Below are 57,633 nucleotides of genomic sequence, written 5' to 3'. Positions count from 1 at the left end.
AGCGAGGCAAAGTTGGCGGAATGGTGGAGAAGATGTGATTCTCCACCATTCTCTCAAAAGCTGAGAGTGTGTGTGTGTGTGTGTGTGTGTGTGTGTGTGTGTGTGTGTATTTTTAGGTGTGTGTGTGTATTTTTAGATGTGTGGTTCAGTATTTCTTATTTAAATAAAGTGTTTCTTCTAAAGTGTTCTTGTTCTTAACCCATTATTATCTAATACCACCTTTAACATGTAGCTAAGTGACATTCAAAATAAAGGTATATTACAAGGGACAAATAGTATTAAAAAAATCCTTTATTTAAACATGCCAATTACAAAATATAAATACCATTTCAGGTTTAACATATTTACAATGGGTCTTGCTCGTTGCCCGAGACAATGGCAGCCAGTCTGTCGCTTGTAACATTACCAGGGGTCTGGTTATCTGCTAGGGGGCCATGGGGAGGTTGGGGGTCAAGCATTTCTAGTTCAGCATCCGCATCTGGCTCTAGCATGTCGCCATTTTCAAGGCACAGGGTAGGGTTGTCCCATTTGGTAGGGGATCGGTTAGGGGTAGCAATGAGCATGAGCTATGAGGGTAAGGGTTAGGGTTAGGGTTGAGATGTAGGGTTGAGACAGTGAGCAAAGAAACGGGATTGGGCCTAATTCTTCAAATGAAAACGTTGTTTTGGTTTGTTTAGTTGATGTATGTGCCTAATTGTTAATTCAAGGTAATTTCCTGTTTAAACTTATATAAGGCTTTGGTTGTTCAATATGTTGATAGCAGACTGAGGGTACCTATGCTGTTATCATTGACTCATTGACCTGTGAGTAAGAATAAATATGCTGGATGCTTTCATTCTACCCACTGACTCATTCGATTCTCCCACCAAATTCATTGGCCAACTCACAGTCAGCCAAAACCACTTTGTATGAAATCATCGGCCGATACTTATACACACAACCTCACATTCGGCATTCACTGAGTTCCGATCACCACCAGCCCCATACAGGCTATTACAAGGACTTGATGCAGGTAGTCGAACAGAAACCCTTTAGGGAGTTATTGTCCTTCCTGACATCCTGTGATGAACCGCATTGCTAGCTTGTAGCCCAATGCCTTTTCATGTTAGAACCCAATGTAGCGTCAAGCCTCAGCCATCTATCTATCATGGCATGTGGCTGCCGTCGCTCCCTGGCATGGCAGCCACACCTTTGCACCATGATATCAGAGGATGGAGGAGGAGACAGGTGGAGAGAGGAGGAGCAATGAAATAATAATAGAAACTTGCACGAGTCAGTCACTGCAGAACAGATCTAAAGACTGAGGACTGATGTCAACAGAACAGGATTAGATTTGGCAGACAGGGACATCCTTGCCTTGTGTCATTGACAATAACAATATAAAGTGGATTATAATCGATGGGCTGGATTTGAATTTGAACACCAGGTGACTCATCTGCGGAACCTTCACACCCCTTCAAACAGACCCAGGTGATCTATATACCTTAAGAACTTTGAGAACGTGGAACACAGAGAACGCTTTCTGATTGGAAAGTTCGGAAAGAGAAGGCTTGTAGTCCTTTTCTTTGATGGAGAGTGTTGAGTGTGATTAAAAAGTATTTAGAAGTACAAGATCACCCGAGACGCACAGTGCAAGATACTGAGAGAGGGACACAGAGGGAGAGAGAGAGAGCGAGAGAGAGAGAGAGAGAGAGAGAGAGAGAGAAGGAGAGGGAGAAGGAGAGGGAGGCGCGAGAGAGACATAAAGCGAGAGAGAGTGCTGAGCCCTGCAAAGACACAAGAGCAGGGCAGAAGGGATCTCTAGACCACATCCACAGGTGAGGCAAGTGTTACAACCCTGCACTGTGCACTGACTATGCACACTCAAAGTCTTTCACAGAGTAATATACATGCACAGTCACACACACACACACACACACACACACACACACACACACACACACACACACACACACACACACACACACACACACACACACACACACACACACACACACACACACACACACACACACACACACACACACAGCACACATACCCACTGACACAAAGTAACACAGATAAACATACACTCCTGTTAGCACGGCACTGTATTGTGGTCAGGTGTTCTGTTACAATTGATGTGTTTGCATGGCCCCACCTTTATGCAACCGCCATTAAGTGGTTACAAAACTAATACAACAAATAATGATGCATGTTTTACCAGTTTGCATGGAAAAATGCTACATTAAGTCATAGTGGACTAGCTGTGTTCCAAGTTGGCTATAAGGTCATAACTGCTCATCATTTTAAATAGCTTACTTATATAGCAGTCGGTATGGTTTGACAGGCAATATTAATGATGACCCATCAATTAAGAGGTGGAATACAACTAACAATAACCACAATAGCATGCATAGGAGTAATGGTAATCATGAAAACCACGGGATTTCAAGATGTTTTTTTATTACAACCTTGTATAGCTTCACCTGTTTGCCTCTCTAAAATCACAGCATTGCCTTTAAGATATATAAGCCGTAAAACCGCTATCTCTCGCCTTGTTTGAAGTTGTATAGAATTTCATCGAAAGGCACACAAGGAGACAATAACCTGCATGTATGCGAACCATATTGACTGAACGGAAGAAAGGAGAAGCAAGACTGGGGAGCGAAAGAGAGATAGAGAGGAGAAAAAGGGAGAAATGAGAGGTTGAGAGAATGAGAGAGAGTGAGGAGAGAGTGAGAGTGAGAGAGAGAGAGAGAGAGAGAGTGAGAGTGAGAGAGAGAGAGAGAGAGAGAGAGAGAGAGAGAGAGAGAGAGAGGGAGAGAGAGAGAGAATGGGTGAAGTTTCTGTTTGACCAGCTGCCATTAACCAGCCCTGAACTATCAGACTATTATGACCTCGCCCTGCACACAGGGCTACAGTGGATACAAGACCAAAGAGCAGCAAACAGCCATAGAGTCTCTAAACCGGTCCAGGGTAGCTTGCATGGCCGGGCTTAGTCTCACAGTTAGTGGTTTACCCTCCCGCCATCTTGCAGGGGTCTGACCCATGGCCTCCACTATTGGCATAGTGGATAGTGGCACAGGATGATCACGTGTACGCATGCGATCAGGCTGATCACTTTCACTGAACGTAAAATGCACATTCACTCTCTCACAAACACACACACACACACAATCCTTAATAATAACACTAATATTTATGCTTAAAGGGAAACTTCACTCATTTCCATTAAGCTTCGTATCTTTAGAAACCCACTTATATTTTTGAATGGTCATGCATCATTCCCTTATTTTCTGGAGAGACTGGAGAGATCCGTATCGATCTCCAACACTTCCTGTTTAAGATGACGCATTATGACGATTTTGTAAGAGGGGAGGATTCTCGTAAGACTACAGGCACAAGGGGGTGGGACCCGCTGATCTAGATCAGCGGGAGTGGCCAGCGAAGCTGTGCATCGTGGTGCATGGTGGGAGTTGTTGTCTACAATCCACAAGCGCCAAAAAGTCACTTTCTGCCTTTTCCTCGGTCAAGACGGCACCAAATTAGAATTTTATTTTATTATTCGACTACATATAGGACCCAATTTCAATACATATTCATGCCTCCACCGGTGAAATGCTCCTTTAAGCAATCGATGATGTGTATAAAATATTGTCATGCATGCACACTTACATGTGCACTCATAAACACACAAATACACACACACAGACACAAACACAGAAAACACACACACACACACACACACACCAGAGTAACCAGAGGCTCTTGCATCCAACCCCATATATAGAGCATTTTGGTCACTATTGAATAACACTGAAATATTTAAAAGCTGACTGAATAGAAACATGCATGATGCACCGACACACACTGGTTAGCCTCAATTGGTCATGGATCCCGTGCATGCACACAGAAACATTATCAATTGCTTCCTTTGTTTGCTAACAGACCGATAAGCAAATTCCTCTTATCTCTTTAGGTCTCCATTATCCATCCCCATATCTCTTCTTCCTCTCTAGTGCCATCCCTCCATCTACCACTCCCTCCTCTACAAACCTGTTTATTCTATTCCTCCCTTCATCCACCTATCTCTAACTCTTCCTCCTTCCCTCCCACCCTCCCCCCCTGCCTGTGCACACCTCCAGACCGGGCCTGGCTAGACCTGTATGCCCTTCCTCTCTCTGCTGCTTCAGTGTCTCCCCCCGTCTCTCCCTGCATCATGGCGGACCCAGCCGCGGGCTGGTGGAAGCTCACCTTCCTCCGGAAGAGGAGGTCCCAGCCTAAGGTTCTGTACGAGATCCCAGGGGAATACGCCTCCAACTCCAACAGCCCAACCTACACTTCCCCTTCCACCGCCTCCACCGCCAGTCAGCCGGCCACAGCAGCAGCAGACGGGGCCCAGGACTCTGAGCTGAACGCCAGGCTAGAGAGGATCGTAGACAAGACCACCACGGCCACCAGGGGGCGCCACGTCAAGGTGTCGCACTCTGGGAGGTTCAAGGAGAAGAGGAGGCCGAGGGCCTCGTTGGGCAGGGACACAGAGGGGTCCGGGGGGGAGGAAGGCGGAGGGACTCGAACCCACAAGCAGGACCAGACAGACTGAATCTTTTATTGGATGGTTTGTTATTCAACCATTGAGGAATTGTTATTGATTATGTCGTTGAATTGTTCTGGCTGCAGGAATTGTAAACAGTTGATGTTGGATGATGGTATAGGGGAAGTAGTCGCACTAAAGACTCAGCGGCGGAGCGTTGACTGTATTTCGCTTAATGTGTGTATCGACCAATCATGTTGCTGGAGGCAGTACTCTGTAAGCACGTAATGGGCGAACACAAAAAAGGCAAGGTCCACTTTATTTTAGCGTCTGTAAAGATTTCAAATCAATAACATTGAATCACCAAAATCCCCTTCTGACAGCTTTATTCAGTCACACAAATTACATTAATTCAGTAAAATATCGCAATGAAACAGGAAACAAGTCGTGACTCCGCCCCTAAAGTTTCTGCTATCCGGCCCAGCAGATTTGCTGGATACGAGATTATGTGTGGAGGGATTGCGACGAATGGATTAATGAATGAACTTGATTGGTAATGCAATGTTCAATACGTGAGGATGGATATATATTGCAAGAAGTTTCAAGTAGACTTTGGAAGGGAGGCAAACGTATGAAAAAAAACATGTTTTTTGTATACATTTTTGTATTATAATAAACTGTTAGGTTGTTTATTTGTGAGAATCCGCACTGCTTTTGCTGGAGTTTTGCTGATGAATCTGATCAATTCACAACCACAGAGCCATGATGTTTGGCGCTTTGATAATGAAAAATTGCCTTTGTAACATCTGAATCAACAGTGTTGGTGTGTTTTTTCTTCATTTACATATCTTTCATTATGCATATATAGCCCGTTATGGCATTTGTTAATGAGACGAACAACCCCATGGCTGCATTATGTCGCCCTCACGTGGAGGCAGAGTGTAAGTAGTGAGATGTAGTTTGTTTGCGGTGACAATATTAACTTGCACACGCTGGTGACGGAACGTTTTGAGCAAGGGAAATACGTTTTTTATGTTGTTAGAATAATATCTATGTTAAGTGTATGAATGGCTGGGGATAGGAGTTGTGCTCAGAAGCAGGGACAGTTCTGGAGGGGGGGGGGGGGGGGGGGGCAGCAGGGGCCAGTGCTCCCGTAAAACTGAGCTCGTACCCCCCAGGGGCCCCCCCTCCAAATGTTTTTTTTTACCTCTGTCTGGATGGGGGGTCGATTGCTGGCGATGGTGTGGCACTGATGCACAAGGTGGTACTTGAGATTTATAATATATCATACTGACTTTATTGCTGTCGGTTATGTATGATACTGGTTTGATATCAGTGAAGGAAACCCAAAATGTTGTAAGATTTACAATTACTTTAACCAATGAAACATTTCAAATGTATAATATTGACAATTGCTGTAATTGAAGGAAACCCTTATGGTAATACTATGCTACTGAAATAAATTCTGAAAAAGCCAATAATTGTATGTAGTGTTTTTGAATGGCGCTACTTAGTGATAAACTAATATTTTGCGTCCCGGGTTCAATGTGCCCCTCCAACTAAACAACTGGCCCCGGTCTGGCCCCCCCATGAAAATTGGTCTAGAACCGCCCCTGCTCAGAAGTTAATAGAAATTGCATTCACCTATCCCAGATGCCTGCAGAATGGTGCCCTCTTGTTGTGACAGAGAGCATTTAACCTTTGTTTCATTTGTAGTTTGATTGTTTGCCGTTCCAATTGTAATAAAACGCTTTGGTTTAGAAGTATAGAGATAGAGGTATAGCTTTCAATTATGAATGACCAAGAGTTGTGCTAAGAGTTATTAGCAAGCAACCTCCCGGCAGTAGAATGGTGCTGTCATGTGAAGGGATTCCTGTTGATTTCAGATATGTTTGTTCGCCGTTTCAGTAAAACTTTCACATGATGGGGGGACAGTTCTGACATTATAATCATACTGTGTACAACAGTACATACCATGTAATGGTAGCTGCAGTAGGCTAGGCACTAAGTAAAAAAAAAAATTGTGCGATTTGGAACGCAGTTGCCGAGCAGGGCCTTTTTATGGCTAAGATAAAAATTTTCAGTTTTGTTGTCCAGTTTTTTCTGCAAAAGAATATTCTATTTCGAAACATAAGAGGGCAACAAACAAAACACAAAACCATTTCATGCTATTTTTTGGAAACACAAAGACGCATACCAAGGGGTCAATTTTCTCTTCTTTTAATAACACATTCATAGCTATGCTCTGCTTTGTTTACAAGTAGTTTAAAACAAGTGATGATGAGGACTAAATAGAATTAGACAGGTAGAGGGTGTAAATCTATATACTGCAAAGACAACAGTGCCACCCTGTGCCATAGGGGAGAACTGACACAGAAGTACCCTTCTCTCGACGGGCCTCGACAGTTGCGTACAAAAGCTCAGCAAGCCTAACCGCCCGGGTTATGTTATTACAAAAGCACACAAGGCTGGTTTTTGATTATTCTTTTTAACTATTTGATGCATAGATCAGTCCATGTCATACCTGAACAGATAGAAAGTAACAGTTTGCACTCCCTGGACACGCTATGGTCTGTCAATAAAACTAACAGATGGCTGACACAGGAACGTCAATACAAACATTACGATTCACTCAATGTTATTGTTGTTATCAGGCAGTAAATAGGGGCTCAGTTGTAGCAGTTAAAAAATATAACCTGAGCCTGTGCTGTGATTAGGTACAGGTATAGGCCTTGAGATTTATCACACTTTGACAAGAGAAGGGTACCCCCGGCCCTCTTTAAAAGCCTTTAAACACCTTCTAACTTGGCTCCAATGCCAGCTAAACAACAGTGCGTTTTATTTTTTTTCCTTTTTCAAATGACTCAGATGTGAAAGTAGGCCCACAACGTTGAAACAGAGAGATGTCACTGTGATTTTACGAGCAGGTCCTTAAAGGGTGCAACTATAAAAGAAAATGTATGCGTTTCAGAATCAAGGGACACATGGAGGTTAGCATCATTCACTGCATCCAAACGCAAGAGATACACAATCCGCTGTCATTTGAAGAAAAAGAAAAAAAAGATAGGCAATCACAAAGAGACAGAGAAAATTATTAGAAATCGATCAAAAATGAAACATGAATAATCGTGTTGTGGTTACGTAAGGTCAAGTTCAATAATCAATGAAATGACAAAAATAAAAATGAAAATTTTAAAGTTAAATCTCATGTTGTTTTTATGAAAAGAGAAGAGATGTTCTTTCCCCCTATGAGGTTTATTGTTCCATTGTATAAACATTAAAAGAAAAACTAACAATGGTGAAAGAAAAACAAAATAATCTTTGGAAGAAGTAAAAGTTTTTTTTTATTCCTTTAATAGACTATCCACTACAGTATATGGAGAAGCTGCTACCCAGTTATTCATACCTATATTTCTTTCAAGCATTTCTTTTGAAAACCTTTTTTATTTTTTTGTGTCCTTTTTTCTAAAGATTTTTTCAGCCATTTTCCTATATTTTGCTAAGAGGTAGATCAACAACAAAAAAAAAATACATGGTTACAGGTGTTTCCCCCTTCCTTTCAGAGGTGGAGTCATGAGGTGAGAGACAGAGGGTTCGGCAGGATTGCAGAGCTGGAAGGGAAATTTGGCTAATAGCATTAGAGAAGCTAAACTAAACTTAGCTAAGCCAAACTGGACATTTTTATAGTTTTGAGCTATTTCTTTGTTGTTTTCGACATATGTTGTGAATGAGTCCACAGTGACACATAGCTCCAAACCACAGTCAGGTTTATTAAAATTATATTATAACAGGGTAAAAATAAAGCTATAGTATTATCCTTTTGTTAGTATATTTCAAGTCCCTCTTCCCAGCCAGCCCTGCTAACTTACACGCACACTCTGAACCCACCCGGCCTTACGTGTCTGTATTTTTAACAGACCCATCTCTACGTTGAGATGTTAAATTAAACCAAAAAAAAAAAAGTAAAATAAATTAAAGTAAAAGAGGGGGGAAAACATGTATATATGCCTCACCACGTTAGCATGCGCTGTCTGTCCTTACTGTCTGATTGTATGATTGCTGTGGTCGGTTTTTGTGGAGAGAAAAAAAAAGTGATATTTTATTTATATATTTTGAGGTAGCGTTGCTAGTTGTGTTCATATGTCTGTCCGTGTTATTTTGTCCAGGTCAACAACCACCTGCCTCAACCTGGCGGAGATGGTCGACAAAGCCTCCAAAAGATCGGTAGTTGATCGTGACATGCAGAAGTCTGTGTCTAACTGTCCTTAGAAGAGTTACAAGTCTGTCTTTCAATCTGTCCGTCTGTCCGTCTGTCCGTCTGTCTGTCTGTCTGTCTGTCTGTCTGTCTGTCTGTCTGTCTGTCTGTCTGTCTGTCTGTCTGTCTGTCTGTCTGTCTGTCTGTCTGTCTGTCTGTCTGTCTGTCTCTGATAAGTCAGTTCTAAAGCATCAGGTCCAGTCACAAAGTCGTACTAAAAGTTGCATGAAAGATAGAAAGGTTAAGCGTTGATGTTGTCATCGCACACGTCAAATCTCCAGGTTTACCCCGAGACTTTTCTAACGAGTACTTTACTTATTCCATCTTACATTTTGAATAATCTCGCTTGAAAGGTCTCGAAATGCGCAAGAATGAATCTGAGTGGTCAAGATAAACACTGGCTCACTGATACTTTAATTTTTTTCTTTGTGTGGGGCATACCATTTTCTAAGGGGGGGAGGGTGTTGGTTGCCTCATGGTGGCTTTTTATCGTAAACTAAGATAATTCATTTAAGCGTTACTCTAATGGCATAAGGGAGGGGGAGAGAGTTTCTTCTTATGTATCCATTTATATAGTCATTATTCTGCACAGACAGCATTTGACGAGAATGGTGGGCCCCATGTCACATGTGATAAAACATCTGCAAGTTAGGTTCACTTTCAAGAGTGCATAACAGACAGGGGGACGCGGTGAGAAAAGTTTTTCTTTTTGTTTATATTCCATTCAAGTAAAACGAAAAAAAAGTGTTATACCTGAGATTTTAAGGTATATTTAATCTGTATTTAACTTGATTAAGTTTGAAGTTAAATGTTAGGTATCAGCTTCAGTTCCTTTTATTTATATATAGCATCGGGGAAGGGAAACCTTTTGAGGATATTTTGGCACAGTAACTGTCGTGGACTGAGCTAAACGCCATATATTGTCATATTTTGTAATTGTCTTGTTTAGGGAAATGAAAGTATATCAAAAAACAAAAAAGTATTCTACAGGATGAGAATGCTTGGAGGAATACCACAACAGACCAAAATGGAGACCAGCGACAAGGAGACAGCTCTCTCAAAAATTTAGAAGAATAATGAGCAGAAGAGAATGAGGGAAAAGATAAAGCATTGCAAGCATGGATAGAAGGAATATGGAGGCAGTGTACGTATGTGTGTGTGAATCTGTGTGTCATAATGATGCTGCAGTTACTGAAACTGTTGCACTTCAAGCGACTGAACCCTCCCCCATCACTAAGGGTCCCAGATATGTACAGAATCCCCCACTCTCTCCTCTCCCCTCCCCCACTCCCTCGCATCCTTTACAGGAGGTTCTCTCTGTAGTTTGTTTATTTATTCATGTATTTAATTTATTGATTAATCCTACAGTACATCAGCCCAGATGTCCCGTCCAAAATAAAGCTTGCTGTATTGTACAAAAAGAAAATAAAGAAAAGAATAATCTAAAACGGTTGCTGAATGGAAGCTGATGAAAATTAAATACAAATCCTAAAGGGCATGTCTTGGCGCTTGTGAACAGAGCTCTCTAGAAGAAGGAGAGAGAGGGTTACTTAGCTTCCTCACCAAGTTAGCTAGCTAGCCACAAGATGACGGCATATACCGGAGTGGTCGGTAGTCGAGCAGATGCGGTCCAACGCTTCAATGCTTTTGCTTCCTTGACCTTAACGAAGCTTTATAATTTACTCCGGCCTCGCTTGGTTAATTGCAATAGTTGAGTTACAGCCTCTGATATAAAAAAATTGGAAGCACAGAGATGGATGGAGGTTTCAGTTTTCTGTTGAAAAGTGAGCCGGTTATGTCCCCGGGTAGATTAAGGTGGTGGCATGACATGCAGACAAGGCAGTAAAGATCCATCTGGCAGTGTCCCTTGATATTCTGACGCATGGTTAGATAACTCTGGTTTTCTACTGTGTCCCACCATCTTTTTATTTGTTTTCAAAAATAGAAAAATTGTGATTGTGTTCACCTATATTTTCTCACATCTGGCTTATCCGATGTGATTGATTTGCCTCACTATTTAGTTGTTTTTAAAAACTCTCTTGCATTTCCTTTCTTTCTTCTTCTTCACCCCCGTTCGTCGAGATAATTGGTTTAATCCCCACGACCGGTCGAACCAGACAAAGGGCCGAAGCTCTCTGTTCTACTTTTTTTCTTCACCCACTCGCCTCTCTAAAATGAACCTTTAAAACCGGTGAAACTAAAAAACAACACGCAAACACACTCACACACACACACACGCACACGCACACACACACACACACACACACACACACACACACACACACACACAGCCAACACGAAGCGTCTGAGGTGTTGCGGTCAGTGCACAGGTAATAAATATTCACATTCAGAGCAGTCAGAGCAAGTTTAGGTGTGTGTTCAGATGTGTGTTGTGTGTGTGTTTGTACAGGTAGAATGCCCCTTCCGTATTTTTAATACATTTCTACGAATACAGCTGTCGCATCTTTGATCTCCGTTGTAGCACTCGGCACAACTCCGACAAACAACAAATTCCCGACACCTCCTGTGGCCGTGGCTATGGGGGCACAATAAACAAGTAGACCGATCGACACAGCCCACACGCGCTGTCGTTATCTTCAGCATGTTTTGCATATCGTTTTCGTTAAACTTTATATTTCGAGGGTCACTTCCAGGCAGTCTCTTAAAATGTATTTTCCTCATGTGTTGTGCCGTACCCGCGGCCCGGCCTCTTACAGACTGTTTGGTTGTTGGTGCATCATCGTGATGTCGTCAGTGTAAGGCAGCCAGAAAGAGGGTCCGTCTGAGCCAAGCAGTGGCCTCGGATTGGGCCAGGGGTTTGTGTTAGAAAAGGGAGATTGTAAAACAGATGGGTTCCTCCGCTATCACAGCTTGTACACATATTAGAAAATGAGCATCAGGGGATTATCCATCTGATGAAACCACAGAAGACAGTAAAAGATCTCTCATTGACACACACAGTTAGCATGTGTACTGTAGGACCCGCCTCTTAAGGAATGCCACTCCCCCATTGGCTGATATTTTCTCTTTGTTTTGTTTTTCTCTCACTACACGTTCAGAAAGAGCCTGCGGATGTTTCCGGCCTCTGGTCACCAATCAACGATTGGTGACTAATGAGTTATCTTTCTCTGATCAAGCTTAAAAGCAACCTTGTCGTCATCCTGAGCTCATTCCCCACCACCACAACAACAAAAGAAAACAGAAAAAAATAAACAAAGCAACAAGACAAAACCTAACAAAAATACTTTTTTCATTAAAAAAATAAAAAATATTCAGGACTTTCAGCTTTCTTTGTCTCTTTTTGAAAACACCAGCAAGCAAAACAAAGGAATACTGAGGTAACTTCACCCTGAGGTAGGCTTTTTTTTATTCTTTTTTGTTTTAATCGCATTTCTTCTCTAATCTGTTCTAATCTCGATGGGAATGTCCAGTCATAAACCCCGCCCCTCATTGTCATACACAGGCGGGGCCTGGAGACTCCCACCCACAGGCCATTGGCAGATTGGGGAGAGGGAACCAGGAAGCCACAACCCTTTTTTCTGATGTTAACTCTTGGACACTAAACTCCAGGCAGGGAGAGTTGGGGGACAGCTGGAAGACTCCTTGCTTCCCCCGGGCCTGGTCGAGGGCTTGTGCTGCTCTCAAATTACCGCATGCACTCTTGGGGTCATTCCTAGAGGCGTCCTCTAGTGGTGACTCCCTGTATTAGCACAAGTCTACCAAACCAGCCATTGAATAAAGAGGCGTGCGATGATCAGATGCTGTCAGACGCACCTTGTCTGTCTGTCACCGCATCCCCCGCAGGTGGGGGCTCTAGCGCCGATACACCTGCGCTCCTCTGCCGTGGATCCATTCACCCGAGGGGCCGGGCTAACTCACATATCATATATATACAATATATATAAAATATGCCGTTTAGGGTGCGGGCCGCTTCCCAGCTAGCATAGCCACTGGGCAGTTTTTCCCGGTTTGTTAGTTCCGTGTCTCGGAGCGAGAGCCGCTGCAATAGAACTGCAGGGCCCCCGCCGCGACCTCCGCCCACCTTACTGTCTCCTGCCGTGCCCGCCGCCACAGAGCTGAAGGCTAGGGGGTTCAGTGCCTGCCCAGGCCCCGGCCTCCATGTAGGCTACATTACTGCTACACAACGACAGGCCTGGGGGCCCGGGCGTTATACAGAAAATCCCCGGACAAAAGGAAAAAAGGCAAGGCGAGCTGGACACGGCATTTTTCAACATTGACATGAAGATTATATATTTACAACCTCATATTTTCTTTTTTTTCTTCCGGTGCCCCCCGTAGTCGGAGGCACCGTCACAGAGCAGTGTTAACATCTGCGGCCCCTCTGCTTAACGTTCATTGGCTGGCGTGAGGGAGTGTGACCTATCCCGTTTGCCACTTCCCATTCCCCTCTCCCGGTTTTCTGCCTGACTGCATTCTATCAATAATAGCTCTGAATAAAACATTTCTATACATATATCTATCTTTTTTGTTTCTTAAAAAAAACACCCTTAAAATATGAGACTGGCTGCTGGAGCGGTGAGGAGAGGTGCACACAGGGGGGCACCAGAGGGGCGGAGTGGGCCTCTTCCGGAGCACTGATCACTCTGACCAGGAGCCGTAGGGACCTCGCCCCTCTGGCCACTGTGGTCGATTAAAAAAACGCTAGCCTTTAGTGTAAGAGCAGCAAGGCTGTATCACGTCCGTCCTATCCTAGGCTCCATCAGGGCTTATCCAGTGGTGTTCCCGTCAGTGTTGTTGCAGCAGATATTCATCACCCCCTCCTCCTCTGCGTCCTTTTGGAGTGCTACAGAGCTGCACTGGAAGACACGACACCAACACCGCTTCCCATCAGCGCCTTCCTGTCACACCTTCATCCCTCCGCCCTTCGTCAGCCCCTCCTCTGCCCTGGCGTCTGGTCTCTCTGTTCTCGCTTATTTGATCTTATTAGTTTCTCCTGTTATGCCCCTACTCCTATCTCTCTCTCTCTCTCTCTCTCTCTCTGTCTAAACATCTGGTCTCTCTCCCCCCCGTCTCGCTGTCAGGCATCACCTCTCCCCTACCCTCCCCCTTCGTATTTCCTCCCCGTCTACCGCTGGGTCCGTGCGTCGCTCTCCCGTTTCAGTCCGTCCGTGTTGCGTTACCAGTTCGTCCGTGCGTCTTGTTCGTCAGGCAGTGGGGGGGGGGGGGGGGGGGCGGGCGGGGGGGGGGGGGGGTGCAACGGCTCACTTCTTGCGCTCCTGGGACTGTCCCTGTGGGGCCGGGGCCTGGGCCGGGGCAGGGGCCGGGGCCCCGCCCATTTCTGAGAGGCCCTGGGGGTGGGGGCTGGCCCGCCCACCCATCCCCCCCTTCTGCTGCTGCCTCACCTGGGTCAGGATGTCACGGATCTTCCTCTGGGCCAGCTGGGGTGGGGTGGGGGTTGTTTAGAAAGGGGGGAGGGGGTGGGGGGAGGAAGAGGAGGCAGGAGAGGTAGGGGGAAGTGAGAAAAGAGGTGAAAAAAAAATGAAGAAGAAGAAGAAGAAGATTACTTATTTGTCATTGCACAAGTACAAGTGCTTTCAACTAAATGATATTTCTGTTTTAACCCATCACTGGTAGCATGTTTACCTTTCAAGTTGCACGACTAGTTGACCGTTAAGATAGACACGGACCGATTACAGAAAGGTATGATCAATTCCTTAAGGGACAAAATTACAAGGAACAGCAACTAATAACATTTCATTAGAAAGTGGAGGCTGAGTGAGAGAGATGGGAGCGGGATTGGGCCTCCGTACCTGGCTGGCGTAGAAGTGTCCGATGATCTTGACGATGACCTGATCATTCTCATCTGGGGTCTGCTCCCTCGGGACCACCACCTCGGCTGCTGTTAGGTTCTGAAGCTCGTTCACCTTGAGAGACACAGCGCAAGGCCGTGAGGAAAAAGGACCTAAATACCTTTTTGTAGCCTACATTATTTTGTATTTGAAAAAAATTAAATTTAACATTTGGTGCATTTTTTAGAGGGAAAATGTATAAATTCTCAGTTACAATGTTTTTTTTTTGGGAGTAATCATGAATATTTGAGTTTGCATCATGTTCTCAAACTCAAAAATAATCGTGATTTCCATATTGACCCAAATAATCGTGAATATGATTTTTTACATAATCGAGTAGCCCTAGAAGGTGACCCTGCATCATTGCAGCAGTGCATGTGTAATCAGGGCTAATTCTGTGCAACATTCCTGGTAATTAACCGTCAATTGAATTTCCCTCTATGCAATTAATCCAAGTCAATCATAGCATAGGGGAAGCCAAACTCTTCCCAATCTGGGGTTCTTGTGTATGAGCGCACACCGGCCGACCTACCGTCTTGCCTCCCTTGCCGATGACTCTCCCTGCCGCCGCCGCTGCCACCTTGATGTGGGTCTCCAGCTTCACCTCCTCCTTCGGCCCAAAGAAGTTCTCCTCCTTCAGCTTGCCGTAGATCCTGCCCTGAGCCTGATGGAGGTGGTGGAGGAGCATGTTCAAACAGTGCTGCTATGACAAAAGGCTTTCTCCGCATGCACTGAATCAAGCCGTTCATCATCCATTCTGCAATTTACCATCTGGGATTGATACGAGTACATATCCTCTTAACTTTAGAACAAAGAGAGCTTCTATTCATTTATTAATGCATGTATTCGTTCGGTTGAGCAGAATGCTAAGGAGTTTCAAGGTAACAGTCGGGTATCGAGAGAGTGAGGGTTTATAGACAATAGGTGGATTGGTTGAGGCGTGTATACATTTTAATTTGAGTCACATTCGTTATTAGTGTCATGGTTCACCTTAAACTGGGCCTCAGGTGGGCCTGTCACGATCACCTGCCTCATCTTAGCATCAGGAGCCTCAGCCTGGGCGATCTGGAGAAAGAATGAGAGGGAGAGTGAGTGAGTGAGTGAGTGAGTGAGTGAGTGAGTGAGTGAGTGAGTGAGTGAGTGAGTGAGTGAGTGAGTGAGTGAGTGAGTGAGTGAGTGAGTGAGTGAGTGAGTGAGTGAGTGAGTGAGTGAGTGAGTGAGTGAGTGAGTGAGTGAGTGAGTGAGTGAGTGAGTGAGTGAGTGAGTGAGTGAGTGAGTGAGTGAGTGAGTGAGTGAGTGAGTGAGTGAGTGAGTGAGTGAGTGAGTGAGTGAGTGAGTGAGTGAGTGAGTGAGTGAGTGAGTGAGTGAGTGAGTGAGTGAGTGAGTGAGTGAGTGAGTGAGTGAGTGAGTGAGTGAGTGAGTGAGTGAGTGAGTGAGTGAGTGAGTGAGTGAGTGAGTGAGTGAGTGAGTGAGTGAGTGAGTGAGTGAGTGAGTGAGTGAGTGAGTGAGTGAGTGAGTGAGTGAGTGAGTGAGTGAGTGAGTGAGTGAGTGAGTGAGTGAGTGAGTGAGTGAGTGAGTGAGTGAGTGAGTGAGTGAGTGAGTGAGTGAGTGAGTGAGTGAGTGAGTGAGTGAGTGAGTGAGTGAGTGAGTGAGTGAGTGAGTGAGTGAGTGAGTGAGTGAGTGAGTGAGTGAGTGAGTGAGTGAGTGAGTGAGTGAGTGAGTGAGTGAGTGAGTGAGTGAGTGAGTGAGTGAGTGAGTGAGTGAGTGAGTGAGTGAGTGAGTGAGTGAGTGAGTGAGTGAGTGAGTGAGTGAGTGAGTGAGTGAGTGAGTGAGTGAGTGAGTGAGTGAGTGAGTGAGTGAGTGAGTGAGTGAGTGAGTGAGTGAGTGAGTGAGTGAGTGAGTGAGTGAGTGGGTGGGTGGGTGGGTGAGTGAGTGAGTGAGTGAGTGAGTGAGTGAGTGAGTGAGTGAGTGAGTGAGTGAGTGAGTGAGTGAGTGAGTGAGTGAGTGAGTGAGTGAGTGAGAGAGAGAGAGAGAGATTAGAGATAATAATAAAGATAATGAGTGTGGGGATAGACTATGATATTGAAAATAAGGATAATTTGTGAGTGGTAAAGACCATGATTATAATGGATAACGATAACGAATGTGTGGCTAAGATTATGATAAAGATAATGAAGATATAATAAAGATAATGAGCGTGTGTTCAGACCATGAGAATAAAGATAATAAGTACCATTTTATCACCAGGATGATGATCCTAAATATAATGCATGTGCGTTGATGACCATGATCATAATGCATGTGATTTCAGACTTTGATAATGACAATTAGGGTGTGGTTAACACCAGGATGATAATGAGTGTATTTACTACTTTGTTAATGACATTTAGTGTGTGGTTAGCGTGATGACAATGACTGTATTCAGAAATTGATAATGTTAATGCCATAATGAGTGCGTGTTCAGACCTTGATGGACGCCCCAGCGAAGCGGCTCAGCTGTTTGATGTGCTGTCCCTTCTTGCCGATGATGGCTCCAACCGCCTGGGCAGGGATGTACACATGGACCGTCTCCTGCTCCTGAGTCTAAACACACACACACACGCAGGGACGCACATGTACACACACACACACACACACACACACACACACACACACACACACACACACACACACACACACACACACACAAACACACACACACACACACACACACACACACACACATATACAGACATAAACACACACACAAACATACAAACACACACGGACAAACATACACACACGTATACAGACAGACACACACAAAATGTGATCATTAAACAATAAACAACCTTCCCAGATTCTGGTGACTAATCAGTGTCACTAGTGGCTAATCACTAGCATGCCTCTCTTCACTCAGAGACAGTCCCTTTGAAACAAAGGAGATTTCCATGAGGAATCTTTACCCCAAAGGATCCGTAGGGGGCGCAAGAGGAGGAGTTGCCGGGCGGGGGAGGGGGCATGGAGCCGGAGGGCGGGAACAGGCCCAGGGCCCCAAGGTTCAGGCCTGGAATCAGATGAGTCTGTTGCTGTTGAGGAGACGCAGGTTAGAGAGGGACAGGGGTGGCTCTGGGTCTGTGTCCGTGTATTTGTGTCTGCAGATATATATGTTGGAAACCGGCAAACAATGAATTTGCGGACAATCGCTACAGATCTTTTTTTCAGATTAAGTTACAATATCTTTATAAATCTTCATGCCGACAGCTGTGGATAAAAAAAAAACAAGAGGTGCTTTCATTCACTTAGAGTGAAGCATGTTTTACGACGGCCTCATCAGCTCAAGTGTGAGTCTGCAAACCAGCGTGCTTGCACGGGTGCCTACACTCACATTCATGGCGGCGATGTCGTTGTCGTAGGCCTCCCTGACCTTCTTCATGACCTCGGCCTCGGCCAGGCAGCAGGCCTCGATGGGGCCCTTCACCGTTATGGTCCTCTCTGGGTTGTACAGGGTCAGGTCCTGGAGCCTGGGGCCACGGGGAGGAGAGAGTGGGGGTCAGGGGAGAGACCCACTGTTCATCGTAGGGGTGACCTTGAACTAGTTATTCAAATCTTCAATAGACAGACGATTAGTCGACGCCATCTTTAACAGTGGAATCATTGTGTCGGGAAATTCGCACGGAATAAAATGTGCGTTTGGAACACACATTTTTTCCGGCACATTCCATTGGGATGATGGAGGGGTACTACATGTGTGGTACCACAGCATTACTTGGCTTCAAAAATAATAATCGGTTATAACATGATATGTCTGTGGCAGTGGGGGGATTGAGTCTTGTGTGTCTAATGTCCTCTGTTATATCTTTCCATAAATTTCCTTAATGTTTGTTTTATGAATCCTTTGTTTTATGACAGTAGCACTATCCAATCATATTCTTATTGAAGAAGAGCACATTCTAGACCGTAAAAAAAAAAGAAGTTTGGCAGCTGTTTGAAAACATGAAAGAGAATCCAAAAAAGAGAGCAGCTCTCATATGTTACCCCTCGGACTAATGAAAATCATTCTTCCTCTTGACAGTGCATATTCACTGTACTGCTAAACTAAATGGGGCTGCAATAGTTATATAAGTCGAGAAACATATTTAGAACTTTGAATCAGACAAACGCTTCTGCAGTCTCTTTTATCAATGCAGGTTTTGCCTTGATCGGATGTGAATACCACGCATAATCAGACAGAACAGAGCTCTCCAACTCTGCAGAGACTGGCCAATGTTGGATTTCACAGATGTATTACAATAATTAAAGTAAATTATCAGCCTAAATTATAGTATAGTAGGCGGATAGTAGCTTATATTTTCAGTAAATTTGAATTCAGATGCTGACATGAACAGATGCGCTCAATTATGCCTTTTGTGAAGGTCATTTCTTGGTAGAGGAGGGAGATCATTTAGCCAAGGCACTGTGCTTTGCCTATAGACGGGTGTGGTAAACCCAGATAAGCCAGTTTATTGTTTTCAAGCCTTTAAATCCAGGCAGTCACAAGAGAGCCATCATTGAGCCGCTTATATCAGAAATAATTTGCGATTCACAATTGGTCGACGATGGGTCTGGCCTGATGAATCAGGCTTAACCATAAAGAAGTGTAGGAGAGGATAGCCCTTTTTAACAAGGGCCCTCCTCTTTTTAACAAGGGCCCTTCCCTTATGCCCCTGTGTGATACTTCCGGGGGCATAATGGATCATTTCCGTTGTGGTTTGTTCAAATGTTGAGAAATATATATATTTTCATGACAGAACAACATTCGTTGACGCCAACAAACAAACTGGCCTTGCAAATAAAGGGTGGGATACAGAATCTATTTTACAGCAGAATGCCCCGAGACCTTGTTAATCTTGATGGTCTGAGTTAAAACATCTCAAATGCTGTTGTTTATGATCCACATAGCAAGGTCCGGTAATGAGAGGCTAAGGGACGGGCTAGGGATCGGCGTACTGACAGATTTATTGTGCAGTGCTTCGGGGGAAATGCAAAGGGCGCTCTGTGTGTGTGTGTGTGTGTGTGTGCATGTAAATAGTGGTAAATGGACTGCATTTATCAGACATTCATAGACATATCCAAACACAAATTCATAGACATAATCATACATACATTCACACACACATTTATAGACACATTCCTACATACATTCATAGACATAATCATACACACACATTAATAGACACATCCACACATTCAGACATATTCATCAACACAATTCACACACATATTCATAGACATATTCATACACACATACAATCAAAGACATATTCTAACCTACTTTCACACAGCAACAGCAGTGTCAACTCTGTAATGGGAGAGTATATGATGTATGTATAGTGTGAACGTATGTGTGTGTGTGTATGTATTAGTGTTAGTGTGTGGGTCTGTGGGTATGTCATAGTGTTAGTGTGTGTGTGTTCGTGTGTGTGTGTGTGTGTGTGTGTGTGTGTGTGTGTGTGTGTGTGTGTGTGTGTGTGTGTGTGTGTGTGTGTGTGTGTGTGTGTGTGTGTGTGTGTGTGTGTGTGTGTGTGAGTGTGTGTAAGTGCATGCATGCGTGTGCGTGTGTGTGATGCTTACGGGGAGATGGTGATCTTTGTGTCGGTGTCCTGCTCCACCTTCTTCAGGTTGCGCCCCTCCTTCCCGATGAGACGTCCCACAAAGTTGTTGTGAGCCAGGATCTTCAGCGGTACTTCATCGGCGCTGAACATGAAGAGACAACACACGTCTCTGTGAATACTCACAAACTGGTTCCAAACATGTTCAGTCTGCATCGCATTACGCTACATTAATTTAGCTGACGCTTTTGTCCAGAGCAACTTCTAGTTGCTCTGGACAATGTGCATTCAAACATGAAGCTACCAATCAAAGAGTGAAAGAATCATTTGAAGCCATACAATTCATCTAATAAACAAAGCAAACTACTTTACGCCTGACAATATAGAAAGATGAAACATACATAAACAAATATCTTTTTTTATGTTTTTATTTTTATCGTCACGCGACAAGATGCAGTCTGAACCCGATTTGTTTCCTAGCCTGCGGAGGAAGAAGGGTTGGTATTCAGCTGTCATTCCACCATTGTGGAGCCAGGCCAGTAAACAATCAAGATCTTGTTGAGCGGCAGCTGGCGTTCCCTGGTAGTGAGGGGAGTGGCAATAGGGCGTAGTGGACGGGCTTGGCGACTATTGTTTGGCCACGTGCTGGATGTTGGCTTGGTCGGAGCAATTCACAGCATGCTAGGCAAGTACTGGTGACTTGAGTCAGTGCATTTAGTCATAAGCCATGGAAATACAGCTTCTTCATCGCTCGTAGAGAACTCACTCAGCGTTCAAAATGGACTACCAAACATGAATGACATCTCAAGTCCATAACATGTGTCATACACGGGAGTGTAATGCCACAAGGTCCTGAGAGTGTTTCGCTTTCTTTTAGATGTCCATGTACTGTACCCATTCATAACTGATTGTGCTGATTCGGTCCAACATGGTGACAGGCTTGCAAATACTAAGAGAGCTCAGATTGCCAAAATCAATACGTTGTTGTTGTTGTTGTTGTTGTTGTTGTTGTTGTTGTTGTTGTTGTTGTTGTTGTTGTTGTTGTTGTTGTTGAGAACACCATACAAAATAACAACAGGGAAAGAAACATTGGTTTAAAACAAACGTGCTCCATGTGGACTGGTGTCTGGTTCACTGCGAGCACAACACCGGCCTGAGTGTTCAAACCATCATAACGGTCTCTCCTGGCTTCACTCAAACACCCGTAACCATTACCCTTGTCAAGTTTACTTTGTCGATCGGATTCCGCCGAAGAGTATCTAGCGTGCCGTGTGCTCTCCGTGCGCTTCATGAGAATCGGAACGACAAAGTCATCTTTTTACAGACAACTTTGACAACGGATGTTTTAGTGAAGCCAGGACAGAAGGTTTCGATGGTTGCATCACCCAGACCCGTACGCCCCATCAACGACAACACCTTCACTGATGATCTGACGCCAGATATCAATAGATAGCACAGACGTGATCATACTCCTGAAAATATACAGACACAACATGTCACGATGCATGCAAGACATGCGTCGGAGCATGCGTGCATGCTCCGACGCATGTCTTGCATGTTGTGTCTGTATGTTGTCGGGTCTCTTACGTCTTGGTGTCTTTGGCCTCCTGTTGCATGATGTCCAGGATCATGCGGCACGCGGCGGAGCAGCCCTCAGGGGTGGAGTGGATGCTGATGGGCTTCTCCGCCGCCCCTGCGTTCTCCTTGCGGTGCACGTCGATCCTGCCGGGACACACAAAGAGCCGAGTCGTTCACTTGATGGAAGGGTACGTTTGTTTTTTTATTCTTTTGATTAAAGGAAACAGTTATGCTAGGCCACTTTTTTTGACATAAGAAATGACCGCTTCTAACAGGGTGCTTTAAACAGCTCCTAATCTAACACAAATAAAGATTTTGCGGTTAGACCACTGATGTCATTGGTCCAATTTGGGGAACACAAACCTAGACCAATGACCAATAAATATACATATATTTGAGTCGTCCAAAAAATTGAATACCTCCCCCACGCCTCCTTATGGACGTTTTCTTAAGGATTTCTTTTTTTATTGGAGTCAGTAGTAATGCAACATAGTTCAAAGAAGGTTGTACTATGAAAAAACTAGATCTAACCTTCCCGGAAGAACCCTTAATGACAAGGAAAAAAACATTGCCACGCACACACACACACACACACACACACACACACACACACACACACACACACACACACACACACACACACACAGGGCGTCCCACTCACTTGCTCTGCGTCTGCTTGGTGATGTTGCGGATGGTGGCCCCCTCCTTGCCGATGATGGCCCCGACGTACTGCGTGGGCACCAGGAGCCTCAGGGGGATGTCGGTGTGCTGGTGCTTGGGGGGCATCCCGGAGCCTGGGGAGCCGCCGCCGCGGTGCCCGCCGCGGGGGCCGTAGCCGGGGCGCCGGCCGTTGTCTGGCCCCCGCGGGCCGCCCTCCGCCTCGGAGGTCTCGTCGGGGATGTAGGAGACGTGCAGGGCGTTGTTCTCAAACTGGTAGCCATTGAGCTTCTGAATGGCTCTGAAGGACGGACAGACGCACGGTCATTATGGATTTATTTTTTTCTTAAGAGATTTATTCAGCAATAACGAGGCCCCCTAAATGAAGTACCCCTCGTCACACCCTTGTTACCCGTGTCCCATTGATTTAGAAGTTGTATTGCTTTTGCCGACAAAGATTGGTTGGAGAACTGCGTAAGACTGTAGAAACTGTTATTGACCAATCAGAATAGAGTTTTTAACAAAACTGTGGAATGAGTAGGCTTATACCCCTGCTATCGACAAAGGTTAGTATTCTTTCTTCTTCATTGTTTTAGGTTTTTTATCAACTTTATCACCTGAAATTAAATATTGTTTTTCAGTTGTTAAAACACACACATGCAGTGGTATAAACAGCGGTAAGATTTGAACGAAACTTCCACTTCCGTGTTTGCCATAACAGGGTGATTCTTATCCTTTGGACAGGTTCAATGTTAACATGCAAACATTATGAATATACAACTCCAATATCGATTTCCTATCAATGATGTTGCTATGCTTCTTATTTATAGTTGTATTTAGCTTTTATCTGCTGCTATGCTTAATTTATCAAGACTTCTATATTTCCTATAGAATAAAACCAGTCTAAATAATGTCAAATAATAAAATGTGCATTATTTCAATAGGCCATCACACATTATATTGTTCATTTTACAGCAGAATATGTTATGACTATGTAGTTGACTGTATAAGTAGTTACTGTTTGAATTAAAAGTGTAATGTTACTTCACTGTTGTGTCACATTAATAACCTCAAGTCAGAGCTGTTAACCTGTTCGGTTTAGCGGCCACTAGGTGGCATCCGTGAAGCACAAGCAGTGCATAACTGCTTAGAGCAGACCGAGAATCTCAACTAGTTCCATACGGCTTACAACAAATTCATTGTTGCTGACATGTTTACACTCTTTTAGGCAACAACATTTTTTTTTTACTTTAAATACTACTACTGTTATTGATAATAGAAGGTACAAAAACTAAGTAACCTGGGGAATAATTCACACTTACATGCAACTTGGAAGATTAAAAGAGAAAGGAAGATGAAGATAGGAACTTACTGCCTGGCATGTTCCCGGGTTCCGTATGTAACGTTGACCACGGCCGTCTCGCTGTCTGTGTTCACTGGAAGGGAAAGAGAGAGAGAGAGAGGTTGAGATTACAAAATGTATCGCCTTGACCTAGGACCTAGAACCTTATAGAATCCATTATACAAAGAGCACCACTACCTGTTGGCTAGGAGTAGAGCTTACCTTGTTCACAGTTCTCCACGGTGCCATGCTGCGCCAGCAGACCATCTAACACCTGGCAGAGACATGGGGATTACATATAGTGTCAGATCAGTAGACTCATCTCTTTTTACAATATGGTGAGAAACATTCATAACATAGAAGTTGATCATGCGTCGTCTGTCTAACAGACTTGGTAATTTTGTACTCATCCCTCCTTTCTGCCTCATGTGTGCTCAATGTGTATAATTCATTGTCTTTCAATGTCTGCCTATTGAAAACAACCCTGAATAATTACTTTTGGCAACTGCTTATAATATGAGATGTAATGAATAGAATTAAGAAGTAAAAATAAGTTGGTTTGAACCATTGCACAAACCAAACATTGATCATACATTGATTGATTTTTGCCAAACCATCCATTCACCAAAATAACACATTTCCTACAAAGTGTCTTTGCTCTCAAACTGGCTGCTGCGGACGTTTTAGCGTTGTTATCCATAATTTTCCCCACTATTCCAGATCCAGCCTACATTCTGTGGAATTCATCGCTTCCTCTCTTAGACGGCGCAGAGCTGGAACGGTGCAGCCGTCAGTATCCTACACATCCCTGAACACATCCCTGAACACACCCGGGTCAGTCGTCTGAGCGACCCGAAGACAGGCCGTTCCTGTTCACTGAAGCCCTGAATAACAAGTAACCCCCCTCTCCCTCCCCCTCCCTGAATCACACACCCTGAATCATGTACAGTCAACACACACACATACACAAGCAAACACCCACATAGACGCACATACAGAGACACACAACTCATACGCATGACTACGCTTCCCTTCCCGAATCCTTACTTTGACACATGCATGCTTATTTCTCTTCTCTTATCTTGAGGCTAAAACAAAAACCTCCTCACATACTTTAAAAACGTCTATCTCTCAAATAACCAAACGCGACCTTCCCCCCTGACGTGCTGTCCCATAAGTACAACATTGTTGAACCGGCGGCTGCCTGCCTGCAAAACCTGCTGGACGTGATCAGCGCATGTCAAACAGCCCTCTCAGGGAGGCTGGCAGAGGACTGAGGTTTGACCGCAGGGGAAAGGGGTGGCGTCGTCGCGCAGAGACGTCGCCCCCGTGTGGACAGACCTGGAAGGAGCCCTGAGTCTCCGCTGCTGCAGCTGCACGGGGCGCTGGGAGCGGGTGGTGAACTGTACGCTGGAGGAGCAGAGAGCCTGCCGGCGGGCCACCGTGCCTGCATATACACCACGGCCCCGGCCTGACATGAACACATGGCTCCCCCTCCTCTGCACCCCGTCCCCCCCCGCACACATAGGGGTACACACAGTGTGTATGTATGCACGCACACCCGCCCCCACGTGAAGCATGCATGCACACACACATACACATACACTCATACACTCTACATAAAGGGGGCGCAAGGACTCGCATACACACACACACACACACACACACACACACACACACACACACACACACACACACACACACACACACACACACACACACACACACACACACACACACACACACGCACACACACACACAAGCATGCAGGCGTTTGAGCAGACACACACACACTCTACACTCTACATATGGAAGCTATTGATCCGCCCCCGTGTTTCTGAGTACAGTAAAATATTGTTTGATGAGAGCCCCGATTATACGCTACTATTTATACTCCGAGGAATGAGGGGAGAGGAAGAGAACGAGACGAAAGAGGAGACGGGTGAGGGTGGGGGGGAGTTGTGGTGGGGGCGACATTAGAGATTAGGCTAAGGGAGAAGAAAAAAGAGTTGAGAACAGAAAGAATAAGAGCAGAGAGTAAGCGGCCCGCAGAAATGTGAGAGTATTATGAATGAAGTCGAGGGGAAATGTGAGGAGCGATGGAGGGGGAAAAAAAGTAAGGGGGGCGCGAGTTGAAACTGATGACATCATGTCTCCCCTGCACCCCCCCAACAAAACTTCTACTCGTTTACCACTTTGAATTCTACAGATTCTGCAAAAGTTCAATACCACATGTTAAAGGGCAATTTTTTCTCTTCCAATACTGACGCATTGTCTAACTGACTTTGTTTCTCGCCCGTGTTTCTGCCTAATGCAAACACTGTGTGTCGTGTGTTTGGATAGTATCATGTAAAAAAATGTAAAGGAAGGTAAAGTCTCTACAAAACGTCCCTGAAAATAAAACAGAGGGCATGCAACGTAACGTTTGATCGGTAGAGATGTTGCCATGTATATATCGTCAATAAGGAGCTAACTTTCTATTAAAAGTTAATAACGATAATTGTAGGGACACAGAGGCTTATAGCCTTAGCATTACTTAGGGACTATTAAGACAGGGAAAAGGGTATGTCTCTTTGTGGCGCTTCAGTAAGCCCCCATCTTCTCCCATTGATGTATACCACCCCACACCATTTGCTCAGTAGCAAATGGTGAATTTGCTACTGAGAACATAAGCATGCAAACTACATTTTGGATTGGATATATGTGGCAGCAAATTGCCAGCGATGTAAATTCCAACATTAAGTGCAGAAAACAATTAGTCCACTGATTACATTCAATCAATGCAGCTCAACTACACAAAATATGATTTAAAATCAGCAATTAAATTCACCACTAGATTCACCAATAAAAACCCTTCATGTATTTCGGAGCATTAAGGCGTAGAGCTCATGTGAAACGCTGGGAGAGACTGCGATGTAACCCTCACCCGGCAGTTTTGGATAACGACACCTTAAGAAATCCTGTGGCAGCGAGGCAAACCCCACCATCCGTCTCTGGGAACAGAGGGGTTGATGTCAGAGTGGAGAGCCCTCGTCGCTGTCCACTCTGGCAGCCTCCAGTGTCTCTGTCCTCTCTCTCCTTTATTTATTTTTTAGCTTGCATTACAACCAGACTTTCAATAGTTATACAAGTGCAAGAGTCTGGCTCAATTAAGTCCTGAGAAATCCACACAGTAGAAAAAGTCACCATGCGCAAGCACTAACACACACACACACACACACACACACACACACACACACACACACACACACACACACACACACACACACACACACACACACACACACACACACACACACACACACACACACACACACACACACACAACCAAACAAACATACACAACATAGCATCATTCCAAATATTTGAAATGGGGTCAACTCAGAGAGACAAACCTTTAAATACCAAGCCAATTAATCTCAATCTCCCTCTGAGAGCTGAAAAGACTCAATACTAACCACTTCTTCCAAGGTGAGGTCCTCCTCCATACTTTCAGCCATTGAAACAGGATCAGTTGCATTCGACACATGGGCTTATTTTATACCAGAGAAACTCACAAGGCTATCCACAGCTTTTTCGGGTCAGCTGGGGCTGACCAATGAGCACACTAACATCCCTCAACCGCCATTCTACTTGCTGTAGTTTGGTCTGGCTTTGCGAGACTATCAGTCATCTGAAATCAGCAAGAGCATTCCGGAAGAGAACTGGAAACTCCACTAACTGAAAGGTTTCCAAAGAGAGCTCTAAAGGTAGATACTAATGGTGTTAATTGAGACACTTACCTCCCACTGCAGGTGAGGGGGGATGTTTCTGAACTGCAACTTCCTGGTCCTGTGAACAGAAGGGAGAGAGACATTAAACGTCAGTTCAAATAATGCATCGACAAACGAATGCCAAAATCTGGCATTAGCAACCATCCATCCATCCATTTTTATCTAAGGAACTTCGAGAACAATGTTGATTTACTAATTTCAAATGACTGTGGTGTGGTGTGGTGTGGTGTGGTATGTGTGTGTGTGTCTGTGTGTGTTTTCCTTGTGTGTGTGTGCGTGTAGCTTTGAGTGGTAATTTCCGAGCCAAACAATTGACCAACCATTTTCATGATACATATTAAAAGGACAAGATAAAACCCCTCTAGGACTTGAAGTACAGCTCATAATCCACTAATCTGTCGGAGACATGTAGAAATACACATTCATATAATAGGCAGGTCCCATGGTTCAGGCTGTGCCATCAAAGAGGAGCACTATGCACCTGATCGTTACACCATACACGACACACTGAACAATTTTCTCAGCTCCTTCATCGCCGAACACTACAATACCACCAATCCACAAATAGCGTATCACACAAAAGGCAAATGCACCCAGACTACACCTTGCCTCAGTGGAGCTATAGTCATACAGTCTACCACACAGAGGCAGTGCAGAGCAATACAATGCCAAGAAAGTGTTGAAGGCACTTCCCATTGCTCCATCTCTGCTCAATGCATACCATTGTGTTATGTGGTGTCATCAGTCAGACTCAAGAGAATTGTTTGTTCACAGTACACTGGGATACAGTACACAGTCTTCTAGTGCCTGAATTTGTGTGTGTATGATCTATAAATGGGACTTGCTTGAGTAATAGACTTTTAGTCTTTTAGACCTGTGATAGCCTATGTGATTTAGATCTACCACACATATGTTTTATCGTATAAATCTACAAGTATATAAGTCCATAAATAAGATTTGTAGATAAGTCGCAATCACAATTTCAAGAACAATTCCAGCTGTCTTGTCCAAATATAGATATTTTAAGGTTGGAAATAATGTACGCCGCCTGGTTTTTCCGTGAACGCTTTAAACCCCTAAACACTCGCAATTCAACCATAATTCAGTCAGCCATTTTGGAGTCTGGGCTCCAGTTGCTGGAGAAGGCCACTGACTCAACAGCAAGTGGGATGGCGTCCGGCTGGACCGCCCCCACACACAACCACACATGGAGAGGGGGGAGGGGGTTGCCAGTGAATAGGATAGGTGGCAGTGCGGTATGTGTGGTGCATATGTTCATGCTTGCATGCCTGTGTGAATGTGTGTGTGTGTGTGTGTGTGTGTGTGTGTGTGTGTGTGTGTGTGTGTGTGTGTGTGTGTGTGTGTGTGTGTGTGTGTGTGTGTGTGTGTGTGTGTGTGTGTGTTTTGCGAGTTATTCCTCAGCGCCGCTCAGTGTGTGTAGCATGAGTCACCTAAACATCAACAGCCATCGCGGTTCCCGCTGACCACAGTGGAGGATTTATGGAGGTAGTTTAAAATTATAGGACATAAATCCTTAAGTCCTCCTTACCATCCACACCCACCAATCACCATCTCCGAATGGCCCCATCAACCCCCCGCCCACTAACCATCCCAAGCAACGTGCATTGAGCCTTGGGCAGAAATGCACGGGAGCCTTTGTGTATTTAAAGAATACATGGCATACACTTCTCTTGGTAAAAAATAAAAGAAGCTTTTGATCCTGCATCAATTGTTTAAGACTGTGGGCTGTGTTACAAAACCACCCTTAAAGCTATAGCATTTCTTAAAACACACACACGCAGACACACACGCAGACACACACACACACACACACACACACACACACACACACACACACACACACACACACACACACACACACAAAGATCTGAAGCACCAACGCTAGCGACTACCACTCTTTCACCACTCACACACACACACACACACACACAAGCAAACGTATGTAGATGCACAAAAGGGGATACGGACAATGCTACTAATGCTCTCCCTCCCCCCCACAAAACCCCCACAGACCCCTGTTGACCCCCAGTCCCTGCCCCGTCAGACGCTGCCACCTGCCCACCCCACATCATCACTCTAGAGTCTAAACTATATAACCCCCCCCCCCGCCACACACACACATTCCGTATAAACACACCTAATTTAGGCGATACACCATGAGTGAACTTTTTTTAACCCTATGGCGTCCGCCCCTACTTTTTCGGACCTTCCTATTGGGTGGTACCATGGCAGCCGTTGACGAATGGGCGTGTGTGTCCATAAGACGGATGGGCGGATGCGGTGAAACAGTCATAACAACACACTCCAACGAGCATGCTTTTCCCGCACCTCCACTCGTCTTTTAGATGTTGTGTATGAAAAATATTTGTTTAGACAACTCTTTGGAGAGGACCGCCAAACCGGACCACGAAGGAAATCAAGCCATGGCGGATGAAAAGGTGCATCGCTCTTAAGCTGGGTAATCATAGCCTGCATGTAGAGGCAGGTGGGGAGGGCCTGGAGGCAGGCAGTCAGTTAATCCAAAGGTAATAAACATAAGCCTTGTTGAGGAAGGCGCCCGGTAGGATTTCCTAAAAAAACTTCCAAGAAGATACATGGAGGTAAATAAGATAACACCAAAACGTAATACCTACCATACATTATGTATGCCTGCCTAGTGCCTACTGGCTATTTTTCTGTGCGTATACATTTATCGACAATAGGTCCATCCCTGCTTACGATGGAGCAAGTATCCTGATCAGAAAAATGACGAAGAAAGACAGAAGTCTTTGTCGATGAGTGGAACTCAACAGGGGGCCGCTGCCTCGCCCTGCGCTGGGCAGCCTTTCAGAGAGCCCCATGCCTAGATTCTGCTTCAAATGGAACAAAGAGGGGTGGTGGGGTGGGAAAAGAGCATGAGGAATGAGGCAGTGTGGTCTTTGAGGAGAGCCCCAGTGGGGGGGTAGGGAGGTGTGCTTCCATAAGGTCAAAGATCAAGGGGCACAACTCTTTACACCAGCCAGAGGTTGTCCAATAATGACCAGGGCTTGTGTGTGCGTGTGTGAGTGTGAGTGTGTGAGAGTGTGTGTGTTTGAGAGTGTGAGTGTGTGTGTGTGAGGGGTGTGTGTGTGTGTGTGTGTGGGGGTCTAGCAAGATTCTCTCCTAGCATATTTTAATCAACCCAGGGGCCTGATAGTGACAGTATTCCAGGCAAGTGATTTTGGTGGGGCCACTAGGAAGACAACAAGAGGGCACTGAGAGGCCCTCACCAGCACCTTGTTTGGCACATGCTACTACAATTGCAGAACCCTTTTTTTATGTTAATGTTAATGTTTTATTCAATGTATTTTACCTTTCACATAACTCCAAAGTGCCTCTTACTTTAGCTACAATGAAATAAAGGCATGTTGCACATTTCTCCAAATAGACTTGTTAACGTAAACCAATAAAATACTTTTTGTGTTGTAAGCTTATGTGCCAACGTCTTGACGAGCCGCTAGTCTAACAGTGTGCAAGAACAGTTTGTTCCTTTCTATTCAGACCTCCTTAGGACAGTGCTATGTGTTAGTTGGGGGAACCTGAGTGTGTGTGTGTGTGTGTGTGTGTGTGTGTGTGTGTGTGTGTGTGTGTGTGTGTGTGTGTGTGTGTGTGTGTGTGTGTGTGTGTGTGTGTGTGTGTGTGTGTGTGTGTGTGTGTGTGTGTGTGTGTGTGCTAATGTGTGTGTGTGTGTGCGTGATACTACAATTTAACTGCCACTAGTGAAAATAGCCCCTCCCAGACATAGTGAACACATGGTAAACGTGTAAGGGGACCAGATGAAGGTCAAAAGGGCAGGGGGAAATGGAAAGGGGATAAAGTGGTGGAAGCTATGCTGTTTCTGCACTTCCTGTTCCCCTCGCCACTATCTGTAACCAATCACGAAGCGAGTTCAGAAGATGAAAGGAGAGAGAAATAGAGATATGGTCCAAGTAGAATTTTATGTGCAACGTGTGTTACACTAGTGTGTGTGTGTGTGTGTGTGTGTGTGTGTGTGTGTGTGTGTGTGTGTGTGTGTGTGTGTGTGTGTGTGTGTGTGTGTGTGTGTGTGTGTGTGTGTGTGTGTGTGTGTGTGTGTGTGTGTGTGTGTGTGTGTGTGTGTGTGTGTGTGTGTAATGCCCTGCAAGCTTTTCCTGTAACCGTAAAAAAATCGGCCCTTTGACACCTGTTCTACAGAGCAAAAAAACTGTACTTTTGGGTTCTTTGGTGGTTTGAGATTCGGGTCGTATCCCCTGGTTCAACTAGCGTTTGGATACGACACTCCTCCAGCTAATGACCTGTGCATTAGGGTACCACTGATTGCTTGGGCTTTATAGACACACAGTGCTATGCTGTACGTCTTGCAGTCATGTAGCTAACTAAAAGCAGAACTAATTACACCTGCAACCCATAATTAATTTAGACATAGGTCATCGCACTGCCAGACTACAAATGGTGAAACCTAACCATTGACTGAACTGAGCAAAATCAGATTTGTCTGTGCTGCTGGCAGTCGTCGGGAAGCTAGACTGATACAATATCCGGCACCTTTCAGTTTATTGAATTGCGCATAGCAGCAACACGCTAAGTACTATATAGAAAAATATCTTGTGTGTGTGTGTGTGTGTGTGTGTGTGTGTGTGTGTGTGTGTGTGTGTGTGTGTGTGTGTGTGTGTGTGTGTGTGTGTGTGTGTGTGTGTGTGTGTGTGTGTGTGTGTGTGTGTGTGTGTGTGTGCTGCCTGCAGGCGTGTGATAGTGACAGCAACGTCTTGTTACAATAATGCTTAAAGCTGATTATATCCGAAAGAGAGGGAGACAGAGGGAGTGTTAAGAACGTAGGTAACAATGGTATCACACAAAAGATGAACTATGTTCAGACCTGTTGCAGCAAAAGGTGGATAATAAGGATGGGATTTCACTGTCTACTGGTTAAGTATGTTGTCCCCACCCCGCCTACCACGGTATACCACCCATAGAACACCCTCCACCCACCCCACCCCGTACTAGACCACTCTTACCCACTTGTTTTGCCTGCACCTCACACACACACACACACACACACACACACACACACACACACACACACACACACACACACACACACACACACACACACACACACACACACACACACACACACACACACACACACACACACACACACACACACTGCATTTTCCTCAACTGCTGCGCTTCAGCCCATCCCCCAGTCACACACATTGAGATAATGTTCTCCCCTAGAACCCTTCTAACGTCTTCATGGAGGTGAAAGGTCAAGCCAGGGGGTGCTTTTGCAACAACAGCTTATCTCCACCAACAGGAGAGTTACAGAGAGATGGAAACAGCTTATCTCCACCAACAGGAGAGTTACAGAGAGATGGAAATCATATCAAAATGCTACATCACTCAAAGCACTAAAATCATGTTTTAGGAATTAAGGGGATCGCACACATGTAACATGTCTATGTCCTTTTTCTTTTGAATGCAATATTTTAACTAAGGTTGGAGAAACGTCACAGAATTTGCATCAGGGACCACATTCCATGTGTCTGCATACTTTTAGTGCTGAAATGTTGCACTTCCAATTATGGCATTACAGTTTTCACTAGCTTTATTACAAATGTTATGTTAAACTATTATTCTGAACCTGGCAAAAGGCCATAGCTGTCTCTGCTTATTAGTTGCAATGTTTTTAACATCGCCTCATATTTTTGGTTCACATTAGACAGTAAACTATTCATGAATGAACATGACAGTAAACTCATATTGACAGTGTAGTAGCCTACTCTATGATTGATTGTTTGGCGGAGATAGCAGTGTCTGTCAGTCATATAATGTTACAGGAGGATGATGATCTATATCCGAGAATTATCTCATAATTCAACACTCCATCTTGACTTGGTTTAGAATCAAACTCATCGCTACTTACACTTAGCTCTTAACTATCCATGGAAATAAGAAACAGCTAACGACGACACACACCGTCCCTCACATCGAAATTATCTTTCACATTAACAGTTATTCTAAGGTGCTGGCCAATCCCAGATAGCCATGCAGGGGAACCATGCCACACCCATTATGCATCTCTCGGTCGTACCATAAAACAGAAAGCAAACTGTTGGACAGAAAAATTGCAAAAAGAAAACAAGACTCTTGCTCTTCTGCTGGCAGTAGTAGCCCGCCGCAACCAAAGAAAAACAGACGTGGGACCCAGGAAAAAATAAATCCCTAGTTCAAATCCCAAAGCAACTCCCAAACTAAACAAAACATTTCATCAGATGAATAAAACTCACACCTATGTTTTCCCTCTCTCTACTGCTATAGTTTAAAGTTCCCATGAGCAGGTCCACAACAGTCAATATTACTATGAAATGCTGAGAAATAACAGACAGAGCAACGCCAGTGAAAATAAATGCACTCTAAACCCAAAGACCAAGAAAATGCGAAGATTAAAAAAACACCTGTCTCCCGCATGACTGGTGACATGGGACTGAGACACGCAACAGAGAAGCGATGGCTAGCGGTGCTCTCTTACTGTTGCGGTACAAACACTGGCCGGCGAATGCTGCTGGTTAATATTTGATGAGCCTTATCTAGCCAGCAGAAAATCATGGATGAATATTTTATTGCTAATGTGCAGAAGCCATTTTCTAGATCCTCATCCTTAGCCCCCACACACCACCTCTGACCCATCATGTAGCATGGTCTAGCTTAGCGTTCACACAAATTTCACATATAGCTCCACCCCATGCCCCTCACTTAGGTCTGCTTTGATGTTTCAGACAAACCCGATTGCCAACAGTATGTTCTTGGACTTAAAAACTTTGACCCAATGCAGGATTTTACGTATTGGCGTCTGAAACCTTTTCAGTTTGCAGAGCCATAATAATTTTATTTTATTTTTAATTGTTCTTAGAAGAGCCAAGGAAGAGTAACGTAATTCACCCATTTTAGGGAAGATATTCTTTCACAGTAAATAAGACAAGACCATTAAGGCTGGAAATAATTACATTTAGTAGTAGTGATATAGCCTTTTTATTGTCAACTCTGATTGAAGATGATATTATTACGGCTCGTGTACTTGATTAAAGAAAGTTGTTGAATTTGATATGACCCTAACTTTATGATCTTATCCAATTTAAGCAGAAAAGTAGCTTTGTATCCCAGGCAGATGTTTACCAAATATTGTGTTTGAAACGTCCTTTTTGACATCTTAAAGACTTGTTGCTCAGCCATGTAGGTAAAGTGTCTAACCATATATCTGCAACGATAGAACATGTTAAACCTCTTTTCGCCAGACCTACTCATTTACCACCACCACTCTTCTGTTCTCCCTTTACATCTATCTCTCTAAATCCACCGGATCTCAGGCGCAGGGCTATTTCCATTCCCTTCCTCCTGTTCCTGTATCCCTTTTTCTCTACCGTACTTCTATATTATCCCGGTCTGTATTTCTGTCTATCACTCTCTCTGAGTTAAGCGCTCTGACTTGAGGGGAGCCTCTCTTCTCTCTGCTAAATATTAGGAGCTTGAGGCCACACTGTACACTGTACAGGCTTTAAATAGACATTACAACACAGTGAGAGATAGATCGAGGGAGGAAGGGAGGTGTTTGTGTGTGTGGCTTTGTGAGAGAGAGAGAGAGAGAGAGAGAGAGAGAGAGAGAGAGAGAGAGAGAGAGAGAGAGAGAGAGAGAGAGAGAGAGAGAGAGAGAGAGAGAGAGAGAGAGAGAGAGAGAGAGAAAAAGAGAGAGAGAAAAAGAGAGAGAGAGAGAGAGAAAAAAAACAGGAGAGAGTTACTCAGGGGACTTTCAGGAATGATGTGCCACTTGTTCGGAGGAGCCAAAAGCTGGGGAGGGAATCAACTGATTACACTTTTAAAAGGATGCCAAGAAAGGTCTCAAAAACTGCAAATTTTCACTTAAAGAACTTGTTGTGTGACATTCTAGTACTTTGACATTCAGGTATTCATTCTTCCTACAGTCACACCTTGAGGATTTCCCAGACAGCTTTGCTGTTGACCGTAAAGCAGCTCAATACACACCATGTAAAACAAAGCAGAGGTGGAGGGGGTAGGGAGGAAAACGTATGCAGCATTCCTGTGGATATTCACATATTAAAGCTGAACAACCATGGTTTGTTTCTTTACTTAAAAGACAACTGCCTTCCTCCCGAATTTGAGGATCAATAGTCATGGAATAGTGGGTGAGAGGGATGTAGTCTTATTCCGTTCTTGGTGGTGGGAGTAGTAACACAGAATACAGGGGGACCGCGAAGAACTGTGTCAATCATTGAAAATATACAATTGATCCATTAATCCCAATGACATCAATATATGGTCAGACATGTTGCTTAGACTCTGCCCTAAAGAGAAAATATGTTAATTCTACAGTTAGATTTCCACACTCATCATAGCGGAAGAACATGGGCCAATACCCCCCCCCCCCCCCTCACACAGACAATCACACGCACACGCGCACACACACACACACACACACACACACACACACACACACACACACACACACACACACACACACACACACACACACAAACTTTGAGCATAATGCTGATAAATTCGAGAGAGGCAATTGATTTGCTGGTAGTCTAATGGATCAGTCAAAATATATCTAAGCCTAATTGGCAACCGTTGATAATCAAGGTGAACCAAGAGGTGCGACTCCGCAGTTATACCCCTGGAATTTGTTTCGGAGGAGGGAACCTATATTCTGGGTCAAAGTTGTCGTTATCTACTCTGTTGTGACCCTGCCTGCTCGCGCGCCGGGAGCAGCAGCAGCTAGGGCCTCCATTTTGCAGCAATGGCATGACAAGAGCGTCTCCATTTTGAGAAGACCCAGCGTTCACTCTGAACTTTGAATAACGATGTTGGGTTATCTAACGATTTATATGCAATCTGCATTTGTGTGTGCCATGTCATGATGAGGTTCCTTATAAAGGCGGATATAGATGTGTGGGGGTAGAACATGGGATCTACGTTCGCGCGTGTCATTCATAATAATGCCTACCCGATACGTAAATTGACACCAGGTATAAATTATGTTGTAATGAATTGCTGAAAGAAATAGATCTAAAAAATACGTTATGTTTCAACGGTCCTGATTGGAACATTGTAGCGAAATGCGTTTTGTTGCGAACCTCTTGATAAAAAAAGGTTAACATTTTCTCAAGCAGATCCTATAGCCTACGCATATAATCTTTTTGTTAATATAACTGAGAATAGCCAATATGTGCAGAAAGAGGTAGGACTGCACCTTTCTACTTCTGCTTTGAGCCATTCACGGACCCCGCGCCCCATTCCAACACCCCCTCCTTCTCGCTCATACTCGCCATTTTGTGGTGCCTATAGCCATTTTATGTTATGTGCGCACTAGGTGGCCCCTCGAATAGACAGAGGGAGAGAAAGAGGGGAGGGGGTTGGGGTGTCGGAAGGCAGCAGAATGAACTATGGCCTTTATTAAAACCACTTCTAGGCTAAATTAGTTCGTTTGTTTCAGGAGCGACAGTAGTAAGTGTTCATTAATCGTAGAGTATACTTACCCCAATTAATTGTTTGAACGTCGAGGTGTATCTACAAACTTTGGCGCCTTGAACATAAAGTCTTGCGGCTCGTGTACTTGATTTTATTAAATTCCAATTCAAAGAGGAAAACAAAATAAATCCCCAATCGTTCTGTAGCCTATATCGCTCGCCTGTGTTTCCAACACACTATAAGCTTATCCTTTTGAAATACAAACGTGTTAATGTCCAAATGAGATGCTGGCTAATGACTCCAAATTATGCAAATGATTCTGATTAGCTTATAACCCAATGAATTTGACAATATAACAATGTCGGGGGAAACGTCGATTCCGCTGAAATAACCTACCACACGTATCATACACGACATATTACGGACATTAACAACACGTTTTCAATTGCAACAAAAAAAAATGCAGCACAGCAGTAACCCCTGTGTGCTACAGTAAAAGCAGAGCTACGACACATCAACATCACTCCTGTTTTTCACACAAACATGTGACAGCCACAGAGTGCAGCCATCTTGACGAGACAACGCCCATTTACTACGACGAATCTCCCTCACATGGCGCCGCAGAACAGCGTTTACCGGCACACTGCATGCCCGCTACATACAGATGAGCCATGACGTTATCACTTCCAGGCCCACATATAGAGAGCGCATGCACGACTTATTCCTCTACTTTAGGCCTACATCACCTTGCATTGTTAGAGGCTTAAGACACTATAGGCTCGTGCACCATAGCTCACTAATGCCTTTTTATCTGCTTATAGCCATCTGTTAAACCCCCGGGTTCGACTACATGGTAAAGAATTCCGGGGGGTGCCTATAGTGATCACTATAGCCGTCACCAAAGCTTAATTGTTATACGATGGTTATACTGAGTGCGTATAATGGGAATGTAGTTATGAAAGGAAAGCATGGCGCCTTCCTCTGCACTGAAAAGAGCCAAACCATCTTCTACGTACACGGAGAAATAACAACAACGCTGCGTGTTGAGGAAAGCCAGCATCTGCCCCCGCCCCCCTATAGAACCCACGCGACGTCGACACACCTTCACCAGCGCGCGCCCGCATAGGCTGCTGGCTCTCTGCGTTATTCCCGGGCTACGCCAGTAGGGGACGAGAACGTGTCTTCATTCATAAAGTCAGTGAAAACTACTCGAGTACTACGACGGCTAGAGGGGGAGGCGCCCGTGACCAGCGCACCGCCCACGACAAAAGAAGAGCGAGGGGAGGAGGGGGAGAGAGCAAGAGAGAGATAGCGGTAGGAAGGGAACGGCACGCCTATAGTGCATGGGGCAGGGTGGGGGGATTTCAAATAATTATCGTGTTAAAAAAAGAATCCTATTTTATCGTGTTTAATATCAGGATCAATGAAGAAAAAAACGAAATGACTTCCTTTTTTTTTTTCAGAACTAGCAATTGCCATGTTATGGTAACGGCAATATATATACGAGGATTCTCCCTCTATAACAAGGAGGATTTCGGAGTACCTCGAAGCGTTTAGGAACTAAATTTATTTCCTTTTTTGACTCCACAGGTCAAACAGCAAGAGCATGATGTAAAAGGCCGGTGAACAAAAAAACTATCGAGCATATTTAAGGACTTCTGATTTCCTGTAGGCCTATATTGTAGCCCACATATAAATAGGACGAAAATATATCGGCAACTAGGCCTACGATCATCACAAAAAAAAGTCAAAAATGAAACAATAAACAAAAAGTATATAGTCGTCAGAGAACACTTAACTCAATGTGGATTTCAACTTGCCTTTAAAATCAATAAACATACATGGATATCTTTCCTCCAAAGATCCACAATTTAAAACAATTATTATGTAAAAAAGGGTTAGGTTAAATAATAATAATAATCATTTCCTAGACACAGGAATTAGTTAGTTTGGTTTTTCTTAATGGTAAGGTAATGAAATAGGCCTAAATATGTTTATAGTTTAGTGTATATAAGGGTTAAAATATGTAATTACCATCCACGTGTTGGTCTAAATGTAGGCTTAAATTATTTTAAATAACCTACAAACGTGTTATTGGAGAAGAGTTATTCAATTCAGAAGATTTAACAACTTGCCTCTAAAATAAAAGGTAAAAACTAAACCTATTGCACACAAGTCCTGGGTGAATTGCAGGACACTAACTTGCACTGAATAGTTTGTCTTTACTAATCAGAATATCTATCATTAGCCAAACAAGGTGTAAACTAAATAGGAATTTATAGCTTAGGATATCTCTCCAAGAGCCACAACCAAGAAGGCCTAGCCACAATCTTCCTACCCATAACTTCCACATAACGGCGTTGTACTAAATGATATAACTGAATAATACTGAAATGAATAGTTTTGTGCGACACATAAGGGAAAAGTATATAATAAAGAATGTAGGGGACCATGCATTCAAGTCATTATATTAAACAAACATCATGCAGCTCAACCCAGCAACAGCCTTAGAATTTCCATTTACGCTTTGATCGATTTAAGAAAGCAATACAACTATGGAAGTAAGCACAACAATGCCTTTCATATAATCATGTCTGATCTCGTAAAGTGATGAGCTACTTAACATTACAGCTCACATGTCAGTGACACAATTTTCTGCAGACTGGATTTCAGAACGATTAGATGATTAGCTTCCATTTCGCTATGCATAAGATCCCGTTTAGTGAGGCCTAAATGTATATGATTAAAACTCAAATGACCAACAAGAAATACAAAATAAAAAGAATTACCCTTGCAGACAAGATTACTAACGGATAATGGATATCGTAGTTCACGTCACACAGAAACAAATTCAGGAACTGCAGCACCGGAGTGGATCAGAGGTTGATACAGTTAACAAGTGAAACTAAGTAAGTTTATGTCAGAGTAGTTTAAGGAGCTCTTGTATATGATCCAAATCAGCAATACCACTGTTGGCCTCTAACTGACTGGCAATCAACATCAAACTATGAAAATAAGTACTTTTCGTATCTTTGAATTAAATCATATGTTTAATAATTAGTATTCTAAAATATTTTTTATGCATCAAAACTTTATGAACAAACGAGAATAACATTTAGAGACATATAACGTCTGATCGAAAGGGAAGTATATACTTTCAACAAGATCATAAACCATACATCATTTTTCCTTATTTTTTTTTAAATGGCTTGTATAACTTCATGTCCAACCTTTAAGTATTATCGAAACCCATTCTGTGAATTATTTTCTATTTCACAACAATTAACCTATTAATACAATTCTATGGCGTCACACGAATAAGACCAGGCATTAGAATGAGGCGGTTGACTGATGCTATCAGCTCTACACATTGCTTTGCTATCATAGTACTTTTAACATCCGATAAGACAAGAGTGACAACCCAACACACAACGATGAAATCGGGCTTGCGTAACTGATATTTGTTTTATCAGTTACGCATCAGTTTTCCCTATTGTCAGGGGTAAACACTGAGACGTGTCAATCATTTACAAAATAAAGTTATATATTATACATGGTCTTTGTTCAACAGATAATTGAAGGATTTCTTACTACTTCATCGAAATAATAATATAATTGACCTCTATTCTGAAAAAAGAATGCGGGAGGATTTGGTGGAGTAGAGAGAAGCGACTTTTCTGTGTGTGTGCCTATGTGTGTGCTTGCAGCAACTTTGACTCTGTGTTGAATGTCTGAGGGCCCTGGCTGGGGCCTACTAACACCTACAGCCCTACTGTAACCAATGGCCAGAAGTGAGCCATCCCCTGCTGGCAAAACCTGAAATGTGAACATGCACACTTGAGTAACACACAACAGCCATACATGGACACAATATGTGCACAAACAGAGACATATAAATGCACAGAAACCCATTTACTTTGAAAATGTGAAATGGGCGTGTTCTATGCATTGTGTATTATGTTTCGCTAATACAACATATTTCCTTGTAAAACAGGTCGGTCTAGGAAAGGAACACCAGGAATGTGAAAGAAACCTTTAAGATTTGATAGTATGGGCTATTCAGGGCACAAACACTGGTCTCAGCTGTGTGTTGGCCCCAAGCAGGACTTATATATATGACCTGCATGGCAAGTGGACACCAAAGAAATCAGAGGAATTTATGCTGATGAGTAACAGGGTTTTGGTAATTATGTCATTTTTGGGTTTACACATGAATACGATGATTGTGGAAAGCATTTGAGCTAACGAGGGGGACTCAACCCTTTTCCTTAAGTGTCTTCTTTGGGTGCAACATTTGGACATCAGCTGGATAACAATGTCCATCAGAATAATTCCTTCATTCAGAATGGCCATATTAGACCAATATAGGGCTTATGTAACTTCCATAAATTGTTCAGGTAGAAAATGTTTTCCAAACTAACTTGATTCCAAAGAAAGGAAGCAATAAGATTTAGAAATCAATCAATAAGGAAAGAAAAAAATAAAAAAATAAAGGGGGAAATATGTAATGTTTGATAGGATCGTAAGGTATGTAACATATGTTCTGTGAACATGGTTAATGGTTCTCATATCTTTAATCTCTGAGAAGCTGAACCTCTTGGTTATCATGGACACACAGTCATCACATTCACCAATATCACCTAGACCGTTATTTCAACTCGCAACTGTTTCTGTCTATCTGTCTAGACTCTAAGTTATTTAGTACCGGTCGGATTCTGAAAAATTCTTTCATCTACTGAACATTAGATAACTGTACATCCATGATGTCTGTTTTCCCTAAAAGAAAATAATTGAAATTGAATAGCAACTAATTCTGAGCAGCACTGTAGAGTTGTTGCTATAGTGTAGGAGAAATGTAACATTAGCCATTACACTGATTCTAAGAACCTCAGGTTGCTTGCTGTTAAATCATATTAAAAACTTGAGTGAAGAAGCAATCTGTGGCTGGGAGCAAATGGTTTGCCTTAGGAAATATCTCTTATCGTTTAACCGGTTAATTTATCTATATGAGTCTATAACACGTCCAATATATTGTAATCAGTAACCAGAGGCCATATTAGCTTCTTAAATTAGCCTGTTAAGCCTGCAAGCAAATTTAGGATTTATTCTTTCATATGATTTTAAAGAGAAGACTCAATTGATTAATTATCAAAATTATCATTGAATCAATTAATTTACTGCCAAAGAACAATTGCATTTAATGATTATATGCTATTCAACTTTTTTTTGCTAAATTGAATAAATTGTTGTTTTAATACTTGCAGTTGCCATCAAACAACAGCTTTTTGTGCTGTTTTTGACCAAAAGTTTCGGCTCTACTTTTGAGTCACCTTGAAAAGCATAGTGATGTATGAGGAAAAACACTGCTGCTGCCTTTCTGAAAGTGTTGAAATGGCACACACAGGAATGTCCAAACGCACGCACACAATCACACACAAGAAAGAGCAAAAAATAATAATTCAATCCAGAAATCCAGAAAGCCGCAGTCACATACTGTAATCTCATGCTCTCACAGCCACGCACACACATTGCTATTCACATCCAGACCACGTGAGCATGTTCTATGTATGTGATATGGCACACCCCTGAATGCACACACCCCCACAAGCACATACCCACTTTAGGGAGGAAGGGGGGAGGAAAAAAAGAGAGAGAGAAGAAGGAAGCGTGCACGCATGCACAAACACACACATACACACACACACACACACACACACACACACATAACAATACTGGTAGGTAGGGGATGGGGCTCCAACACTCGGGCAGTGTTTGTGTATCTGTGTCTATGTGTGTGTGTGTGTGTGTGTGTGTGTGTGTGTGTGTGTGTGTGTGTGTGTTGAGCCATACCAACAACTCAAGCCTGTATATGTGACATGTGACCAAGCGGCACCGCCTCCATTTTAACCCTTGAGAAGCCGGATAGGGAGAGATAGAGAGGGCATACTCACATGAAAAACAGTGCCAATTTTAATTACATTCAAAATGTGTTTAAATGGAAAATCAGTTGCATAAGATTACTAGAGCATAGTCGAAAGATTACATTCCCCTGACATGTAGTTAGCGCCAGCAGATAGATGGTTAGAGCAGAACAGAGCAGCAGCCTACTATACTGGTAGGTAGGGGGTGGGGCAATAGCTTTCCTACCGCACTATGGAAAAGATGGGCTACAATAGGTTTGGATGGTATAGTAGGTTGTATGCAAGTATAGGTCCAACACATATTGGGTTGAGTCAGGTTGATCAGTTGAGTTACAACCAACGCATAAAGAAATTATTCTGGTCAATTGGATCATCCAAAAAGACCACAGGCTTTTTCTTTTGAAAGGTGGTTGACCAATCTCAGATGACCAAAGCCATCTTCAGACCAAGCCGATAAATTGAAAGAAATATTTGTAGGAAATTAGTTGAATATTTAATATACAGAAGCAGCAGTGTCGTGATGTTAATGCAATCGTTTACGTACATAATGTTGACCATTATATAAGATTACACTCCAACAATGATAGCAACCAAAGCAGATGCATACACTTCACCGATATCAGAGATGGCATCTTTAAATACACATCCATTCATAATCCCTTTGTCTCCGTTTTGATTTGTTCTCATGCTTATTTTTCCTGTTCAGCTGATTCTGCATTCCATCAAGATTACATCAGATGGGACAGTGTATCCCGGGAACCCCAACCCTTTTGAGTGTGGAAGAATGAGAAATGTTGTTTATGTATCCTCAATGTTTGTAAACAACGAGAATCATGTCCTTGTTGGCTTAACCATAGCCTTTAAGCAATACATCATAAGATTCATAGGCTTAGGTCGAAACAAAACAAACGGTTTAGCAACGTTCAATATTACGTCATTGTTGTTTTAACATGCTGAACATTTGTGATCTTGGATTTCTTCTATAATAGGAGAGGATTCTACCCTGATCTGGATTTACTGGATTATTGAGACTTTATTAGTATGTGGTTAAGCAACTGCTTAGGGTTCAAGATTAATTAATTTGCATGACATCTACATCTTAATGTTCTTGAGAACATTTATTATGAAATAATTATTGGCTAAATAGCCTACATTCTGGTTGGGAGATGAGACATGGCCTCAAACAGATATCTCTTTATTCACCTGCCCACTCTATCTCTATATTCCCCACCTTTGTCTCTTCAGCTCGTTATTAACAACCCTATATCAACCACCACATGATATCTCTATAGTCTCTATCGAGAGAAAGAACAAAAGAAAAATAAGAAGAAGCATAAACAGGTTAATGTTTTTAAAGAACCTACTTGCAAAGTTGTAATCTTACAAAACATGAAAAAAGTTGTGAAACGAAGCTAACAATGAAAGTCAGCTCACTCTCTCAATTGGTTAAAATCCTCATAACAAGGAAGATGTCAAGACAGGAAGCTCTATTTAAGGCAACAGCCTGCCAGTCAATCATAAAGATGTATGAGACGTGTGAAAACATACTGAAAGCCTCGTCATATCCTATGATGACGTCCTGAATCTCCGCAGTGACTTAAAACAGGTTAGGACTTTGGATTTGCATGAGCTACTGTAAAGTCCTCCCAAACAATGTGCGTAAAACAGTGCTGCGTGCAGACACAAGCATACCCACATGCACAAACACACCCATACACTTGGTATTGTGGTTTGTTAACCTATAGGACACATACAGAGTTGTGTATGTGAGGTGAATGTGCATAAGGTGTGCCTGCTACCACACAACGCAAAAGAGAACCAGTGATAAAAATACCATGCTTATGTCAAAATAAGAGAGGAATTAAACAAAAGATAGTAATTATTTATGATCTTTTCATTGCCAGGCAAAGAACAAATGAGATGCTTTTGGTTGTGGAAAAAATGGCAGCGGTGCATTGTCCTAACCTAGGCCAGGGGCTTTGCATGTAACAAATTAATCTATGTTTTGCTGATTCATAACGAGAGTATGGGGAAGTTAAACCACAATGGGAACAGAAAATGGTAGACCTAACTTTTAGATTTTGAATGGATATGTTGATGATGTTTTACTTAATACTATAATACTGTAACGATTGTAAAAGAGGGCAAAGTGTATCTAAAAACAGTCAAAGATTTCACATTTAGATATGTAAAATCGAAATGTTTTCCTTTTACAAAAGAGTAAGGGCTGATGGAATATGGATAATGGATATTAATTTAGTGGTATGGCATTTGACAAAATATTCAATAACAGCTTTGCCAAGAAAGTTATTGAATGAAGAGTTAAAAATTGTAGTAATCAAGCAAAAATGTTTTGATAAAATGGCAACTATCCAAAATGATCTGATTTAATTTGTTCTAAATTAAGATAAAAATGTAGAACAAATGTATGTATTTTTGATGAATATAAACATCATAGCAATAACAAACTTCTTCAGAATTTAATTAATGTAACAGAATTGCCTTTGTTTCATCCAAATACTTTTCAAACACGTCATCGAAGAAGAAAAGAAAGATAAACATAATATAATATAATATAATAAATCAATTTCCCAAAGGATTTGGGGCGATAAAATTGTGTCACTGGCATAAGTATGATGACATTTATTTTTAAGACTTTGATATGCCAACTTCTACATCTTTAACTCATTTTCTAAATTATAACAACACTCACACTAAATAAAAAGCTTTGCATACATTTTTTCATTAAAATGCAATATTAAAATGATATAGATTAATTACCCACACACACATATTAAATGTAATCTATATTAATCTACCAGGCATGAAATTAAATGTTAACGCTTATCTACAATTATACATCCTAATGTGCCTATATACTGGCTTCATGTCATGCATGACATGAAGCATGCGAATCTAAGGGGGTACAAAAAGACGAAGATCTGTTTATTATTCAGATTAGGACTACGTTTTGGAACCATGTTGAATCCGTCAAGCAGAAATATCAACTCCAGCTCTCCATTTCCTCCCCCCCTTGCCCTATGTATGGGGGAAGGCTAAGGGAACGAAGCAGAGCACTGTGCACTATGTACAGTACTTTCAATGATTTTTCATTCGTCCATCTGCAGCTGTGTTTCTGCAGGGCGTTCAATGTGTGTTTGTGTGTGTGTGTGTGTGTGTGTGTGTGTGTGTGTGTGTGTGTGTGTGTGTGTGTGTGTGTGTGTGTGTGTGTGTGTGTGTGTGTGTGTGTGTGTGTGTCTGTGTGTTTGTGTGTGTGTGTGTGTCTGTGAGTGCATGCATGTGTGTATGTGTTGGTATGCATTTACTGTAAACTGTACAGTAACGGATTGCTATCATGTTCACAACTGCTTGACAGCTATGGGCACTCCTTCCGCTGAAGTACAGTACAGTACAGTAGATGCCTCTACGTCATTGGCGGATCCTTTCGGCCTAGTATAAGTAAAAATTGTGATAAGCCGTCCAACCTGGCTTAACACTGGCATTTGTCAGCTGTTAGTGTCCAAATATCATTGTTGTTGGTCATATTGTAAACAAGATATCCTACCACCCAGAGTTAGGGGGAAAATATAAATAAGCTTACTACAACGCATGCCCACACCAAGAGGTTCCTAAGACTAAATGAATCGCAGGTATGCAAGTAGGTTAGGTGTTCCTTAGATTTTATCAACATTCTGCCTGCGTGTGCACTGTTGTGTTCATGGCAGGAGCCCCGTGATTGTCAGGCGTTCTCTGAGTGGGCACTTTTAACACATCAACTCCCCCCCCCCCCCCAACTCACAATCAGGTCGCCATATCTCACTTGTCTTTCCCGCTCTTGTTCAAACCCAAGCACGACCGCACCTGACTAGTGACTCTCAACCAACACACATACACTCAAAGGGGACCAGACTCTCCCCAAACTCTCTCTCTCTCTGCCTCTCTCGCTTTCTCACCCTTGCTTCCTTGGCTAACGTCAGTTCGACCTAATGCTTAGCCCTGCATTTCCCCAGTCACTGCGGTCATGCATGTGCCAGCGTTGCTAAAAATGTGAAACGAAAGAGAAGCCAAGAAGGAAAATGCGGCAAAGTGAAAGCTGAAGAAAAGTAAGATTTTCAACAACCAAAACGATCGGTTGATACGACAATGAAAATAAGAAATATCATGAACTGAAGAGATTGAGAGGGAAAGAGAGAGAGAAAGAGAGAGACAGATGGTTTTAACCAAAGAGAAGAAACAATTGCCATGGGAGGGTGAGGTGGGAGGGAAGTGGGGTCTTCTTCTTAAAGAGACAGTCGCCTTTTAGCCCTTCACCTACATCATCCCTGCAGAACCCACAGTCTTCCCTTCTTATAGCCTCTGATGCTACACATTGCTGCTAGCCGTCATAACCAATGCATAAGACATTGTTACAGTGCATTCTAATGGGAGCCCTACTAACATGCGTGTGCATGTGAGTATGGTTTAAATCTATGTCTTCTTTGGATATCCGACTTGCAAATCCATCATGAGAAGCCAGTTAGATAGGGATTCTAAACCTAAATCTGTTTTAATCATCTCCTGCTCTCTTCTTTCAACAACTATCGGTCTACCCCGTGTTCCTCAATTTGCTTCCGCTGATCTAAAGAAGTGTGGAGGTGGTTGTGGTGGGGCTGGGGGTTCCATTCGGCTGGAAGGATGCAGAGAACATATCAAGATTCAGCATGATGTGTGTGTGTGTGTGTGTGTGTGTGTGTGTGTGTGTGTGTGTGTGTGTGTGTGTGTGTGTGTGTGTGTGTGTGTGTGTGTGTGTGTGTGTGTGTGTGTGTGTGTGTGTGTGTGTGTGTGTGTGTGTGTGTGTGTGTGTGTTTGTGTGCGTGCCTCAGCGTGCGTGAATGCATGTATGTGTATGCCGGGGGGCGTAGGAGCAAAAAGGAAATAATGCAGGAAAGGAAAATGAAGGGGAAGGGATGAAAGGAAAAGAGGAAAGGATGTGCTGTGTGTTCCCGAAGTTGAGAAGAATAAGAAGACAAGAAATACAGGAAGACAGCGGACAGGGAGAGAGGGAGAGAGAGAGAGAGAGAGAGAGAGAGAGAGAGAGAGAGAGAGAGAGAGAGAGAGAGAGAGAGAGAGAGAGAGAGAGAGAGAGAGAGAGAGAGAGGTGAGGCTTCTGCGCTGTCGCTTCCCTGCGTGCTCGAGTAGCGAGGGAGCACGAGTGAGGCAGCCTAGCAGGGTGGGTGCGGGGTAGAGGGGAGGAGGAGGAAGCTCTTGTTTCATGTGCCACTGCTGCTGGAGCTGGAGCTGCCGCCTCCTCCTCCTCCTCCTCCTCCTCCTCCTCCCCCCCCCCCTAACTGGTCACAGGGATTCCTGCAAGACGATTGGTCGCGCCCACTCCCGTTTCTCCGCCCACCGGCCTCCCCTCCCCCAACCATGCCTTCCACAGGATGGAACGGTGTAGTTTAGCCTACACCGTGAGCGGAGAGGAATAGAAGTGAGTGGTGTGTTTCTCTCACTCTGAAATCCAACTGCTCTGTCCTCTCTCTCTCCTTCTCTCTCTCTGTCTCTCTCTATCCTACTGAACGACCAACTGTGCATGCATAATATACTATAAACACAATTGAAACAGCTTTATAAATGCACTGCCTTATGTTAAGCATTTGGACAGTATCCTATCACTATTAACACACTTAAATGTTAAAAATAATACAGATTAAATTGTATTTATTTATTAAGGACACATAATGTGTAGTAATTTAATTACATTAAGGCTGACACAGTATGTTACAGAAACATATATCTAGACTTGTACACCTTCTAAGGACTTTTGGAAATACAAGAGTGTGGTTACACATTTTGGCGGGTTATTCAGCTGTTTTCTAGTAAATAAGAACATAGATATTGTCTTTTCTACTACGCCTATCAAGAAAAGGTACTATAGAAGTCTGTCGACTTTGTAGAGTTGCACCGAAGTGCCAGAAAGCAGAAAAACATCAACTGGATATTTCACAGCAGAAGCTAAATCGGAATGCAAGTATTTAAAAACAATACAAGCCTAGATGTGTTGCATTCTTGACACAAATATTAACCCTTTCCTTGTTTTTGCTGACGACTAAAAAGGGAATGTGTGTAACGTGTGCATAGCGCTCGGATGTGAAACATGTAGACTCCATGGCTTTCACATGTATCAGCCAGAGTCAGTGATCGATCTCCCACTCTACAGGGTTGGTTTTGAGCAAGAAACTGCAGACTCTTCTGAATGACTTTCTGAGCTCTGATATCATCAGTAAGAAAATGAGGGAGGGGGGGGAGATTTTCCCTACAGGGATCAATACATTATCGCATCACATGATCAAAGGCTCCTCAAGCTTCCTCAAATCCTGCCCTTTTCTGATGAATTATTGCTGTGTTTTTTTCTCCTGCTTGTTTTACATGTGACCCCCATCTAGGCAGTCCCCCACCCCCAACCCACTAACACACACACATAGACTAACTTAACCTGGTGAAGCTACGCTAACACCAACACGCACAAAAAATCCCCACGTAATGCCCCTTTAACACCAAGCACTCATTATAGTTAGTAAAATTCTGATTCTTAAATTCTTGTTGGATAGTAATTAAGTTATATTGTGCAATGCCTAGCCTATTTTTGGAAAGATAATAGATTTTAAGAGAATTCTTGAATAATTGCCAATAACATTTTGTGATTGTTAAAGTCCATCTTCGGCAATGAGAGGTAACAGTTATGTATGCACACTCGTCATTTGTTCAGCATGTTCTGTGATACAGGGTGTGTCAACAGTACAAATGTACAAGATTTACTGATAACCACAGGGATTTTTTTTTTTAAGTTTCCAGTTGTTAATAATAGTGTGTATTCTGTATTACTGATGAACTATTTTGAAATTACTGCGCTGGTCAAACTGGAAGTTAAACTGCATAACTGCACAATTATACAACCCCTTTGAAGCCCAAAATGTGTTACAATATTTACAGAATTTATTGTTGGTTTCAACACAAAAATTGGCTGGATAACTGTAAATATTTTTAAAGTTTAAACTAGTATGTAAAGGCTAAATTATAGCTGCAAGCTTGTGAGTCAGACTAGACTAGTACAACCATCTAGCACACATCTATAGGACTGTTACAACTTATAAGCTACATTTTTAGCGGAGGATCTTATCTGGACCATGCTACGAAGCCTCCAATCAGTTTTGCCATATCCTAATATGGGGCAACATGATTTTTTTGGTCTGATTGAGGCTGGCTTCATGTCTTAGCATAACAAATATTGTCCATTTATTTAAGCCTAGATGGACTTTGATTGTTATGAATAAAAAAGTATTCAAAGTCATTATTGTGGAAATGGAAAATATTGCAGAGTGGCCAAGAGAATGATATCTTTAGGGGTGCTATCCCGGAATTAACTTTCAACCGTAAATCAAAGCCATTTAATTAATAACTCCCAAAAGAACAAATAAAATAGGATAGAGATGACAGGTAAAGTAGAGATGAGTTTCTCTTTCTAACAGACCAAAGGGCTGACAGATATATACACACAGGTATAAAGGTTATGACTGCAGGGTGTATACAAACACAAGTGACTAATTTCATGTATCCACCATTTAAAATGGCGAGCAATAAAGTGGAATAAACCTTCAACATTTTACGCAGTTAATCAGACTCCCAAACCCAGAGTCCCTTGCACTGAGTAAAAAGATCTCATTCGAAAAAATAGGAACCCAAAGCTCACAATGTGTCATAAAATACATTTTTATCCAAAAATTGTAATAGCAGTATATTAACCAAGCATAATTGAACACAAGCAAAGGTGTTGACCGGATTTATTATAAGTATACATTTCCATTCTTTGATGCAAGTGCTTTTTTCTTCTGGTTTTAATAACCCAAATATATCCATATGGTCACAGATGAAGGTGGGGAGAGGTTTGTAACAATGAAAGCCTCCATCCCCTCAACAACGCCCCTTCCCCTCGAACCAACAGGCTCTCTCTCTCTCTCTCTCTCTCTCTCTCTCTCTCTCTCTCTCTCTCTCTCTCTCTCTCTCTCTCTCTCTCTCTCTCTCTCTCTCTCTCTCTCTCTCTCTCTCTCTCTCTCTCTCTCTCTCTCTCTCTCTCTCTCTCTCTCTCTCTCTCTCTCTCTCTCTCTCTCTCTCTCTCTCTCTCCCACACACACTTCTTTTTTTTTCCATTCACTGACTTTTTCTCTTTCTGATTGTTTCTCCTTGCCCCCCAACCCCCACCGTTACCTAATTCTCTATCCTAACCCCTCGCTGTCTATAATGGCCTCCCTGAAACTCTTCTAAAGTGACTCTGTTTCTATTGACTATATGAAACCATGCTTAATACAGGCCTATACTTCTACTTTTGTGCAATGTGCATTGATGTATTGGCACGTCTACCCACCTATTATAGAATATATGCCAAAAAAAAATGCTTAATCTAATATACAAAATAAATAATAATAATAATTAAAATAGGACCTCTTGCTCTGCGTCAACATTGTGGTTGATGTTTAAAAACAAATACTTAGCAACATAACCCAATTATTTGGGCCATAGTGCCCTTAAATGCTCATTTATGCTTTGAAGATATGTTTTCGGTCTGATTGTTTGTAATTTCATATTTTAATGCATTTTGCAAAAGAGATAGAAGATAAACAACGGTATAATTGGGGAGAATGTTCCAACCAATTATGCGCAATTGTGTTATTTGGGTCTTGTTGCAAATGGACGTCCATTTTAGGCTACCCGTTCCCCACAATATTCAGTTTCACAATACTTGTATCCTATTAATGCACGAATCAGGTGCCATTAAAAAAATGCCACAAAATTGACTTTTATCACAGGAGGCCAACTGCGTGCATAGGGAACGGAGCACACATAGAGGGGGAGCATGCCCTGAGCTCCACCGAGCTTCGCCATTTTCCTACAACCAGTGACGTCGTACGACTACTATTTCTGTAGGGTAGGGTGCCCACGTGGAGAGCCAATGTATGGAATGTGAATCTGACTTCAACGGTTAAGAAAGGACCCGCAAACAGTAGCTTTTCAGCCTCTATACATGGCGATTCAACGGCATGTCTCATTCAAATCGATTTGTTTGTGATTGTCCATCCGTTCAAATACAATCGTAGACACAGGTGCCATACTATTCTACTATTCTACTACTATGCTACGAACAATTAAGAGGCTTGATTTACATGTGATGGAACGCCAGGCGTATTGTACAATGCATCCAATGAATCCATTTTTAACAATTATGTTATCCCTTGTAGGTCTACCAGTGGACACCTTGAATATAGACAGCATGCGTATGCGTTAAACGCATTCATACGGACACACACACACACACACACACACACACACACACACACACACACACACACACACACACACACACACACACACACACACACACACACACACACACACGTTTGCTCAAATTGTGAAAGCACGAGTAGACCTATAGGCCAATGTGCGTGAATGCTTAGACCTCGTTATTACCTTGTTATCTGTGCCAAAGGTTACAGTCATGGACGATGTACTATTGGCGAATTCCTACTCTGTCTTTAGCAGGCCATCTCTTGTTCATACACACTCGGCAGAAAACTCACTTGAAAAAACTCCCATTCTGTTTCGTAGTCAGGTTTAAGTTAAGCAAAACAGAAACGTAACCCTCGTTTTAAACGGCCTCAACACGATACTAAGGAGTTACTTCCAAAATAGCTTCCACTCGTTTAGAGCTTGATAGGCTACATCGTTTAAAAACATATACGTAAAGAAAAACGACACACTAACTATATGCAGTATGCGAGTAGGCTACACGAAACCATAAGGCAACCCAAGTTGACAGACAAACAAATTCGCCCATAGTCGTATTTAAGAGGATTGTTTACACACATAGACAACTATATCTGAACAACTTTAAAAATGCGAACATACAAATAATGTAAAGAGTAACCAATGTCTGTGTTTGACTTATCACACTAGATAATCATATCCAATGCAGCCTTTTATGTTTTCGTATGAGATAATATGTAGTATAAAAAACTGTGTAAATGGATGAAAAAAACGAGCCAAAAATGTAGCTCAAATCTATTAAATGTAGGCTAAAGGGCCATTTGTAATAGGTTCTCAAAATAAACACAACATTAAAATATGTACTAAAAAAAGGCTTTATAATATCATTAGGGCCAAACATAAACATGAGTAGCCTTCCGGTGTCCACAGGAAGGCCTGGAGTCTGCTCGACCTACATAGAGAGCATGTGCTCGTAGACTATAATGTGATGACGTTGCAAACAATGTTAACTCGTAGGACCTGTTCGCCCCTTCAACCACAACGACTCAATCAATCCATTTTTAAAGAAACACAAAGCCTACAGCGAAACCTGAATCGCCTTACATATTAAACAACAGCACCAGCTTTAATTCGCCCATATAGGCAAAAAATGCACTTCCTTCAAACACCAGCCACGATAATAGGGACAATGGTTAAAGCTCGATTTTTAAGGCCTACAATCACTATGTAACAATTTCCCATTTCGAAATCAGTCTATATAACCTAGTACAGGTTTAAATGGTCAATGATTTTCATTTGCACTCGAGGTCGGCCATGTCGGTTCTTTGAAACAACAACTGATGGGTTAAGGGGGAGGGTTAAGCCTTTCTATAGCCTACCTTTGCTTCTTGGGGACGGAGTGCTCGACCTCGATACGTTTCCCATGAAGTTCCACTTTACCTGAAACATAACATAACATGTTAATACACTAGTTATGGAAAGGGGCCCCTATCCGTATAACTCTTGGGCCTACTTAGCTTTTCTGATCATCCACTTCTTCCTCAAGTTATGGATTGTGCAACGTTACATCGAACTCCTGAAACCATAACGTAGGACCAATGTGTCTTATGGTTTATCCATTTTCTGGACATGAGAAAAGTCAGGGATTCCCTGGGCCTAATAACGAACAACAAAAGTTACTACAGATCTGAATGCTGTGCTCCGGCCGTCACAATACGTATTTATTTTGTTTTTGTTTACATTTAACACTCTACTTATGTACCGTCGACATTTGTATATCTATTTGACCATGCTCTATATTGATCATCAGTTAGTCCTATTGAAATGGGACGAGGGGTTCACGTTGACACTGGGAGCAGCCTAAAATACGAACGTGAGTGTATGTGTGCAGCACTCCTTAATTTTTTTAATGAGGGGTTTCGTTTGATTACACCGCCCAACATGGAATGGTGATAATGCCATGCTTAAATGGAACGAGATAATTACGTTCCAAAAACATTGAACAACGTTCACAAGTGATTCACGAGATGTGTTACTTTGGCTTAGTGTGAGATATGTTGATATCTTTGTCATGGTGCGATGGGCTACCGGCTAAAGGGGGAGGGGTGTCTTCATTCTATAGTAGTAGAGTATCCTCCCATCCCTCCATTGTAATGCAAAGTATCGCCATCCTCTGATCGTTATAATATGGAAATTGGTGCAATTTTGTTTACTAAGCATAATGACTGTCCCCAGGTAATGGAATGTTAGATATACGGCTATATGCATGAATTGTGGACCAATTACGTTACTACATTTTATTTGACTGTATCTCAGCCTCGTGTGTCCTATACATTTATATGCTACTAAACGCGACCCTCCCACCTGCAAAAGTTGAGCACGTTTTGTTTAATGGGCGTGTATCCTTTCGCGTATCTCTTGACTAGTTATATCTCAAGTCATTGAAATATTGTTTGAATGTATCTGGGAGTTAGGCTCAACCGTCGGGCATGCACCACTACAGCACACTACCGTCAAATACACATCCCCAGAATGAATGGGCATACACAGACGAAGGTGCCGTTTACGTTCGATAAACCAAGTTAACTCACCAGAAAACGCCTCGATAGCCTTCATAGCCCATTGATCGTCCGGACAATCCACAAATGCATAGCCGGTTTTCAGCAGAAATTCCCCGACGTATACGAGATTGTAATCTTCAAAGAGTTTAACCAATTCTTCGACAGTCACTTTATCGTTCAGATTTCCAATGTATAGCTTGTTCATTTTGGCTGATGTATTTGTAAGTCCAAATGGGCCGAACGGTCTAACGGAAAATATGCCTATAAAGTAACAGAGGAGTGGGACTTTGTTGGAGATCTGACTCTATCTGGATATCACACTAGTTGTGTCCACACAGGCAAGACCTAAAAAACAACAACTGAAAGATCCTCGAATACAAAACAAATCAAAACGGACTATCGAGGGGGGGGGGGAGCGGAAACGTTCAAATGATCCAGTAAAATATGTGGAGCTGTAGTTGAAATCAAAATCCTTTGATTTGCAGTCGGCCCGTTGAACGAATAGAGAGCAGCAGCCTACTAGCCTATCTAACGCACGGTGGAGAAGGTGGGTTGGACTGGGGGTGGGTTTGATGATGGCTCTGTGGTAGTAGAGTGGGAAAACTATGGCGGGATCAAGTCTAGAGAAATGCCCCTCTCCTCTCCTCTCCCCTCCCTCCCCCTCCCTCCCCCTCCCTTGCTCTCTCTCTCTCTCTCTCTCTCTCTCTCTCTCTCTCTCTCTCTCTCTCTCTCTCTCTCTCTCTCTCTCTCTCTCTCTCTCTCTCTCTCTCTCTCTCTCTCTCTCTCTCTCTCTCTCTCTCTCTCTCTCTCTCTCTCTCTCTCTCTCTCTCTCTCTCTCTCTCTCTCTCTCTCTCTCTCTCTCTGACACCGCCCCTCAACCTATTCGAATTCATGCTGGATTTTTGGTTTGCAAAGAGGAAACCACGTGGTCATTTTGGAGTAGGAAATGAGGGGAAGGGGAGGGGCGGCCCACTCATCCAAGGGTATAATATTCACATATTGTGCGTGTGTGTGTGCGCGCGCGTGTGTGTGTGTGCACGCGTGTGTGTGTGTGTGTGTGTGCGCGCGCGCGTGTGTGTGTGCGCGCGCGTGTGTGTGTGTGAGTGAGAGAGATCGTGTGGGTGCATGCTTGTGAGTATGTGTGTGTGTGTGTGTGTGTGTGTGTGTGTGTGTGTGTGTGTGTGTGTGTGTGTGTGGGGGGGGGGCTTTGGCGCGCGCATATAGGAAGAGCTCGCTGTAGGCTGTGCAGTACTGTGCGCGAGCGGTCTAGTCACGGTAGCGCTGTGTGTTTACAAATGGATCTATGCAACAGGCCCACGAGGAAACACATGCGCTGGAAGGAATACTTGTTTTCAATACAATTTACAATTATAACCTTCATCAACACACTCCATCTTCATATCTCACAGATAGTAGGCTATATGGATTTTCCTTGAAGCCTGAACCGTCTTTATACATTTGCTAACTAAAACATGCAACTCTGATCTGAGTGGCTGCAACCGATATGCATCGTAATCAGATTTCACAAAAATAACCTACACACAGTCAGAACCAATGTACATGAGCCACATGTACATTTTTAACCAAGTATCTTAACCTAAATTATCTATAGCTAACTAGCCCCACACCAAGGCATTTTTTCAGGTAAGGCATCGTAATCAGGTTAATAGCTGGGAGTGTCCTGGTCGCAGAGGATAGTAGGCTAGTACTGTGCTAATTTCGTTCATTAGTCAATTTTCTAGAAAGACGAGAAAGGAGGACAAATTACGGAACTATGTATGGGCATCTGGTAATAAAAAGATGTATTTTGTGATTCATGTTGGCTACTACGCAAAGACAATCTAACACAAACATTGTCGCGTCAATTGGTGTAGCCTACCTGTTCACCAGTATATACCATGTATTCCTAAATGTTACATTGATAACCTAAAGCAAACCTCCGACATTAGTGGACGTCAGGAGGGGGGTTGGGTGGTCCAGGGTCAAGAGGGCTCGGCTGGTATTAGGATGCATCTATTAGGCCTACTGCGTTGACCTGATATCCATCTCAACCGCTCTGAACTACATTTCCTCGTCTAATTACTAAGAGCAGGCTCCATTTGACACGCAGTGAGCCCGGGGCAGTAGAAAGAATGCATCAAAAACGTATTGAGGAGATAACTTTTTTATCTTTTTTTAAGTTATATCATGTAGCGGTTTACTGACAGCAGGACACAGGCGCTAGGCTACTGCACCCAACAGGCGCTACACTGCTTGGAAGGAGGAACCGTCTCAAAATGGAGGCACTGGCTGCGAAGCGTTGAGACACAGGCCTGCAGACCCAAGTATCTAGCTGTCATTGCCCAAGCATCCACAGACTCACTCACACACACTCACACTCACACACACACACACACACACACACACACACACACACACACACACACACACACACACACACTACCTTGTTAGTATTACTCCCACTGTTGTAACAAACGCCTATTACGGCCGCCTTTCAGAAACGTGACTCTCAAGAGTCTATGTATAGTAGAGTAAAATGGCTCCTACTTTCAAAATGGAGTAAATGCATGATTGGTTACAGATTTACAATGTTTGCACCGACGTTGAGATATTTCACCGAAAAGCAACAAAGCTCCATGAGCGCCATCAAAACAATTAGCGCCTTTTCTATTTCTGTTTTGCAGTTTGGCACACAGTGGGTGGGTGTCACACACAGAGGAAGTGAAATAAGCGAATATCCCGGATTGTGGTAGGATTTTGCATCCACAACTCTCCTTCTGCTGCAAAGGCATTGCTCTGTTTGTTCTGGGGGAGGGGTGATCGGAGGTCAAAGGTTGGGGGGGGGGGGGGGG

The 57,633-nt window shown here is 43.1% G+C and overlaps 2 protein-coding genes across 3 annotated transcripts; one reads left to right on the top strand and one right to left on the bottom strand.

The window, feature by feature from the left end:
* The first annotated feature begins 4,201 nt into the window (after positions 1-4,201).
* Positions 4,202-8,785, top strand: LOC130402000 (proline-rich protein 15-like protein A). The gene is made up of 2 exons (XM_056606070.1): positions 4,202-4,527; positions 8,683-8,785. The coding sequence occupies exons 1-2, from the start codon at positions 4,202-4,204 to the stop codon at positions 8,783-8,785; spliced, it is 429 nt and encodes a 142-aa protein (XP_056462045.1).
* Positions 8,786-13,991: 5,206 nt separating this feature from the next.
* On the bottom strand, positions 13,992-55,359 carry LOC130375422 (insulin-like growth factor 2 mRNA-binding protein 1). 2 transcript variants are annotated; one of them, XM_056582346.1, is made up of 15 exons: positions 54,812-55,359; positions 53,600-53,660; positions 27,511-27,559; positions 23,951-24,002; positions 23,759-23,822; positions 22,391-22,687; positions 21,739-21,873; positions 20,174-20,296; positions 17,949-18,084; positions 17,527-17,649; positions 17,048-17,164; positions 15,572-15,646; positions 15,114-15,245; positions 14,543-14,656; positions 13,992-14,170 (listed from the first exon to the last, which is right to left on the bottom strand). In XM_056582346.1, the coding sequence occupies exons 1-15, from the start codon at positions 54,984-54,986 to the stop codon at positions 13,994-13,996; spliced, it is 1,830 nt and encodes a 609-aa protein (XP_056438321.1). In that variant the 5' UTR covers positions 54,987-55,359; the 3' UTR covers positions 13,992-13,993. The 2 variants fall into 2 exon arrangements, with proteins under 2 accessions (XP_056438321.1, XP_056438328.1); XM_056582353.1 differs by having other exon boundaries at positions 17,527-17,643.
* Between the last annotated feature and the right edge of the window lie 2,274 nt (positions 55,360-57,633).

This window comes from Gadus chalcogrammus, chromosome 2 (genome assembly GCF_026213295.1).
Source record: "Gadus chalcogrammus isolate NIFS_2021 chromosome 2, NIFS_Gcha_1.0, whole genome shotgun sequence".
In the NCBI taxonomy this organism is placed as follows: Eukaryota; Metazoa; Chordata; class Actinopteri; order Gadiformes; family Gadidae; genus Gadus; species Gadus chalcogrammus.
This window is presented reverse-complemented; position numbering and strand designations above follow the sequence as displayed.

Excerpts from the sequence above, each read along its gene's own strand:
- LOC130402000 (XM_056606070.1), top strand. The coding sequence starts at position 4,202 with ATGGCGGACCCAGCCGCGGGCTGGTGGAAGCTCACCTTCCTCCGGAAG. Across the intron at positions 4,528-8,682 it reads TTGGGCAGGGACACAGAGGG|GTCAACAACCACCTGCCTCA; the intron begins GTCCGGGGGGGA and ends TATTTTGTCCAG.
- LOC130375422 (XM_056582346.1), bottom strand. The coding sequence starts at position 54,986 with ATGAACAAGCTATACATTGGAAATCTGAACGATAAAGTGACTGTCGAA. Across the intron at positions 24,003-27,510 it reads CCCCTCACCTGCAGTGGGAG|GTGTTAGATGGTCTGCTGGC; the intron begins GTAAGTGTCTCA and ends TGTCTCTGCCAG. Across the intron at positions 21,874-22,390 it reads ACCAAGCAGACGCAGAGCAA|GATCGACGTGCACCGCAAGG; the intron begins GTGAGTGGGACG and ends GTGTCCCGGCAG.